Here is a 72,089-nt window from a genome sequence, read left to right as displayed (position 1 = left end):
TATAAGAAAATATAGGTTTTGTTCATTTCATGCCGCATTGCATTATTTTATTGTCTGTCTTCCATTCGTATTTAAATTTTAAATTTAAATTCAAATGCATTCAAATGTATTTCTTTTTCTCCCTCTCTTTCTCTTTTGGCCCAGCCTACTCCCTCTTTCTTTTCCCCCTCTCCCTTCCCTCCAGCAAGGCCTAGCCCAACCGGCCTTTCTTTTTTTTCCTTCCCTCCCCACGTGGCCCAGCCGACCCAGCTCCTTCTTCCCAGCCCACCCGTGCACCTCTCCCCTCTCCCTTCTCTCTCTCGCTGATTGGCGGGCCCTGCCTGTCGGGCTAGTCTCCTACCTCAAGCCTGACTCGGGTTTGAACCCGAGTCCAACTGAGGCATAAGCCCCGCCTTCGCCCGCGCAATGCCCCGGGCCCGCACGCCATGGCCCCTCGGCCACCCTATAAAGCCGCCGCCCCGCGCCCTCAGTCCCGCAAAGCCCGCAACCGCCACCCCTTGCCTCGCAGCCCTAGCCAGCGCCGCCTTCGCTGCTGCACCTCGGTCGCCGTCGCTGTCGCCGCCTCGTTGCTCCTCTGTTGCCACGAGGCGCCGCTAGACTTCCGCCTTGGGGTAAGGGTCCTCGCCGTCCTATTTTCCCTCTTCCTCTCCCCTTCCCACCGTGACTCTTGCTCACCGTCGCTGCTGTGCCGCGCCGCGCCACCGTCCGCCTACCCCGGCCCCTGGTGCCTTGTTCCAAGCCCCTAAACGTGTTCCCCTTCTCACTCTCTTTCTCCTAAGCCAAACCCGAGCCGAAATCGTGGCTAGAATCGCGTTTACACGATTCTCCTGCGAGTCCACCGCCGCCCGCCGCTTGCCCTTGCCGCCAGCATCCAGCGCCGCTGCCCGAGCCGCCAGCCGCTTCCCAGCCGTCCGATCTAGATCCAAAGGTCTAGATTAGATCTAGACCAGGGTTAAATAACCTGATACTGGTCAACCGTAGGATATTTTGCACTTTAGCCCCTGAGTTCTATCGAAATCAACCCGCGGTCCATGGAGTTGAAAAGAATTCACGAGTAGATCCTTTTTCTTCTGTTTAAGCCCCTATCTTTTTCTAAAATAGAACCCACTATCCCTAGCCCCTCTATTTTTAAATCTAAACCCTAGATTTAATGTTTAATTATGTTTTAGCCCTCGGTTTCTTTGTTCAATGCCCTTTTAGTTTCAAATCCTTTACAAATAGGCCCCTGGAATCATGTTTTAGCCATAACTTCTCCGTTTTAACTCCGTTTTCATCGATTCTTGCGCTCACGCGACCCTTGAGACGTATACAGTAGCTTTATAATGTTGTTTGCTCTATTTATATTTTTTGGTGTACTATTTCTTATTTATTGTACTTATTTATTTGTATGTACTTGTGTGTTACGATAGACGGTGCGCAGTTCGAGGTTCCGCAAGAGCAAGGCTTTGAAGACGTCCCTAAGCAGCAGCAATACTTTAACGAAGGCAAGTGGTCCTTAATCATATTCCGGTCCTAATAACTTTCGAAATACACACATTTATTTTATATGCATGCATGTGTCTATAATATGATGGATCCCAAACTAAGGATGTGCCTAGTTTCTTTTGAACTTCCTTGATTAAACCTAGGTTGTTATATTTATATTATAGCTACGCTAACTGCTTTTATTTAGATTTTGGTTGGATAACCTAAAAATCATGCTACACTGGTTTTACTCATGTTCTGGAATACCTTTATGGTGATAATTAAGATCATTGCATTAATTAAAACATGGCGAACCACTCAGGAAAATAGTGCAACCACAATACTACATGGCTCTGGTTTTGGCTAATTAATTAGAAACTTTAGCTTACGATAATCTTACCGAAAGGGCAAAGGGGTTGCATCATCGGGGTATAGCTTATGGTAATCAGAGCAGTGTTGACTGTAGGATGTTAGCCTAGTTAGTAATGGTCAAATTTTAAGGCTTATCTTGCTTAGTAACCTAGCTTCTGCTTGCTTGCTTTTGAAAATTTCTTATTTCTTGATTATATCACTATTATCTTATCCTTGATTTCATGCTTGACTCTCAAGTGTGTTGATGTTTTCCAAACCCATTCTTGCTTTAAGGTCACCCATAGCATTTTCTAAATATCCTGTATCTTGCACTGTCCCGGCTTTTGCTACAGATGGCTAGAACCAGGCAGACTACCCGCAAGAGCACCCGTGGACCGCCTCATCCGATCCAGCATCCTGAGGAGGTGCCCGAATAGCCAGAGGACTTGCCCGAGTTCGTGGTGGTCGATGACGACTACTACGGCTACTAAGGAGGAGGCTGGGTGGACACTGACACTGAGGAGGAGCCCTTGGACTGCCTGACGACCACCAAGACGCTGCAGGCGATAGCAATGAGGATGCTGCAGGAGGAGATGGTGTCGATCCAGGTGCCACAGGAGGAGATGATGCAGAAGATGGTGATGATGATCCAGCTGCACCCGATGGTGGTGACAAGGATCCAGATGATGATCCAGAGCCAGCCGACGCAGCAGTGAAACCGCCACCAGAGCCCCATTATGAGAAGCAAATACATCGCCTGGACTTTGCTGAAGATCCATTCCCAGCACTTCTCTGGAGGGCCATGCAGAGAATCGGCTTCCCACTAATGACACATTATGAAGCCTGCTTGTACAAGAATGCTTAGCAGGAGGAGGAGTGGTTAGTGGCAGTAGTGATCAGTACTCCGGACGAGAAGTATGGCAGCCGGAAGGAGTACTACAATCACTTTGATGACGTGCCCAAGAAGACTTTCGACGCAGGGACCAGTGAAGCTGCCAGAAGAGCTCTCTACTATCTCTGCCATGCTTATCGGGATGAGCTCCAGGGCACTGAGTTTCAGCAGTTCCCACACCGCATGAAGGGTGCCACCTGTGCGCAGATTCCTGTCCCACACCTTGAGGAAGGAAGTTTGCTCATGGACACCATGCAGGAGTTGGTCGCCGCCCTAAGCACTGACTTGGATGCTGCCGGAGTAGAGATCCAGGAGGTCAAGAGGAAGCTGAGGAAGACGCTCAAGGAGAAGGCGATTCTGGAAGCTCAGCTGAGGGGAGATTAGGAGTTACCCCCGGAGTACCACAGCGATGAGTCCATCAACTACCTGCCAGAGTGACCTCCCCGCAAGCACGTTCACTACAGAATGCCCATCTACCGCACCCGCTACCGTTAGAGATGCTAGATCTAGAAGTTTAAGTTAGGAGTGTCTTTAAAAGTCTTTTTGTAATCGCTAGTTCAATTGGACTTTATAGTTTGTTTAATCTTAGTTAATGTGCTTGTGTGCTTGGTTTTGTTAGAACAATTTGATTTCGATCTTTGTAATGATTGTGATAAGTTGTGGAGTGATGACCACAATTATTTCAAGTTTTTAATAAAGATAGATAGTTTGGTAAAGTTTGGGGTTGTCTATTTTATTTACTATCTTTATCTTATCCTTGCTCCTATCCTTTTTCTATGATTAATTTCATGAGTCTCACTTTTCTAACCGATCAGATGGTGAACACTATGTCCGGATCAAGGGTTCATCAGGCTGCAGTGCCACGATAGGAAATAAGCAACAATACCAACCTCGATCCTCAGCAGAGTCAACAGTACCAGGCGCCACCAGAAGGGATGGAGCAGTTCCTTGCAGCCCAGACTCAGCTGCTAACCAACATGGCGAACACTATCACCAACATGCAGGCTCAGATGAACCAAGCTCCACCACCGCCACCACCGCTAGCAAGAGACAGGCACAGGAAATTCATGAGCCACAAACCTCCCTCATTTTCTCACTCACCTGATCCTCTGCAACCTAATGACTGGATCAAGACGGTGGTTAGAGCTCATAAAGGAATATAACTTGGAGATACACTATCATCCAGGGAAGGCAAATGTAGTTGCCGATGCCTTGAGTCGCAAGAGCTATGTGAATGCGACAATGGTTAGCCGGATGCCTCGGGGATTACTATAGAAGTGGAGCCGACTCTCAAAAAGGAGATACAGAAGGGTTAGCTTGAGGATGCCAAGATTCAGGAGATAAAGAAAATGATAGAAGCAGGCAAGGTACCTGACTTCACTGAAGATGAACATGGAACTATGTGGTTCCGAAAGAGGATATGTGTGCCCGATGTGGATCACCTTCATGAGAAAATTCTGCAGGAAGCTCACGACTCGGCATATTCTATCCATCCTGGTAGTACCAAGATGTATCAGGATTTGAAGGAGAGATATTGGTGGTATGGCATGAAGCATGATGTTGCAGCTCATGTGGCACTATGTGATGTGTGTCAGAGAGTCAAGGCAGAACATCAGAGACTGGCCGGTTTGTTACCATTGAAGGTTCCAGAATGGAAATGGGAAGAAATTGGTATGGATTTCATTGTGGGGTTGCCACCCACAGGAGATGGTTATGATTCTATATGGGTCATAGTGGATCATTTGACCAAAGTAGCTCACTTCATTCCGGTGAAGACTACCTACATAGGGGCATGATTAGCAGAGTTATATATATCTCCCGAATTGTGTGTTTTGCATGAGGTACCTAGGAAGATAGTGTCAGACAGAGATACTCAGTTCACATCTCGATTTTGGTAGAAGTTGCATGAGTCAATGGACATGAAGTTGAATTTCAGCTCCGCTTATCATCCGTAGACTGATGGGTAGACAGAAAGGACAAATCAGGTATTAGATGATATACTTAGGACCTGTGCCCTAAAACACGGAGGCAGTTGGGATAAGAGTTTACCATTTGCAGAGTTCTCTTACAACAACAGTTATCAGGCCAGTCTAAAGATGGCACCGTTTGAGGCATTGTATGGCAGGAAGTGCAGAACTCCGTTGTACTGGAGTGAGACACGTGAAAGACAGTTGTTCAGGCCTGAGATCATTAGAGAGGCTGAACGTCAGGTACAGGTTGTCCGTGAGAATCTGAAAGTGGCTCAGTCGAGGCAGAAACGTTATGCAAATACTCGATGACGGGACTTGACTTTTGAAGAAGGAGAATTTGTGTATCTGAAAGTGTCACCTATTAGAGGTTTGCGCAGATTCAAGGTCAAAGGGAAGTTGTCACCTCATTATATTGGCCCGTTCAGGATCTTGGAACGGAAAGGCGAGGTAGCCTACCAGCTAGAGCTACCTGCGCAACTGTCAGATGTGCACAACGTATTCCACATATCACAGTTGAAAATGTGCTTGAGGGTACCAGAGGAACAGTTACCACTGGAGGAGTTGAATGTATAGAATGATTTGACTTACACAGAGCACTCGGTCAAAATTCTGGACACATTGGAGAGAATTACCCGGAGTAAGAGGATTCGAATGTGTAAGGTTCAATGGAGTCACCATGCAGAGGATGAGGCTACTTGGGAATGATAGGACGAGTTACAGGCAGAATTTCCCCAGCTCTTTGCTAGCCTAGCTGAATCTCAAGGATGAGATATCTTTTTAGAGGGGTAGGTTTGTAACACCCTAATTTTCAAATTAGAAATCTAAATAAATTTTGATTCAAATTTTCAGGATTCTTTTAGGTTTGCTAGATTCTTTTCAGGATCCATAAGGTTTTTATTCAAATTATTTTGATTTTAGAGCATTTACTGTGAATTAACAGAAATTTACTTAACTATAAAAAGAAATATAAGGAAATATAGATTTTGTGCAATTAATGCCGCATTGCATTATTTTATTACTTATCTTCCATTTGTATTTAAATTTTAAATTTAAATTCAAATGTATTCAAATGCATTTCTTTTTCTCCCTCTCTCTCTCTTTTGGCCTGGCCCACTCCCTATTTCTTTTTCCCCTCTCTCCCTTCCCTCCCGCACAGCCCAGCCCAACCGGCCTTTCTTTTTTTTCTTCCCTCCCCACACGGCCCAGCCGGCCCAGCTCCTTCCCAGCCCACCCGCGCGCTTCCCTGTCTTTTTCTAAAATAGAACCTGCCATCCCTAGCCCCTCAGTTTTTCAATGTAAACCCTAGATTTAAGGTTTAATTATATTTTAGCCCTCGGTTTCTTTGTTCAGGGCCCTTCTAGTTTCAAATCTTTTACAAATAGGCCCCTGGAATCATGTTTTAGCCATAACTTCTCCGTTTTAACTCCGTTTTCATCGATTCTTGCGCTCACGCGGCCCTTGCGACATATACAGTAGCTTTATAATGTTGTTTTGCTCTGTTTATGTTGTTTGGTATACTGGTTCTTATTTATTGTACTTGTTTGTTTGTATGTACTTGTGTGTTATGATAGATGGTGCGGAGTTCGAGGGTCCGTAAGAGCAAGGCTTTGAAGACGTCCCTAAGTAGCAGCAGTGCTTTGACGAAGGCAAGTGGTTCTTGATCATATTCGGGTCCTAATAACTTTCTAAATACATATATTTATTTTATATGCATGCATGTGTCTATAATATAATGGATCCCAAACTAAGGATGTGCCTAGTTTCTTTTGAACTTCCTTGATTAATCCTGGGTTGTTATATTTATGTTGTAACTATGCTAGCTGCTTTTATTTAGACTTGGTTGGATAACCTGAAAATCACGCTACACTTGTTTTACTCATGTTCTGGAATACCTTTATGGTGATAATTAAGATCATTGCATTAATTGGAACATGGAGAACCACCCAGGAAAATAGTTCAACGACAATACTATATGGCTCTGGTCTTACCTAATAATTAAAAACTTTAGCTTATGATAATCTTACCGAAAGAGTAAAAGGGGTTGCATCATTGGGGTATAGCTCGGTCGTCTTGAGGCTTTATGATATGTGGTCCTTGGTTAAGGCACTTCCTCATTAGGGAGGGTTATGACCGCTTTGACTTGAAATCTTAGCGGATTGTCATAAGTTTAAAGGCCTCGTAGTGAATCCCTGCCATTCACCTCGAAAATGTTTCAGGGCCTTGCAAACCCAGGCATCAAGGGAAACACGAGTTATGGATATAGTGTACAACCTCTGCAGAGTAAAAACTGATATATCAATCGTGCTCACGGTTAAGAGCGGCATGGACCCTCACATGATAATTGAACTTAAAGATGATCTAAATTGATATTCTTTATTCATGATGATGTCAGTTATCTCTTTTATTTATTTAAGGGTTGGTATATACTTACATTTAGTTAATGCTTGCTAAATAAAATTTGATCAACTAAAAATGCCTATCATAGTCAAACCATGTCAACTTTTCGTTGATTTTGGCCTTGCATGTCATATAATTTACTCCACTTGCTGAGTACCAACCATAAGTGTACTCACACTTGCTTTATTAAAACCAATGCTGCTCAGAACAAGATAATTGTTCGGAGTTCCCTGAAGATTTTAAGGAGTTCTAGACGTACATCTCCCAGTCATCTGCCTGTGAAGTTGAAGTCCGCTGCTTGTTATAAATATTTATTTATTCGATTAAGATTAAGACTTTCGGTCATATAATAAAGTACTATGATACTCTATTCTATTATGACATTATTTCGGGTATACACTTGTAACATCTATCATATGTGTGGAACTTGATCCTAGCGCACATATGAGATGCATTCGGTTTCTTTTCAAAACTGGGTGTGACACTGGGAGATGTAGCCCACGATTGCAAGGGTCAAAAACCCTGTGTTATCCAGAAGTAATATGTGGAGCTATAGGAAGGCCAAGTATGTGAGTGGAACACAATTCAATAACAGATAGCAATGCTGAATGAATATCCAAATTGCTTGTTCTTAGTTGCTAGTGTACTTGTATCCTTATAACAGTAGTGAACTAGGGTTCCCGATCTTCCGAAAGGTTCTGTTGCTCACGTCCCTGCAATTCCTTCTCTACAAGCATAGCACATTGGAACAACTGGTTGATAGTATTAAATTCTTTATAGTCAACAATATCCTGAATTTCCCGCCTCAAACCAGAAAAGAACCGACAAATAGAATCCTCGGTTCCCTCCACTATGCTACAACGCATCAAACCTTTTTGAAGCTCACCATAGTAGTCCTGCACAGATTTATCTCCGTATTCTAAGCGCATCAATTTCTTACGCAAGTCTCTAGTATAAGATGGTGGAACAAATCTATCACGCATAGCAACCTTAAGCTCCTCCCATGTACTAGATGAAGTGCCCTCTGCAGCTAAACCAGTCCACCAAATGATTGCAAAGTCTTTAAATTCACTAGTCGCTTGTCTAACTCTATGCTGCTCAGGAACAAGGTGCGCACTAAAGTTTTGTTCTACTGTCATATCCCAATCAAAGTATCCCTCAGCATCATAATATCCCAAAAAAGAAGGTATGGTAAATTTAATCTTAGCATAAGGATCATCGGGAACATGATTACGATTACCAGTACCACCCATAGATGCGGTTTTATTGCGAAGATGATGTCGTAGCTGCACTTGTCGTGTAGCTACGTGATCTATATTACCATGGGCACCATACACCTCATCCTCAGGGTGTCCGGTGTCTTCATAGGTCTGTTGACGAGTTTCCAGCGCAGCAATCCTGTCGGCTAGCCTGGATATCCTCCTGTCCAACCTCTCAATGATGTCGTCTAGCTTGAGTTCAATGAACGCGTCGGTGATGGCCTTGATGACCGTCTTCTTCATATCTTTCTGAGCACTGTCTACAACAAACTGTAGTTGCTCTCGGCTGACACACTCATTGAAGTCCTTAGGAGTGTTATTTCCAACATCACCTGGCATTGTAGACACAAGAACAGCAACAATCAGAAAAGGTTATCCCTAATAATCTACTATGCAGGGGTAGTGGTGCCTCTCAATCAACACAGCAAAAAAGAAAACACCTTACCAAGCTCTTACAAGGTTCTTACCAGCAAGACAAGGATACCTGAGAGATGTAGCCCATGATTGCAAGGGTCAAAAACTTGTGTTATCCAGAAGTAATATGTGGAGCTATATGAAGGCCGAGTATGTGAGTGGAACACAATTTAATAATAGATAGCAATGCTGAATGAATGTCCAAATTGCTTGTTCTTAGTTGCTGGTGTACTCGTATCCTTATAACAGTAGCGTCAACAAGTAAGGAGCATGAAGGAAACAAGGAAGATCAGCAATGATATGATATCAACAAGTAACCAGCAGCGCACACGATATCAGCAAGTGTGTCCACTCTATGTGCCTCCTGTTTTGTCTTTTAGCACTAGTAGAAATCATTTTTTTCTTTTTCCTTTTATTTTTATGATATTTTTTCTCAACCAGGAGTATGAGAATAGGAACACCACAAAGTATTAGCTCAATCTAATGTAAGATGTGATCTATATAAAATCACGAGCTTTCTTTAAAATGGGTGTTGGAACTTCTAAGCAAAAACAGACAATCTTCTGATTTTTTTGGAAATTCTGAAATTGCCAAACCTGACGAAGCGGGGCAATCGTATGTGGAAAATTTTGCAAGGAAAATTTGAAAAAAAAGAAGGCCTCAATCAGAGTTTCGAGCGAAAAGTTATGCCTATTTTCAGGAGAACCCTCCGTATTAACTTTTTGTTGAGGTCGAAACTAGATCAGATAGATGAATATGGAGGCAGCGGATGGGGGTCACATGACTAAACTTAGACATGAAGTAAACCAGCAATAAAAACATGAACTAAGACATAAACTCAACACTACGGACTCTAAGATAGAATCATGCAAAGGCTAAACAAGGTCTGGGACAGGGAAAACCTAACGAGTAAAAGTTTTTTGGCTTTTCTGTGGACTCTAGGATGAAAGCACAAACACATGAACTAGGTTAAGGATGAAACTGATGGTGAACCAGAAGCTCTGATACCAACTGATGTGAACTAGAGTTCCCGATCTTCCGAAAGATTCTGTTAACTCTCGATTTGGTGGGGTCGCGACACAATTTGATTCAGCTTCTGAACAACATATTCCGAACCCCGCAATCGTAGCATCACGTCTTCTCAGGTTATCGACCGGTGTTGCATGGCTGACCTTGCCAAGAAGGCTAATTCTTGCCTGCGAATCAAAGAAAACAAGCAAGAATAAGAAAGAATGCAACCAAAATTGTAGATGTATGATTAACTCACGAAGTTGTGGTCTCACAAACCGATGAACGGCGAAACTGTTCTTGAAAGATTAATCTAAGCAAAATCCAAACCCTAAATTAGGTGACTCTACTGAATATAAAGTGCTTAGGGATGTGCAAGACCCCTGGACACACCCTTAACCTTAATGGGCTCCAATACGATACACGGACCAACAGCCCAAAAGACGGCGATGCAGCACCGAGACAGATTCTGGATGTCCAATTGATTCAATGATTCCCGTTGACTCAGGCATCATTTGGTCATGGGTCCAGTGCCATTGGAAGCTTTATGAAAATATATTTCCAACCATATATGGAACGTCAAAATCGAACTCCATATGTGGCTTGGGCGTCCAATCTAAGGCAGACTGCTCCTGGACTCCGAGGTGGATTGGAAGTTAAGTTGTATTGGGCCTCCAAGTGTCTTGGACGTCCCTTGCTGGCCTTGCCCAACTCCAAGCTCCTCTTCACACATCCCCTGGTCCTCTTCTTCGTTCCTAATCAAAATATAACCTTAGGTAGTAATCTATTCTTAAGATCATAAAAAGAAGTACTTAGGAATGAGCTGACCTGTAAATTTAATTGTCTCGCGCGAGCTCTAGTGATTGGACCTTGAATGTTCAGCGGACTGTTGTGTGCATCCGAAGGAGTGATATACTCATCATTTTTTATTGCATATCTTTTTATTGAAACATTCTAAAATGGTAAATCCACTTGCGTTAGCTTCTTTTATCTACCTAGTTCGTATGGTAATTTTCTGGAAGTTGTTTGAAATGATTTGCATGTCTTTTAAGATATAACTTGTTTAAAGGAGCTGAAAATTATCATGCTCAAAAATAATTCTATAAAATTGCTTTTGCTGTAAATCCAACTCTCATGAATTTGTGTTGATGTCCTCTGTATGCTCAAATTAATTCATGATTTATGCTTGCTGTATAAATTTCTTGTTGATAATTCTTGCTTTAGGTTTTCTTGCTTAAGTGCTAGTGATACTTAGGTATTTTTGTTAGTAGCTCTTGTTTGTGTATCATTGCATGTTGTTCCATTCACTCTTCATTGCATATCATTTCATGCACAAACATAGCATCGTGCTAACATATGCATCCATTCATGCATTTTAGCAGTGACCGAAACGCCCGTTGAGCCTACCGACACCATTAAGCCCGAGTCCGGTGTCGAGTTCGTTGTTGAGCTGGAAGAAAATCAAGGCAAGCTCATGGCCGACGTGATCGGTTGGGTGAGCTGCATGGTCCTAACATCATATGGGTAAAGAAATACACCCTTGCAAGGTTAATAATCAATTCGAATTGCTGCACTCTCGGTTATGAGCAAGTTCATTATCCCATGAATTCTTCGTAGAAAGTTTCAGGTATGTTGGAAATGGTTCATGTCACATTTATGATCAATTATTTGTTCTTCTCCTAACCAACTAAAATTTGTGTTGTGGGTTGGGCAAGATTAACTAATTTTGATTAGAGAGCTAGATGTTAGTTTAGAGAGCTCATGCTTATGCAATAATTACTTAACTATAAATCCTCATTCTTTTTTACCCCATTTTTGCATAGTCCTTACTTATATATGTCGGGGGCGATTATCACGGACCCCCCGAAAGTATGTTCCTCAGGAAGCTAATTACATTTTATCTCTCCCGCAATATGCGGCTCAGCCTAATCAAGGCTGTCGCATGGCCATGGACGGCCAACCGAAAGGAAGGCCACCAACGGCCTAATACCAAGCCCAGAAGAAGGGCACGAGCCACCTCACCCAACCACTAGATGACAGGGTCCGTCTTGCCCGACCCCCAAGGATGCAAGCGTGGCCTCGCCCGACCCTTGTGAGAGAAGCCTCGCCTCTCCCGACCCTGAGGGCGCGGGCTTGGCCTCGCCCGACCCTGAAGGCGCGGGCTCGGCCTTCCCTGACCCCGAGGGAGAGCTCCGCTTCACCTGACCCGGAGGGAACGGATTCGACCGTACCCATCGTAGGGATGTGGGGCCCTCGGGGTCTCATGGAATGACAGGTCATGTTGGGGTCAAACCTCTAGCACGGAGGCAGGTAAGGACGTGCCTTGACATTACCCCTGGAGAGGACAGGTCATTACCACAAACCCCAGTCGTCTGCCGCACCAGAGGTCAAGCCATAAAATACGCCGGGGCTCACGCCGCCCGCCCTGTTGAGACGCACGTCGCACGTCGCGCCAAGGAGTGGCATAGGGACACCCCATCGTAATCTACAGGACCAGTGGGGACCACACATAGGGAGGAGGGAAAGCGGGATCCCAGCGACCTCTCTCTCTCTCTCTCTCGTGTATTCGACCCCTGTCCCTTGGCATACAAAAGGGAAGGAGAGGACCCTCATAAGGGGGACAGATTTTCTGAAAACATTCACTCACTCACATGGCACTTCGCCACTAGAGACTTGGGATCCCATTCCCTCTCTCACCCGTTTGTAACCCCTACTGCAAACTAGTGCAAGAACACGAGCAGCTCGAACTGGACGTAGGGACATTTTGCCCAAACTAGTATAAATCTCTATGTCTTCCTTGCACACCATCCAGGCCAGATGAGCAAACACAAATTCACTAGTCAGCGGTACGAAACACCGACAGTTGGCGCGCCAGGTAGGGGGCTTTGCGCTTCTCGATGACTTCATTAGGCTGTGGATGGCCAACCACGTTGGAGGATGGGCCCAGGGCGCGCTCATACATTTTGGGAGCCTGGACTTCATCGTCACCACGGGAGGGGGACTCGAGCAAATTCACATTCCGATCCGCCCCACCTGCACCACCAACCTTGACCCTGTTGTCGAGGCTTTCGTGGAGCTACGCTTGCACACCCCGGGGGATCGCGCTTCCGGGGGTGACTGGCTCCTCCATTTTGATCATGAGAGGCTGAGGCGTCAGCTCTGCATCTTCCTGGGTTGCTGACCGACCTAGGAGGATTTACGCCAGGTTCTCTTTTTGCTCGCCAATGTCACGGCGTAGCTCTCCGGAGGAGGATTGCTCTCCCTAGAAATCATGGTCGGGAATGCCCCGACGGCGTTTCCCTACGGTTTGCACAATGCCTCGGAGGACGTGCGCCACCTAATGACGTTATGCCTTGGTTCGCCCCCCACGGATGATGAATTCGTGGGAATGACGGACTATGTTTTGGAGTCCTTCCACGACCTCCTCGGAGGGGAGTCGGAGACGATCTCTAACTCTGACTCCAGCAAGGGAAGCCATAACCCCTCCCAGGAATGCTTCATGGCGGACTCTCCGAAGGGGCGCGTCAAAAGCGCCCATGATGGAAACACTGTCGGTGTTTTTACCGTCGGCCTACCTAGGGATACCTTAAGGTAGGTGATTATTTGGTGAGGGATCGCCAGATCTGGAACTTGAAGGTGAATGCAAGGACACAAGACACAAATTTAGACAGGTTCAGGCTGCTAGAGTAGCATAATACCCTACGTCCTGTTTTGGGGTGTTGTATATTGCGCACGGCGCTTGGGTGTTGAGTTGCCTGTTGGCTGCTCTCTGTTGGTTTTCTGTTGGTTCTCTGCTGGTTCTTTGCTGGTTCTCTACCTAGGTATCCCTGCCCTACTTTATATATCCCAGGGGATGGGGTTCCTAGTAGGATTACAAGGTAGGAGTCCTAGTAGGATTACAAGGTGATTACGGTGGAATCCTAATAGGAATCAGACTTCCTTTTCCTCACGGGTAGCTTCCTTGCGGTACCCAGGGGATCTATCCCTGACAAGCCCCCGAGCACTTCATAGCCGAGTACTGCAGGCATTTTGAGTACTTCTGAAGTAGTCTTCGGCTTCTTCTAAAACTCCATCTTGAAGGTCTTCTTTGAGTACTTCCTTGATTGCATCAAGGCTATGAGGTGCTCATGCCCTGAATAGCTTCAAGTCTTCTTTTGTATGGGGTGCGATGCAAAATTGCACTCTATATGGAGTAGCCCCCGAGCCTTAGGTTGAATTGAAAAATCAAGCTGAGGGTCAAATTAGTCTTGAATCTTTTTTTCTTATCCTTCAAGTACATTCGAAAAATAAATAGTCGATGACACGTATCCTGCAGCCCCCGAGCCTTGAATCCAAAACCCTTAGGTTCAGAAAAAGGATCCAAGAATCGTGGCATTGGTGTTACTCTGAAATCCCAAGAAAAACTCTTCGCCTTTTGCACAGTGAAATTGAGCCTCCCGCTGGTTTATTTAACCGCGCCGTGACTTAGGGTTTCTTCTACACTCTCAGTCTTCATATGAGTCGTCTTCGAGTTGTTTTGCGGCGTCCAACCCCCAAGCCATGAGAGCCGAAGGAGCCATGTCGAGTAGTGTGCATCGCGCAGCCCCCGAGCCTGGGAACTAGCGGAACTATGATGGCACGCCGTGCTGCCTGGAGGGTTGTTGCCGAAGCTTGATCTGAAAAAAGACAATGCGTACATTATGTAGCAAAATGCGAAAATACCGAGTAGTACTCAGTAATAATGTGAAGACACCAAAATTTATTCGGTGTAAAAATTGCTGTGTCGAGCTCTTTTTTAGGCCATTTAAATCTCCCGAGTAGTCCACCCTTTACATTCACCCGATCCCAGTTTAGCCTTCACCCATAGCTTGTACGAGTTGCTTAGGTCTCTTGCCTTCGCTCATACAGGACAGGTCGCTTAGGTCATGACTGGAGACTCAAGGTTTCACGGATTAAGGCATTTGCTACTCTTAGCGACCGTTAAGAGGAGACAACGAGCAGAAAGTAGTCGTCATGGACAAAGAGGATGCGCAGTGTGCAAAAGTAGTCGATGAAGTGTAGCTCTAGAGGGTTTCAATGCCCATCGAGAGTCGTACACGGATAAGTAGTCGGTGAAGTGTAGCTCTGGAGAGTTTCATGCCCATCGAGAGAGGTACACGGATAAGTAGTTGGTGAAGTGTAGCTCTGGAGGGTTTCAATGCCCGTCGAGAGATGTACACAATCATGGTGTAGCCCCCGAGGGCTTCATGCCCGTCGAGAGGCGTACCCAAAAAGGTAGCTGATCTTGTGAAGAACAAGTCGGAAAAGGTATAAGTCACTTAGCTTGATTCGTGGACGAATGTCGATGAAGCCGTGGAGCTCGTTGATGGAACTGCAATGGTTTGTTGATGAAGCTCGACTAGTCAGAGTCGATTCTGACCAGTTTTCAAGTCGAGACGAGTAGTTGATGTAGTCATTGCTGTGAGGCTCGCCCTCGACTAGTTTCTAGTCGAGACGAGTAGTCGAAGTAGTCGTCGGCAGGCCGCCGATCGTCCTCATGAAGTCGAAGTGATCACCGGCGGGCCGCCAAGCCTCCTCGCAAAGTTGAAGTAGTCAAACTCATCGCTGCTGCACGCGGACATTGCGGCACATGCCAAAGTTGAACCGGGTCGTTGAGGTCAGCGGCCACGGTGCATCGACGTTGCAGCTCAAGGTGAACTCGAGCCGACTAGTCGAGGTCGATGTAGCCGTTCACTGAAGGATCTGATCTCGAACTCGATGAATCGATCTGCCGATGCATATGTACGAAGTAGCAATTCGCCACCTTGAGTGGATTGATGTTGATGAAGGGGTCCTTCAAATTTTCCCAATGACCGCGACGATCTGCCCCACGGTGGGCGCCAGCTATCGGTGTTTTTACCGTCGGCCTACCTAGGGATACCCTAAGGTAGGTGATTATTTGGTGAGGGATCGCCGGGTCTAGAACTTGAAGGTGAACGCAAGAACACAAGACACAAATTTAGATAGGTTCAGGCTGTTAGAGTAGCGTAATACCCTACGTCCTATTTTGGGGTGTTGTATATTGCGCTCTGCGCTTGGGTGTTGAGTTGCCTGTTTGCTGCTCTCTGTTGGTTCTCTGCTGGTTCTCTCCCTATCTATGTATCCCTATCCTCCTTTATATATCCCAGGGGACAGGGTTCCTAGTAGGATTACAAGGTAGGAATCCTAATAGGATTACAAGGTACGAGTCCTAATAGGATTACAGTGGAATCCTAGTAGGAATCAGACTTCCTTTTCCTCACGGGTAGCTTCCTTGCAGTACCCAGGGGATCTATCCCTGACAAACACTCCCCCGTACGGCTCCAACTATGAAGCCCGGGAAACAAACCGACCCCACCGCCCGTGCAGCTGGAGCAGCAAAAAGAGCTCGAAGAGGCACGCCCGCAATGTAAACCGAAGGACCCCCACTCTTTGCCCGAGCGAGTCAGAATGTCGCTGCCGTAGCGGCTCTGCTCGAGGGAGTCCCGGAACCTGCGGTGCCTGAGGCACGTCGCGCCCACCACAAGTTGCGCATGCTCCTTGAGCACGCGGCACGACAATAGGCAGAGAGCTTGATTTCTCAGCGACACGGGCCCAACGCCAGCCAGCACCCCTCTATGAAGCAGGGTGCTAGGGACATGTCTGTCCACCAAGCCCCGCATGAGAGAGAATGCCCCGCGAACGCCCCCGTTTGAGGATGCCTCGGTGCCGTCCACGATGCACGCCGCACCCTCACAACGCCCGCAAGCGTGGGTATGAGGATGAGCAAGTGGCGGCGAGCCAAGGGTATCACCCTCGCCGCGGCGGGTGCTACGACAGCTCTGAGGACCAAAGCTCGAGCCCCGATCCGCTGGGCCCTAGGGTTTTCAGCTCGAGCATCTGCAACACGGTGTTCCCACCCCGGTATTGTCGCCCAGCGAACATCATGAAGTACGCTGGGGAGACAAACCCCAGCCTCTGGCTCGAAGATTACCAGCTCGCCTTTTGGGGCGGTGGGGCGGATAGTGACAACTTCATCATTCGCAACTTGCCACTATTCCTGGCCGACTCGGCGTGAACATGGCTCGAACATCTCCCCTCCGACCGGATCCAGAACTGGTCGGACCTAAGGAGATATTCGTGGGGAGAGAACCTACGAGCGCCCTGGACACCCATGGGATCTCAAGAACTGCCAGCAGAGGCTAGGAGAGACTCTCTGCGAGTACATCTGACGCTTCTCTAGGGAGTGCAACACGTTGCCCACATCGCCGACACTGATGTTTTCAGGGCGTTCCTGTCTGGGACCACCTGCGAGTCCCTGGTCCATAAGCTGGGATGCAAGAGCTTGCGAACCACTAAGGAGCTCCTCGACTTTGCAACGAGCCACGCCTCGGGGAGGAGGCAGTTCAAGAAATCTTTGACCGTGCCAAGGGCAAGGTGAAGCATGATGAGAGCACCGGCGAGGGTGCCTTGAACCACCCGAGGAAGAAGAAGAACAAGAGGAACAACGGGGGTTCCCTCGTAGCCACCGCCGACTGTAAGGGAGGTAGGGCGGCCGTCGGGGAGACCCCCGATCATTTTGAGAAGATGCTGGAGAAGTCATGCTCGAACCACGCCTTCCCCGTAAAGCACCTATATAAGGATTGCGCCCTCATGAAAAAGTACCTATCGTGAGGCTCCAGGAAGGGGGCACAAAAGAAGAAGCCTGAGCCGGCTGACGACTCCGCCGAGGGTAAGGATGGCGGCTTCCCCGACACCGACGGCTGCCTCATGATATTTGGTGGGCCGGTGGCTTACGAGTCTAGGCGCCATCAGAAGCTTACACGCTGTGAGGTCCACGTGGCTGAACCAGCTACACCTTCGTTTCTCCAGTGGTTAGAGTCGGCTATCACTTTCGACCGATGCGACCACCCAAGCAGCATACCGCAGCTAGGGAGGTGCCTGCTCGTGATCGATCCGATCGCCATTCCACGGCGTCATGCCGAGGAAGCAGGCGATACCACTTGGGCAGATCAACATGCCCGTAACATTCGGGGATCCAACCAACTACAGGATGGAGACCCTCACCTTCGAGGTGGTCGGATTTCATGGATCCTACCATGCCATCTTGGGGCGGTCGTGCTACGTGAAGGTAATGGCTATCCCCAACTACACGTACCTCAAGCTCAAGATGCCGGGCCCACACGGGGTTATCACCATCGGCTCCTCTTTCCAGCGTGCCTACCAGTGCGAGGTGGAGAGCTGCGAGCTCGCCTCGGCGGTCATCGCCTCCGAGGAGCTCGAAGTCATTCGGGATGAAACCGCGGAGGAGGCGCCCGACTCCAAGCGGAATTCCAGATCCTTTGAGCCTGCAAAGGGCGTCAAAGAGATCCTCATTGACCTTGACAACTCAAGGGACAAGAGGGTGCAAATCAGCACAGCGCTCTCCCCCAAATAGGAAAGCGTGCTAATCGACTTCATTCATGCCAATAAAGATATCTTTGCGTGGAAGCCCATGAAAATATGATGGGCATACCAAGGAAAGTCGCCTAGCATGCCTTGAAGATCAGGCCAGGCTCCAAGCCGGTCAAACAACATCTGTGCCGCTTCGACGAGGAGAAGCATAGGCCCATCGGCGAGGAGATTGCAAGGCTTTTGGCGATCAGGTTCATCCGGGAAGTGTATCACCCCGAGTGGTTAGCCAATCCTAGTCTTGTACGAAAGAAAAGTGGGAAATGGAGAATGTGTGTCGACTACACGAGCCTCAACAAGGCGTGCCCAAAGGATCCGTTCCCTTTGCCCACATAGACCAGGAAGTTGACTCAACCTCAGGGTACAAAACCCTCTGCTTCCTCGACGCGTACTCCGAGTACCATCAAATCGCGATGAAGGAGTCCAACCAGCTCACGACCTCCTTCATCACCCCTTTGGATTGTACTGTTATGTCATGATGCTATTCCGTCTGAAGAACGTGGGGGCAATGTATCAGCACTGCATGCTCAGATGTTTCAGCGACCTTATCAGGCAAACCGTTGAGGCGTACGTAGATGACATCATGGTCAAATTCCAGTGGATCGACCAGCTGGTGGCCGACCTAGAGCAAACCTTCGCTAGACTCCAAGCGAATAGCATCAGACTCTACCCTGAGAAATGTGTTTTTGGGTTTCCCAGGGGGATGCTACTCGGTTTCATCATTTCTGAGCGCGGCATCGGAGCCAATCCGGAGAAGATTGCGGCCATCACAAAGATGGGCCTAATTCAGAGACTCAAGGGGGTTCAGCGGGTCACAGGTGCCTCGCAGCACTCAGCCATTTCATCTCGCGCCTTGGCGAACGAGGCCTTCCCCTCTACCGACTTCTAAGGAAGATCGACCATTTTGCGTGGACCACCGAGGCTCAGGAGGCGCTCGACAAGCTTGAGGCCCTCCTGAAGAAGGACCTGATCTTGGTCCAGCTGACCGATGGAGAACCACTCCAACAATACATTGCGACGACAATGTAGGTGGTCAACGCTGCTTTAGTTGTGGAGCGAGAGAAGGAGGGGCATGCCCTCAAGGTGCAATGCCCCATATGCTTCGTAAGCGAAATCTTGGCCAATGACAAGACTCACTACCCCTAGGTCCAGAAGCTCATGTACGCCGTCCTGATTGCCAAAAAGAAGTTGCACCACTACTTCGAGTCACACCCAGTGATGGTGGTCACATCCTTCCATCTTGGTGAGATTGTACGCAACCCAAACGCCACCGGGAGGATCGTGAAATGGGCCCTCGAGTTCATGGGCCAGTGGATCTCATACGCCCGACGAACAGCCATCAAGTCCCAAGTGCTCGCCGATTTCATAGCAGAGTGGACCGACACTCAGATGCCCCCGGTAGCCCTTAACGAGGAATACTGGATGATGTACTTTGACGGATCGTTGGTGAAGGAAGGAGCCGGCTTGGGTTCTGTCTTTGTCTCTCCTCTTGGTGTGCGCATGAGGTATGTGGTCCATGTTCATTTTCTTGTCTCAAATAATGTGGCTGAGTATGAAGCGCTCATCAACGGCCTACGCATTGCCATCGAGCTGGGCATCCTATGACTCGAGGATCGAGGCGACTCGCGACTTGTTGTTGATCAACTCATGAAAGAGTCGAGCTGCCTCAGCCCCAAGATGGCTGTGTATTGCCAAGAGGTCTATCTGTTGGAGGACAAGTTCAACGGTCTCGAACTTAACCACATCCCAAGACGGCTCAATGAAGCAGTTGACACATTGGCGAAAATGGCATCAAGCCGCCAGCCTGTCCCGTCTAGCATCTTTGCTAGCAATCAGTACAAGCTCTCGATCCGCTACGATGAGCTAGCAAAGGCCGGGGCTGAACCGCTTGCCCCGGACTCGGCGGCTCGCCAACTGACGACCTTTTCCAACCATGAGGTCATGGATCTCGACTTGGAACCAGCGATGGGGCCTGACCTCCCGACCGACTGGAAGTTGCCATATCTCAACTACCTCCTCCACGAGGTGCTCCCGACTGACAAGATAGAGGCCCGACAGCTCGCATGCCGCGCTAAGTTCTTCGTCATCATCGAAGGGGAGCTCTACAAGCGGAGTCACACCAAGATCCTACAGCGTTGTATCCCGATTGAACAAGGGAAGCAGCTGCTGTAGGATATCCATGGTGGGGTCTGCGGGCACCACGCCGCCCCAGGAACTTAGTCAGAAACACGTTCCAATAAGGCTTCAGCGGGCTGACCGCGGTGGCGGACACCGAGCAGATCGTACGCACCTGTGAAGGGTGTCAATATTATGCTCGGCACACCCACCTACCGGCGCAAGCACTCCAAACGATCCCCATCACGTGGTCATTTGTGGTCTAGAGGCTTGATTTGGTCGGGTCTCTCAAGAAAGCACCTAGAGGCTACACACATCTCCTTGTCGCCATTGACAAGTTCATGAAGTGGATTGAGGCTCGGCCGAATTCGACGATCAGATCCGAGCAGGCTGTGGAATTTTTCCTCAACATCATCCACTGCTTTGGAGTCCCAAACGCCATCATCACGGATAACAGGACGCAGTTCACAAGGAAGAAATTCCTCAAATTCTATGATGATTACCACATTCGTGTCGACTAGGCCACCGTGGTGCACCCCTGCACGAACGGGCAGGTCAAATTCACAAATGTCATGATCTTGCATGAACTCAAGCCTAGGATCGTCAAGCAATAGAAGAAGTTTGTCAGGCGGTGGGTTGCCGAGCTCCCTGCAGTTCTCTGGAGTCTCAGAACGACCCATAGCCGAGCGACCGGCTTCACCCCTTTCTTCATGGTCTACGGTTCCGAGGATGTCCTCCCGACTGACCTAGACTATGGAGCGCTGAGAGTTAGGGAGTACGATGAGCAAGGGGTAGAGGCATCCCTCGAAGATGCAATGGACCAGCTCGAGGAAGCACGCAATGTCGCCCTCCTTCGATCAGCCAAAACCTGATGTGAACCCACTAGGGTTTGTTCCTGATCTTTCGATGAGAGGCGTGGGATAACTCCATTGATGGAGGAGACGACGTTCACGGCCCGACTACAGTCTTCCAAGGATGCTGCGCCTTAGCAACTGATACACCACCTCCTATGGTTGCCGCGATCTTATGGAGCACGACACCCGGCCACTAGGGCACTCATCCTGCAAGCAATCGAAGAACTAGCAAGAATAAGTAGAACAAGTATTGAAAAATACAAGATGTAATTGAAGATCTCAAACTGAATCTCAAATATGGTGGGGTTCCGAAAACAAGTAGACGAGCGCCTGGATCAACACGTGCGCCTATAAGGAAGTAGCAAAAGCTAAACTTGCATCTAACAAAACCCAAGTATCCTTGGCGGCGACTAAGGGTTATAAGGAAGTGGAAGAATGACCACAAGAATGCTGGGGTCGTATACCAACCCTAGGACGCGTCCGAATTGGACTCAACTTGGTACACGGCCCATTGGGCCAAAATAGGGTGACGCCGTACCGTGGGCTGAAAAGGACTCTCTAGTAAATTGACAATTGCGGTTGACTCCGAAAAGATATTAAGGTGATTCCAGATCTATTGGAAAGTAGAATTGATAATATTTCCACAAAGTACTTGAATGCCTAAAATGGAGTACGGAAGAAGTCATGGAGGCTGTCACAAGTTGTGTCTGTCCTACAGTCCCAATCCAGCCTGCGCGATGCCTCTTCCCTTTTGATCCCATCCATTGTTCCTGAGTAAAACAAGAGTGCACGTGTCTCCATTGTCTAAATATGATGCACCTGAGCTTAAGAGTGAACTTACTTGATGGGTAAGCCGATGAGCACGAGCACGAGTAATAGGACCAAGTGGTGTTAGCGAAGTAGATGCTGGTGTAGGTTTGGATGTATCGTTGGTGGTGATGTCCTCATCATCCTCCCCTTCTTGCATTTGAGTCGTTCTCGACGCAAGCTCATCATCCTCTCCAAAATATAGCTTCAAATCTGCAATGTTAAATCTAGAAGTAACTCCAAAATCTACAGGCAGGTCTAGCTTGTATGCATTATCATTAATTTGTTCTAGCACTTTAAACGGTCCATCAGCCCGAGGCATCAATTTAGACTTTCTCAAAGCAGGAAACCTATCCTTTCTCAAGGGCAACCAAACCAATTCACCAGGTTCAAAAATCAATTGCTTTCTACCTTTATCACCAGCAAGCTTATACTTAGAATTCATGCGCTCTATGTTTTCTTTAGTTGTTTCATGCAGTTTTAACATCAGTTCAGCACGTTGCTTAGCATCAAAGTTTAATTTTTTTAGAATTGGGCAAAGGCATTAAATCAATAGGAGCACAAGGTATCAAGCCATAAAAAATCTCAAAGGGGCACATCTTTGTAGTAGAATGCATGGAAGGACTATAAGCAAACTCAACATAAGGCAAATATTCTTCCCACAACGTAATATTCTTCTTTAAAACAGCCCTTAACATGGTAGACAAGTATCGATTAACAACTTCAGTTTGACCATCAGTTTGGGGATGACAAGTGGTAGAAAATACAAGCTTAGTTCCCAATTGTGCCCATAAAGTTCTCCAAAAGTGGCTAAGAAATTTGGCATCACAATCAGAAATAATTGTTTTGGCACACCATGCAAACGAATAATTTTTCAAAAGAACAAATCAGCAACATGTATAGCATCATCGGTTTTATAACATGGTATAAAGTGTGCCATCTTATAAAATCTATCCACAACCATAAAAATACTATCACGTCCCTTCCTAGTTCTAGGCAATCCCAACATGAAATCCATAGAAATATCCTCCCAAGGAGCACTAGGAACTAGTAAAGGCATATACAAACCATGCGGATTTAATCGTAACTTAGCTTTATGACATGTAGTGCAGCGTGCAACAAATCGCTCCACATCTCTTCTCATTTTTGGCCAAAAGAAATGGCCAGCAAGTACATCCTCTGTCTTTTTTGCTCCAAAATACCCCATCAAGCCACCTCCATGCGCTTCCTGTAACAACAAAAAACGAACGGAGCTAGCTGGAATGCCAAGCTTGTTAGCTCAAAACACAAACCCATCATTGACAACGAATTTGTTCTATGCTTTTCCATCCTTACAATGCAGCAAGACATCCTTAAAATCAGCATCATTCACATATTGTGTCGTAGTTGTGTCCAAACCAAAAATCTTGCAATCAAGTTGTGTCAACAAAGTATATCGCCTAGACAAAGCATCAGCAATGATGTTCTCTTTCCCTTTCTTGTGTTTGATGACATAAGGAAAAGATTCAATAAATTCAACCCACTTAGCATGTCTACGGTTCAGTTTTCCTTAACTACGAATATGCTTCAAAGATTCATGATCAGAATGTATAACAAACTCTTTGGGCCACAAATAATGCTGCCATGTTTCTAATGTGTGCACAAGAGCATACAATACCTTACCATAAGTAGAATAATTCAGAACATGTCTGCTCAATTTCTCACTAAAATATGCAACAGGTTTACCATCATGTAACAAAACACCATCCAAACCAATTCCACTAGCATCACATTTAAGCTCAAAGGTCTTATTAAAATCAGAAAGTTGGAGGAGAGGTGGATGTGTCAACTTATCTTTCAACATGGTGAAAGCATTCTCTTGTGTGGTGCCCTAAGAAAAAGGCACCCCCTTCTTCGTAAGCGCATTCAATGGTGCAGCAATGGTGCTGAAATCCTTCACAAAGCAACAATAGAACCCAGCAAGTTTTAGAAAACTCTGCACCTGTGTCCTGATCTTTGGTATAGGCCATCCCTAAATAGCTTCCACCTTGGCTTGATCAACTTTAATTCCCTGTGGAGTGACGACATAGCCAAGAAAAGATACTCGATCTGTGCAAAATGCGCACTTCTCAAGGTTACCAAATAAACATGCATCACGTAAAGCATTAAAAACAGCACGTAAATGATCAGGATGTGCCTCCATGGATTTGCTGTAAATCAATATATCATCAAAGTAGACAACGGCAAGTTTTCCAATGAAAGCACGCAGAACCTCGTTCATTAATCGCATGAAGGTACTAGGCGCATTAGTTAACCCAAAAGGCATGACTAGCCACTCATATAACCCAAACTTAGTTTTGAAAGCAGTTTTCCATTCATCTTCCAATTTCATACGAATCTGGTGGTACCCACTACGCAAATCAACTTTGGTAAACACAATAGCACCACTCAATTCATCAAGCATATCATCCAAACGTGGAATAGGATGTCGATATCGAATTGTGATATTATTAATAGCTCTACAATCAACACACATACGCCATGTTCCATCTTTCTTGGGCACTAAAATAACCGGAATAGCACAAGGACTAAGGGACTCACGTACATAACCTTTGTCGAGTAGTTCTTGCACTTGTCGTTGAATCTCTTTTGTTTCTTCCGGATTGGTCCTGTACGGCGCACAGTTGGGCAACAATGCACCTAGATTAGATTGATTTGGTGCTCAATCCCTCGTACTGGTGGCAGTCCCGCTGGCATTTCACTTGAAAACACATCAGAATACTTCTACAAAATGTTAGCGACAACAGGGGGCAAGGAGTGCTGCATATCGTGAATGAAAATCAAAGCATCTTTGCACACAAAAGCATAGGCAACAGAAGTGGTAGCAATCAATTTATTAATATCAGATTTAGTAGCAAGCAAGCAAGTTCCTTTCAATCATTACCACTATCAATTCATTAATATCAGATTTAGTAGCAAGCAAGCAAGTTCCTTTCAATCGTATCTCATCTTTCTTATTAGCAACCACTTTCAATCGTATCTCATCTTTCTTATTAGCAACCGACTTGATAATTTTATTGTTCTCACTTTTAGCTTTGGCAGCTGTAGCAATATCATCATGCACAATAGCTTCAGGAGACATAGGAAGCAACACAATTTTCTTGTCATGGTGCAAGAGCGAAAACTAATTTGATCTACCATGATGCACACAATCCGTATCAAATTGCCAAGGTCTACCAAGCAGAATATGACAAGCTTGCATAGGCACAATATCGCACTCAATAACATCATGATATGATCCGATTGCAAATTAATGCGCATCAGCCTCGTTACCTTAACCTTACCACTGTTGTTTAGCCATTGAATGTGATACGGATGTGGGTGTGGTTTGTTGATGAGTGCAAGCTTCTCCACCATATTGCTGCTAACCAAATTGTTGCAGCTACCTCCATAAATAATCATATGACAGGAATGCTCCTTAATGACATACTTGGTTTGGAACAGCGCGTGTCGCTGATTTTCCTCCGCCTTCTCCATTTGTGCACTAAGCACACGCTGCACAATGAGACTCTCATAGTGTTCAGCGTCACCTCCATCAATATGCTCTTCCGGTGTTCCCTTGTTACCTGCATGGTCAGCAGCAAACAAAGCAAGTGTATCTTCATCAAAGTCACTAGCAGAGGACTACACACTATCAGCTTTGACCACCAAAATGCGCTTGCTAGGACAGTCACTCTGCACGTGCCCAAAGCCCTTACAACGATGACACTGGACATCTCTTGTTCTACCCGTGGATGCAACCGAGGAAGCACTAGCGGCTGACTTCTGGACAGTCTTGGTTGCTGAAGTGGTAGGAGGAGCACGTGGCTTGTCGCTGGATGGAGAAGGTGCTGCTGCACGACTCGGTGAAGGAGTTGGTACAGGTGCACGTCCGCCCATAGAAGTATTCGTGCGTGGCTGCCATGATGTAGATTTACCTGCAGAAATATTAGACCTAGCACTAGCACGTCGTCCGTGTACCTCCCTTTCAGCTTTACAAGCAAGATGGAACAAACGGGTTACGTTAGTATAATCTTTATACGCAAGAATGTCCTGAATTTCTCTATTTAACCCACCCAAAAATCTAGCCATAGCAGGTTCCTCACCCTCCACTAAATTACAACGTAGCACACCCATTTGCAATTTCTGATAATATTCTTCTACAGTTCTAGTGCCCTGCCTCAATTGTTGTAACTTATGTAACAGATCACGTGCATAGTAAGAAGGAACGAATCTAGCCCGCATGACCCGTTTCAAAGTATCCCAAGTTTGTGGCATGTCATCAGCATTTTTCTTGCCATGTTCTATCCACCAAACAGAAGCAAAATCAGTGAACTCACTAGTAGCAGCCCTAACACGTGCATTCTCAGGAAAATCATGGCATGCAAACTTTTGATCAACAGCAATTTCCCAAGTAATGTATGCATCAGGGTCATATGTACCATCAAAAGGAGGTATCTTAAATTTAATCTTGCTGAAAGCTTCATCATTGTTGCGTACCTCACATCTACGAAAACAACCCATACCTCTACGATTAGTACGTAGCCGTCGGTGATGGCGAGCGTCTCATTTGTCTTGTTCAATATCAGCAATATATTCATCCTCCCAATCATCACGCTGCTCGTTGGTCTTTGCATGGAGCTCATCAAAACGCCACAAAAGAGCAGTGAGACTCTTATCAATATTGCCGATCGTTGTCTCCAGTCCCGTAAATTTGGTGTTGGTGGCAATCTGCGTGGCCTCCAATTGTCCAATCTTGTCATTCATGACCTGCATATCATTATCAAGTCCCTCTGTGTGCAGCTTCACTTGCCTTTCAAAATATTGTATGATGCCCCTGATACGTGGAGACTGCTGCAAGCTATGATCCTCCTCCTCGGAGCTTTCCATGGTGAGAAAAATAAGGATAATAAAAAAACAAGTGAAGTAGTAAAATTCCTACAGCTAATACGATGCAGTTACTGCAAGGCACTCACTCTCAACCTGTTGCACAGGCTCTTACCAATTCTTACCATGCTGCCAGGAGGGGACGGCAACCAACAAGTCCGCAACCGTGGAATAAAGAGTGTCGGTGCTGCAGCAATAAGACCTATATAGCTGTAGTCGAATATGTGGAGCTGTAGGTGGGCTGAAACAAGGAAGTACTAGCACCATGTTAGTCACAAAACCAAGCTGAATAACCGTTCAACGGTGGTACTGTGCTGGTCCTAGCCTAGACCGTGCTAGAGACGCGAGCCTGGACATAAAGAAAGTCACAAAGCACCACCCCTAACAGAAGGGAAAAACAAAATCAATGAATTAGCCCCTTTCTTTTCTTTTCTTTTTTCACTTTTCTTCTTTTTTATTTTTTCTATTTTTTATTTTTAGGGGAACCTCAAAAACAGATTCTATGAAAAAAATACAAGTGAGCAAGTAACCACACACACTTTTGTCAGAAAGAGTAGGGGTATAAAGGTAACTAAAAGATATATATGAAGTGTTATTGCCTATATTGCACAGTTTGGACTCAACCTACACTGATTCCAATTCGGACTTGATAACCAAGAGGCACTCAGATTCAGGCAATCGAAAGATGAAAAGGCTAGCCGAAAACAAGTCGGTCTCGGCCAACACGCGCTCAACCGATTCCAAGTCGAACTTGACAGCCAAAGTATATTCTTATTCGGCCAAAACAGGGATTAAAAAAAAGGTAGCATACGTGACCAAACGTGATAAGAACTTAAAACTCTAAAGGACTACAACTAAGACCAGCAACTCGACACAACCGATATAACTGAAAACTCAACAAGCTCTAACTAAGTAGTACTAGAAAAGGCTCAAAAGGGTCTATAGGATTACGGTGGGGGGATTTCTACTATTTTTAGCTTTTTCTGGACTGTAGGAAATTAAAAAAAATGAAGGATGGGAAGTCTCTCACCGAACAACCTTACTCTGATTACTAACTGATGTGAACCCGCTAGGGTTTGTTCCTGATCTTTTGATGAGAGGCGTGGGATAACTCGATTGATGGAGGAGACGATGTTCATGGCCCGACTACAGCCTTCCAAGGATGTTGCGCCTTAGCAACCGATACACCACCTCCTATGGTTGCCGCAATCTTGTGGAGAGCAACACCCAGCCACTAGGGCACTCGTCCTGCAAGCAATCGAAGAACTAGGAAGAACAAGTAGAATAAATACTGAAAATACGAGATGTAATTGAAAGTCTCAAACTGAATCTCAAATATGGTGGGGTTCCGAAAACAAGTAGATGGGTGGCTGGATCAGCACACACGCCTACAAGGAAGTAGCAAAAGTTGAACTTGCATCTAAAAAAACCCAAGTGTTCTTGGCGGCAGCTAAGGGTTATAAGGAAGTGGAAGAACGACCACAAAGATGCTGGGGTCGTATCCCAACCCTAGGACGCATCCGAATTGGACTCAACTTGATACACGGCCCATTGGGCCAAAATAGTGTGATGCAGCACCGTGGGCTGAAAAGGACTTTGTAGTAAATTGACGATTGCGGTTGACTCCGAACAGATATTGAGGTGATTCCAGATCCGTTGGAAAATAGATTTGATAAGCTTTTCAGGAAGTACTTGAATGCCCAAAAACGGAGTCCGGAAGAAGTCATGGTGGCCGTCACAATTCGTGTCTGTCCTGCAGTCCGAATCCAGCCTGCACGATGCCTCTTCCCTTTTGATCCAATTCATTGTTCCTGAGTAAAACAAGAATGTACATGTCTCCATTGTCTAAATATGATGCAACTGAGCTTAAGAGTGAACTTACTTGATGGGTAAGCCGATGAGCACGAGCACGGTTAATAGGACCAAGTGGTGTTGGCGAAGTAGATGCTGGTGTAGGTGTGGATGTATCTTTGGTGGTGATGTCCTCATCAATACCAGCAAGCACTGCGATGGTACCACAGCCGCCGAGTTCGGAGTCGGGTGTTTAACATCGGCAACTTGGTACTACGGCTCGTCTAGAGCAACAAGGACTATCACAACTCTCCCAGCCCTGGAAGGGGCCCTTCATCATCGCCGAAGTGCTCCGGCCAAGCTCCTACAAGGAGCATACCCCCGATGGCAAAATATTCACCAACGCTTGGAACATCGAACAGATACATAGTTTTTACCCTTAGTATTTCCAAGCTATGTGAATTTTCATGTTAAGTTGTCAACTTCTGCTGCGAAAAGTTCTCTTTTCACTTTGCCACTCTTTAGTGCCGCCCGACCCTAGCCACGGCAGGGGGTTAGGCCTTACTCGGGGGCTACCAAGGCCATAACCACTCAAAACTCCTTACGCCCAACCCATTCCTACGATTGGGGCAAAAAGATACAAGTTACAAAGGAGCTCGCTTTGAGTAAAGTTGGTCGGACTACAGGAAACCCACGCCCCAGCAACTACAGTGCCTCCGCTCACCAGCGTGATCAGAGTCCTCTCATTCGCATCTCTTTTCTCGACCGCCTCAATATTAGGAGAAGTCGGGCGTCTTTAATTTTCCTCGCCAAAGGTCCTCACGGCCAAAATCCAAAAAGTTTTAAAGTTTGTTTACACAACATCGGGCGTCAAGGCCTAGTTCACTATCAAAATTAAACTAATTACTTAGGAACGACTTCTTCCTCCATGTTTGCAGCTAGGACCTGCACAAGGGGGGCCACCTCCTCCTCGATCTGGTCCAGCTCAGTGTCATCATAGCCGGGCGCGAAGCCATGGCTTATCGCCTGGAGGTCAATGTTCTCGTAATGGGAACGCGTGATCATGAATGACCGCTGCATGCCGAGGTGCAGCATCCGCTTCGCCATCCCACAAGCGAGCTCGTCCCCACAACCTGGACCTTTGAAGTCATCTTGAAGTCATTCAAAACCAACCCGACGGCAATTGCAGGGTATCATGCTCATCAGATTCCTTGAGGAGAGTGGTTTTCATCTCGCCGAGCTCTTTCTCCAGGCGGCGGCGTGACACCACTTCCTCTCCAAGTTTCTCATCCACCACTATCTAGACACACGCCAACGACGTCAAAAAGCCTACCAGGAAACTTTGAAAGGATGGCCAAGTCAAGTAAGGTCTTACCATTCACTTGGTTGTGGAGCTTGCCTGTCACGATAATCAGACGAGCAATTTCCACTCATCCAGTTGCAACCTCCACGGCTAGCTCGGCGGCCATCACCTCGGCTTGGAGCTTTCGCTCCGCTTCAACGGCGCGCACTTGCCGAAGGAGTGCAACCTGCTGCTGGGTGTCTGCTAAGAGGGAAAATCAAGCACGTCGCGCCTGTGAAACCGACAATCCGAGGGGAGAAAGAGAAGGATCTTACCCATGAGCTTCCCCTGACACGACCCTCACCTATTCTTCCTACTCCTCTGACGGGTGCACGGCGGCATTGCGCCCTTGGTCGATCACCTCGAGTTCACCTCGCATCCGCTCGAACGCCTCGGCATCTCCAAATGCCTTGGCTCGGGCATTGGCCACCTCTTGGCGGGCTGTTGTGAGCTGCTCTGCCAGCTTCTCACACCATCACACCTCTTTGGCATGGCGATCCCGGTTGTGATTCATGAGGAACTACGAAGAAGAAACGTGTCAGAAACTGCCCGGGAAGGGCGCGAGGAACAAGGATGCTGAGGTGTCGTACCCGGCGGGTCGGGACGACAACGTCATGCAACATGCCTAGCATGGCGAACAAGGCTTCTGAAACACCATGCCACTCCGTGTCCTCCATCTTATCGCCGAGAGCAAGGATCGCCGTAGTGGGTCCCGCGAGTCTCGGACGCCTCCCCGCGCAGGCAGATCACCGCTCGTTTGAGCCAAGGACGGCGAGGCCCTCCCACCATGGCTGGGGTTGACTGCTCCCGTCAACGCTAAGGTGGCGGGCACCTCCTGCGACACCACCCCCTCCAGGGTGGCCCCAGCCTGTTCGCCACCAACGGCTAAGGCCTCCTCCTAGGCAGCCGCCACAACCTCGCGCGACAGCAGCTCCTCCTGCACCATCTCCTTATTTGTCCGCCCTGCGGAGGACGCATCAGCGTGATGGGGTGACGGCGCCGCCTGCGTCTCAACCTCAGGGAGCAAATCGGGCATGTCCATCCCTGACCCCTCCTCGACGAGCGTCGCCGATGGAGACACCTCTTCCACGGGTGCATCTCCCCTTGACGGATCCTCGACTACCGTCCACAGCCTTCGGTTTGCAGGCACCGCGTCTTCCTCAGCACCCTCCACGCTCACCCCCGATGAGACGCCTGCTGCAAACGGAGGCATCCGCCGGAGCGTGAGGACCTTCCGCAGTGCCACTACCAGGGTACCCACTCGGCCTTCGGCACTACAGCAAAGGCCCAAGGGTAGTTAGCACGCCATTGGCAGAAAATCGCTAAGCATGAAGGGATGAAGTGATCATCGAACTCACCAAGATGCCACCATACGAGGGCGCTTTGGGGTCAGGCCTCCCGACCCCAGCTCCGCCTCTTCGGCACGCTACCGTTTGGGACACCCCACCTGCACGAGGTGTCACGATCTATCTCTGTCGCCTCCACGCATGCAACCTCCCCCTACCGCATCAGGGCACGCATAGGGCTGGAGGGCACCTGCGTTGACGCTGATGGCTGAGGGGATGTCCCCATGTCGTCATCGTGTGCCAACTCATCCCAAGGAATGTCTCCCACTCCTCCTCGTCGTCGATGAGACGTCATCGCCCTCCACCACTTCCTCGTCTGATCCCAGCCGGCGCTTCCCGCGCTTTCTTCTTTGCCTTCTATGCACCCTTTTTCTTCTTGCACGCCTCGTCGGCAGCACGGTTCGCCACTCATGAAGCTTCATCCTCTAGCAGCGGTGCGCGAGAATCGCGGAAGAGGCTGAACTATCCCTACAAACACTGACCCATGAAGTTGAAAGTAAGAATCAAGAAGACATCAAGACACAACGAGGAGGTTGGGAAGTACTCACCGGGTCGATGAAGCCGGTGTCAGGACACATCACCGGATGACCCTCAAACAGGAAAATCGCGTCGGGCTCATCCAGCGCCTCCCGAATGCGTTACTGGATCTCTGAATCCCGGAGCAAACTCTAGGCATGTGCCGTGCCCTCAAGCCGCACGCCTGGTGCCATTCCGTATAGCAGAAGCGCGCGCGCCATCAGCGGCGCCACCCACCTCGAGTGGTAGGCTCCAATGACATCGGCATCGCAGAGGTCGTGGCCCTTCAGGTACGCTATGGTGCCCAGGAGCGGGGCAAGCCTCTTTTTCTCCTTGTCCACGGGCCCCCATGACCACACCGATGGAGCCGCCACAATTGTACGGCCGGTGAAGAGTGGAAGGGGGGCGGCGTCGTGGTTCTTGATGTAGAACCACCGCAAATGCCACCCTTTGTTGGACTTCGTGGGCCCGGGGTTCGCGGAGGTGGATTCTGGCGCAATCTATCAGGGCCGTCGACCCATCCCTCTTCTTGATCAAGGAGACGGCGAAGAAGTATCTCCAGAGCTTGAAGTGAGGTTCGATCCCCAGGAACCCCTCACACAACGCGATGAAGGCTGCAATTTGTTGTATCCCGTTCGGGTTGACGTGCTGCAGCTCAATCTGGTAGTGATGGAGGAGCCCCAGAAGAAGGGATGAGGGGGCATCCTAAACCCACGCTCATGGATGTGTGCAAAGGAGATGATGTAGCCACCGCGCAGCGCCGATACCTCCTCACGGCCAGGTAAGAGCCACTCCCTTGCAGCAGATTGCGGGCAGAGAAGCCCGCACTTGATGAGACCTCCTAGAAGCGCCTGGCTGATGTCCGAGCGGTACCATGACGCCACTGTTGGGCAGCAAAAGGGGATCAGGAGCTCTCGCAAGGGCAAGGGCACAGATAGGGAACGCCTTGGGCTTCGGTAGCAAGAAGACGAGGAGGGTAGGAAGATGGAGAGGCATGGTGACAGTAGAGGGGCCAAGAATCCCAATTATAGGCAAGGGGAACGGAAGATGAACCGACGCCTCAACCCCCATGACCACCATGATGGCCGCGTTCGTCGCATCACGTTGCCCCGTCCCATCAGGAGGTGCGCTCATGCCATACTCGGGCTCAACCCCTAGAGGAACGCGCCCAGCAATGAAGGGGCCAAAGGCCCCCACAGGTAGAAAGGGATACGGGCTGAAAACGCCCCGATGGCCCATTAAAGCCCAAGGGTTCGAAGGTTGGCCCACCCGCGGGTTCACAACCGCCCTAGGGCACCACCAAATTGAGGGGTGAAGACGGATGCGCCCGCTAGCGGCCAGCACCCAAGCGTGCAAGCACCACGGGCATCCCGACCCACGTTTGAGTCTTGACTGGAGCATGATCCGTGGTTTTTCTCTAAAGAAAGGCAACGAGTGTCGGGACCGGTCGAACGGACCTGATAACTAAACGGATGGGCCATCTGGAGTCGGTCACCAGCTGACCTACACTGGATCCCCGCAGACGAGAACTGGGGCCCCACTCAGACCAACCCGTTAATAGCTCACTGAGCACCCCGTTTCGACCAACGAGGAAAAACGTGGCACGGCTCAACCTTTCCGCCTTGCCGAAAAAGACGCTTGTAGGGAAGCGATTGTAAGCCGAAATGGCCTCCTGATCGAACTCCCGCTAACGCGTGGGAGCTCGGGAGTCGGACTCGCGAGGAGACCAAATACGTGGTTGCATACGAAGCAGGAGGGGGAGCCGAAAGAGGGAGGGAGATCTCCCTAATTTTCGTGTCCCTCCTGAACAGAAAAACCCCCGGGACAGCGCCTGACCCCTCAACAGGTTCGGGGGCAACAGCGGGGAGTCGGAATTAAGCACTAAAAAGCCCTCCTTTTATTCCAAAATTACCAAGGGACACAGATACATGGTGCGTTCCGGGCGCGTAACGAAAGCCATGAATCAGATTTGTCAAAATGACCTACATTTTTGTCACACCCGGTTTTAAGAACAAAACCGAATGCATAACTATATGTATGCCAGGATCAAGTTCCATACATATAGTGACTTCATCAGTGAATAATCAGCAACAGTATCACGAAAAGAGATTTAAAAGACTATAAAGATTATCAGAGTTATACAGCTTATCCTGGAAATGGAGACTTCAAACTTCACAGGCAATCGATCGGGGGTTGCGCAGGCCTAGAACTCAGCATCATCTCGACCGGGGGTTGCGCAAGCCTAGAACTTAGCTTACCCCGGGGACGCATCGTAGAGATCGAATTTCGCGCAGGAAGTTGTGCCGGCGGGTCTGTTCATCCTGTTTCTGGGCGATTCTGTGCGTGCGGCCTGCAGGGGGGTGAGAGCGGGGCTGTAGGGCAGGGTGATGCAGGGGGGAAGAGCAGGGCGCACAGGGGCTTGGGCACCTGGTGCGACGCAGAGGCGAGGGCACGGCGCCCTGGTGGTCGGTGGCACTTCTGGTGGTGCACACGGTGCACAGGGGCTCAGACCGGCGGCTGCTGGCGATGGAAACTCGGCCACGGGGTCAGACGTGCAGGGGCGCAGCGCAGCACGGGTACAGGGGCGACATCGGGGGGCTAGGCGATGGCGGCGCTGGTAGCACAGAGGAGACGGCGGCGCTGGCTGCGCAGAGACCCGGGTGGGCAGGGGGCAAGGCGCGAAAGGGGCCAGGGGCGGCGCTGGGCGCTGCAGGAGGAGCAGGGCAATGAGGAAAAACTAGGGCCGGCTACGTGCGGCGCTGTTTTCTCGGGGGAGGGTGCGAGCAGGAGCTAGGTCACAGAAAAAGAAGGAAGGCCCTAGGATTTATAGGAGCGCAGAGATCTCGAATTTGGCGAGCAGGGTTGAGGATGCGCATCGGGCTGGGACTCGTTCCTGAGTCCAGATTGCCCATGGGAGAGATGAGATAGGGCTAACCAGCGGGTCCCACAATTTAACGAGCAGGGGACCGATGCGAGGTCGAGGGATTCGGTTATGGGCCGAAACAGGATCGGGTGAGGGCTAAAACACGAAAACAAGGTGACAGGGCTGGTTGAACGTGAACCATTTATTCGGGAGCGCGAAAAGATAAGGAAAGGATCAGGCCGAGTCGTTGGAGCTGATGGTGATCGAACATCGTCGGGAAAACACTGAAGACGAGCCACAAGGCGTCGTTTTCGAGCATGACTTGATCGGGAAAAATGGTTAGAGGATCGGGAGCTTGATGGGACATTTTAAAGATTCGGAGAGGATAAGGTTAAAAGGATATACAACAAGATACGGCGGGGCCCGACTGCGATGAAAAATCAAAATGCAAATATTTTGCAGAACATATTTTTAAGTTTAAAATAAATCTAGAAAAGTCCAGATAAATATTTCAAACCACGAAAAATATATCTGGAAGAATCCCAAAATTTTCGAGGAATCTCGGGAGGTAATTTTAGGACACGAGGAATCCAAATAAAATATTTGGGACTCATGAAAAAAAGAATTTTAGAGCTTTCCAAGTAATAAAATAAATGGTTCTAGCTCTCGGATAAATAGAATAATTGCCAGAAAAAAATCTTTAAAATTCTCAAAAAATCCTATTGATAGATGAACACATTGCAAGAGATAGTCACATCCTAAAATTAAATATTTTAGGGTGTGACAGAACTACCCCCCTTAAACAGAATCTCGTCCCGAGATTCGCAAGGGCTGGTGACAAGGACAAGGGTTAGGGCAAAAAGATTTGGGTCTTCTGTGCTAACTTTTGCTAAGGAGCAAGAAGACGGCGCTGAAGAGAGATTCGTAAAGTCTAGAGGTAGAAAGGAGAGATCAGGCAAAAGAGCTTCTGACAAGGAGAAAAATGATATGACAAGATGGGTATCGAGACAAAAAGATGGAATTTGGGTTTGGGTCTTTTCTGCTGGCTTATGCTTTGGTACGTGAGGATATCGTGGTTGAGAAAACTAAGGGACAAATGATGTCATTGCAGGTACAAGTCCCACAACACACCAACGAGCAAAAACAAGAATTGTAAGCAATCAAGAGCAAAACAACAAGCATTACAAGCACACCAAACAAACTATCAATCAACCGAAACTAGCGTTTTACAACTGATAAGGGAACCTCTTAAGTATGGGTCATATCCTAAAGCTTCAGCCTTCTTGATATAGGCATCTCTCTCAGCTTGTCTGGCGGAACATTGACTTCTTGAGTGTAACGCCTATGAGTCCAATGTAGTCTTCAGTTGCTCTAGCTTGACTTTCTTGTAATAGATGATTACTTCCATTCTTCGGGGTACAAGGTCGGACAATCTAGCATTTGTAACAAGGGAAGAGGATAAAATAAATCCACTTGGAATAGAATATAAGGGGATTTCCAAAGTGGCCAAACTTGAAATCAAGGAGGAGGTAAATTGGAACAAATGGATACAAGGTAACCAATGCCATTGAGGGTACAAGCAGACAAGAAAATTGTGAGATGTAAAAGCAATGGAAATGAGGGAATAAAAAAAAAGCAGAGTTAGATAAAAGCAGCATCAAGGGTGAGATAAATGAAGAAGGATGAGGAATAAACATCGAGAGGGTCAAGGATATGGTAAAATATGACTTTTATGTCAGAATAGATCTTAGAAAACGACCATTGCTATCTAGGCTGGCGTCCTACGGTCAACACAGCTCTGATACCACCTCTGTCACACCCGGTTTTAAGAACAAAACCGAATGCATAACTATATGTATGCCAGGATCAAGTTCCATACATACAGTGACTTCATCAGTGAATAATCAGCAACAGTATCACGAAAAGAGATTTAAAAGACTATAAAGATTATCAGAGTTATACAGCTTATCCTGGAAACGGAGACTTCAAACTTCACAGGCAATCGACCGGGGGTTGCGCAGGCCTAGAACTCAGCATCATCTTCAAAAGACTTCACATCACTTTCTCCTCTGAGCAGCAATTATAACAAGCGTGAGTACACTTATGGTTGGTACTCAGCAAGTGTTGGGAATTATATGACATGAAGGCCAAAAGCAAGGAAAGGCTGACTGGCTTACTGCGATAAGCAATTTTAGTTGGTCAAATTTTATTAGCACCTGATTACTATGATATAAGTTCATACCAAAAACCCACATTAAAAGAGAGAGAAGAGATACAGCATAAGCATAACCACAACCATAAACATGGTCCACATAACCATGATCCACGATTTAATTCATCTTCAAGTTCAATTATCATGTGAGGGTCCAAGCCGCTCGTAACCGTGAGCACGGCTGATATATCAGTTTTCACTCTGCAGAGGTTGTACACTTTACCCACAATTCGTGTCTCCCGATTTGCCCGAGGTAGCTAGCCTCTTAAACACTTCCGAGGTGAGTGGCAAGGGATTCACTACGAGGCCTTTACAAAGATTCCCTAACTTATGACAGTCCGCTGAGGTTTCAAGTCAAAGCGGTCATAACTCTCCCTAATGAGGTAGACGCCTTACCCAGGATCATATCATACCCTCAAGAGGACCGAGCTATACCCCGACGATGCAACCCCTCTTGCCCTTTCGGTAAGATCGTCATAAGCTAGTGTTTCTAATTAATCAGCCAAGACCAGAGCCATATAGTATTGTGGTTGCACTGTTTTCCTGGGTTGTTCTCCATGTTCCGATTAAACATATAATCTTGTGATTAACAACACAAAGAGCATGAACATGGATAAAACAGGTGTAGCATCATCATTATCATCATCATGGTTATATATTATTCCCGAACCGGAACCAGTTATAGCAACTAAGCAATAGCTACCCAACATAAATGTAAAACCCAGGTTGACAAGGAATGATCATAAAGACTAGGCATATCCTTAATTAGGATCCATCAAAATTAGGACACATGCATGCATAAAGAAAAAGTTATATTTATTGTGATTATTAGGACAAAAGTATGATCAAGGAAACACTTGCCTTTCTTTTAGAGAATAGCTGCTCAGAGTCTTCAATTCTTGTTCTTGAAACTCTATATCTTCAAAGCTCTTGGATCACGCTCCTTCTAACGTCACACAAGCAACGGGCCGAAATCATACAAGCAAGCAAACAAACAAGAACGACTAAGAACAAATACAACAAACAAAAGAAAAGCTTTAAAAAAATGAACTAAAGGATAAGGCTCGCTGCTACGGTCACAAGAAAGAAAGAAACGCGGAAAACGGAGCTAGGGTTGAAAAGATACAGCTATCGGGAGATTTATATTATGAAAGAAATAAAAGAACTATAGGCTTTCATTTATTTTAATCTAGAAAACCAATGTAAAAGATATTCAAAAGAGAATATCCCTAATTATAATTAACTCATATTATATTTGCATTTATAAAGACGAAGTAGAACTTAGTCAAATTTTATATACAATTCTCTATGTATAAATTACACTAATTAAATAATTAATTAGAAAAGAAAACTTGTGAGAGCATCTAAACATTGAACTTTATGATTCGTGTTGAACTAATCAAATTAAATTACAAACACATTTAAGTTGATATTAATTAAATTAGCATTAATTATGAAAACTGGAGAAAAGACTTAATTGGATTTTATTTGGGAAAACTAGATGAGAGGATATTATTCAAATTAAATTGATATTTAATTTTAAAAACAGGAATTACGGCACAACAACGCTACTAAACGATAGCTTAGGATTTTAGAAGACTAACGCAAAAGGAACGGATCGAAACGGATCTAAAACGCGAAAACTACGCATAAAACAGCGCTGCAGGGGCCTATACGCAATTAACTATAGACTTCAAGGGTTAGCTGAAAAGAAATACAAGACACAGAAAATAGTGCTTGCAAAATAGGAAAAGATTAGGGTTAGATCTGAAAAGATTCCATGGTGGGGCTGGATTGAAAAGATGGAAAAGATCTAGGGGTTTTCTGCAATTTTCGTTAGACACAGAAAATTACACGATAATTACAGGATTCTTCAGGGACTAAATCGCGAAAAGCTTGGAATCACGCAGCAATGGTGGCGGCGGGTACTGTAGCTCGAATTGCCGGCGATTTAGGGCACGAGAGGTTGCGGGAAGCGGGGCAAAAGAAAGAGGACGACAAGGGGATTCGATTCCATACCTAACTTACCCCGGGGACGCATCGTAGAGATCGAATTTCGCGCAGGAAGTTGTGCCGGCGGGTCTGTTCATCCCGTTTCTGGGCGATTCTGTGCGTGCGGCCTGCAGGGGGGTGAGAGCGGGGCTGTAGGGCAGGGTGATGCAGGGGGGAAGAGCAGGGCGCACAGGGGCTTGGGCACCTGGGGCGACGCAGAGGCGAGGGCACGGCGCCCTGGTGGTCGGTGGCACTTCTGGTGGTGCGCACGGTGCACAGGGGCTCAGACCGACGGCTGCTGGCGATGGAAACTCGGCCACGGGGTCAGACGTGCAGGGACGCAGCGCAGCACGGGTACAGGGGCGACATCGGGGGGCTAGGCGACGGTGGCGCTGGCAGCACAGAGGAGACGGCGGCGCTGGCTGCGCAGAGACCCGGGTGGGCAGGGGGCAAGGCGCGAAAGGGGCCAGGGGCGGCGCTGGGCGCTGCAGGAGGAGCAGGGCGACGAGGAAAAACTAGGGCCGGCTACATGCGGCGCTGTTTTCTCGGGGGAGGGTGCGAGCAGGAGCTAGGTCACAGAAAAAGAAGGAAGGCCCTAGGATTTATAGGAGCGCAGAGATCTCGAATTTGGCGAGCAGGGTTGAGGATGCGCATCGGGCTGGGACTCGTTCCTGAGTCCAGATTGCCCATGGGAGAGATGAGATAGGGCTAACCAGCGGGTCCCACAATTTAACGAGCAGGGGACCGATGCGAGGTCGAGGGATTCGGTTATGGGCCGAAACAGGATCGGGTGAGGGCTAAAACACGAAAACAAGCTGACAGGGTTGGTTGAACGTGAACCATTTATTAGGGAGCGCGAAAAGATAAGGAAAGGATCAGGCCGAGTCGTTGGAGCTGATGGTGATCGAACATCGTCGGAAAAACACTGAAGACGAGCCACGAGGCGTCGTTTTCGAGCATGACTTGATCGGGAAAAATAGTTAGAGGATCGGGAGCTTGATGGGACATTTTAAAGATTCGGAGAGGATAAGGTTAAAAGGATATACAAAAAGATACGGCGGGTCCCGACTGCGATGAAAAATCAAAATGCAAATATTTTGCAGAACATATTTTCAAGTTTAAAATAAATCTAGAAAAGTCCAGATAAATATTTCAAACCACGAAAAATATATCCGGAAGAATCCCAAAATTTTCGAGGAATCTCGGGAGGTAATTTTAGGACACGAGGAATCCAAATAAAATATTTGGGACTCATGAAAAAAAGAAATTTAGAGCTTTCCAAGTAATAAAATAAATGGTTCTAGCTCTCGGATAAATAGAATAATTGCCAGAAAAAAAATCTTTAAAATTCTCAGAAAATCCTATTGATAGATGAACACATTGCAAGAGATAGTCACATCCTAAAATTAAATATTTTAGGGTGTGACAATTTTGGACATGGGAGGTAGCTGGCCATTGGCTTAAGCGCCACCACGCAAGGCAGCGCTGAAAGTTTCCATGAGGTCTTCTTCAGCAAGGGCTGAGATGGGATGGACAACCGCGTCGCAGTCCATCCCCTAACAGTGAAGCTATCTCGGAAGCAGGATTTGTACGCGGCCGTCGACGCGTACATCTCGTGCTGCCTTGACATACACCTCAGCCACCACGAAGCGGCTCCAGCAACGGTAGCGGGGAGGATGAGAAAGAGAGAAGCTCGGCGAGGCCGTGTGGCACCAAGCGGAGCCGGCAGTCCCTCGCGAAATCAAGGTAGGTGCGGAAAGGCTCGCCCCCACCTCCCTACGGGAAGGAAGTAGGGAGTTGCAGGTGAGCCGCCACCTACCGAGTGACTTCACGAAGAGCGGCGAATCTGCCTCCGCCCTCGTGAGGAACCAGCACCTGAACCAAGGCAACCGCCCCACGAAGGCGAAGCCGAGGATCTGGACGCTCGAGTTCTCCTTCCTCATGCTCTTTCGCTCGCAGTCAATACACTAATAGCAAACAATGAGGGACCAGGGTCCGGCTCGAACAAGCCAAACCCGGGCTCTAGGAGGCCTAGTTCTACCAAGCATTGCTAGAGGCTTTGCCATTTGGTCTTGGTGAAACAACCAGAAGCCCAGCGCTGCTATTTATAGCTGCGCTAGGGCAGGGCGTTGCCGTGGGGCTGGATGGGCAAAACCGAGTAGCCAGCATTAAAAAGGCCCACCTGCTTCGGTTCCTATCAACGACTGCGGGCCTGATGAGATAGCACGAGACAAGACGGGGCAGGTAGACGCAGGCTATGATGGAAGCGAGCGACAGGCATCATACAAGCCCCGAGGCGAGCAAAGGATAGGCGCAGTAGGAAAGCCCGCACCGGACAACTCGACGACCGCCGGGGCTGTCACCGGCTACTGTCGGCAGACGACAGAGACAAGACCTGATGAGAGGGCGCCTGAACCAAGGCGTCGCTGCAGAGTACCCTTCAGACAAGATAACTGATCCTCTGCGTGAATCTCTGATTTTCCCAGAGGCTCAGGGGCTACACCTAATGGGTGCGCTCTCGCGCACCCACGTGAGACAGGAAGAGAGGGAGCTCTCATCGGTCACGTCAATCAAGGCACGGAGGCAAACACATCAGCAGGACCCTCTGCCCGAATCTCTGATTCGCACAGAGGCTCGAGGGCTACACCCAATGGGTGCGCTCGCGCGCACCCACATGAGCCTGATAGGGGCAAGACCCACCCGAGTCACGTCAACCTAGATGCAAGATCGGGTACGCGTCCGGACCGGCGTGGGACTCGGTGCCCGAGTAAAGCGAAGCCCCAGCATGGCTCACCAAGCCGCGCAGGGACTCGGGGGCTACTATCGAGGGCAAATATCATGGACCCCCCAAAAGTATGTTCCTTAGGAAGCTAATTACGGTTTAGCTCTCCCAAAATATGCGGCTCAGCCTAGTCAAGGCTGTCGCATGGCCACTGATGGCCCACCAGAAGGAAGGGCACCAATGGCCCAATACCAAGCCCAGAAGAAGGGCACGAGCCACCTCGCCCGACCACTAGAGGACGGGATCCACCTCGCCTGACCCCAAGGATGAGAGTATGGCCTCGCCCGACCCCTGTGAAAGAAGCCCCGCCTCGCCCGATCCTGAGGGCGTGGGGTCGACCTCGTGCGACCCCGAGGAAGAGCTCTGCTTCGCCCGACCCTGAGGGAATGGATTTGACCGTACCCGCCGCAAGGATTGGGGCCTTGGGGTCTCATGGAATGATAAGGGCCTTGGGGTCTTATGGAATGACAAGTCATGCCGGGTGTCAAACCTCTAGCGTGAGGGCAGGTAAGGATGTATCTCGGCATGACCCCTGGAGAGGACAGGCCATTCCCACAAGCCCTGGTCGTCCGCCACACCGGAGGTCAAGCCGTAAAACGCGCTGGGGCCTCACGCCTCTCATCTTTTTGGGGCGCATGTTGCCCACCAAACACGCTGGGGGGCCCGTATCACCCGCCCTGTTGAGACGCACGTCGTGCTAGGGAGCGGCGCAGGGACACCCACATCATCATCTATAGGACTAGTGGGGACCACACATTGGGAGGAGGGAAAGCGGGATCAAGACGACCTCTCTCTCTCTCTCTCTTTCTCGTGTATCCGACCCCTACCCCTTGGCATATAAAAGGGAAGGGGAGGACCCTCATAAGGGGCACGGATTTTTGGACAACATTCACTCACTCACACAGCACTTCGCCACCAGAGACTTGGGAGCCCGTTCCCTCTCTCGTCCGTTTATAACCCCTACTGCAAACCAATGCAAGAACACGAGCAGCTCAAAGACGTTCCGTCCGAACTAGTATAAACCTCTGTGTCTTTCTTGCACACCATCCGAGCTAGACGCACAAACACAAATTCACTAGTCGGCGGTACGAAACACCGACAATATAATTATATAAGACTTGCGAGTACCTTTGTACTCATGTTGCTTTTTAACCTAAGTTGCAGGTGAGCCGGAAGTTGTTTTTGGCCACTTCTACCCCGCCGATTCCAGCGCGGGGGAGGAGTAGGTTGTTGTGGCCGCAATGGTGCCCATGAGTAAAACGCCATTACTTTGTTGCACTTTTATCGATTTATCTGATGCGTAGTTTATATTTTGTGAGAGCATGTTGAAGCACTAAACTTTAACTTCATATCTCTATTATGTCATTCATGAGCCCAAAGCTTGTATTTGAAGCTTGAACCATTTTTTATTCCATGAACCTCCTATGTCTTGAACTTGTAATATTTAAATGTTGAACTTATGTAATGCCTAAAATTGCTCCGTGGTTCTTTGACAAAATATGTATTTGTAAATGGTATGTGTACACTTGATCTTGGACACATTGTGTAGCATATACCGGGACTATCGAATTTGCTTTCGTTTTATGTGAATTTGCATTGGTCAAACGCCTCTAGATGTGGATTAGCACGTGGCGTGTCAAAAGTGTCAAAAGACGAACACGTGCTAACTCTCATCTTGATGGATTAATCGATGATGTCACATAAACCGACTGCAAAATGGGCTGTTCTTACGATGTATAGATGGGTAACTTTGTACCCATGTAACCATGTATTCATTTGGAATCTAGATCTTCTGCCAAACGTACACACACCCTTTACATTTTTTTTTGTACAAATCTGTGAAGACATAGCATTACTATTTTAATTTCTTTACATGGTTCTGTTTTCAGAAATAATACTACACATTTGTTATATACCAATTTGAATCAACGGAGTAGGCTCATACTAAAATCCCAGAGTCGTTTGGCGAGCTCCTTGTCGGTGGCATGAGATTTCAGTTGAACAGTATTGCAATCCACAAAGTAACTGCCCGTGACTCCAGCAACCTGAGGATGCAATGCCAGATAACACACTGTGGCAGAAGGATTAAATAGTGGTTCCATGGGATTTAAAGATCGTTCAAGAGACTACATTTAGACACTGGAACAGGAGCACAAGTTGTTTCTTCTTTTATGTTGACATAAATATGGTGCATCCACATCAAGCATTATAGAGTTAGTGGTACTGCTAATTGCAAGCAGAGAACCTTGAGAGATGCATTGCTAGATCAGGTTATAACTGTTAAATAACTCATGGTCTGCAGCACCTTTAGTTTTGTAAACATGAAAAGCATTTGCATCTTTGTACTACAAAATTACTAATATTTCTTATGATAAAGTACTGCATCATACATCCAGGTCTGTGCACCACTTAACTAAAAGTTGACACTGGCAGAGGATGTACACTTAAGGCTGGAGCAGGGACAAGATAATCGAAACTATACTATGTAAACAGGACAATGTACACTCTCAGCTTTAGGTTGGTGACAGAAATGGTATGAATGCCAATGCTTGTGCTTGGTAAAATACACCAATTCAAATGCTCCATACAGGAGAAAAGAACGCATCCACATTTGTTTATGAAGGGATAGATCATGATCGCAGACTTACTTGTTCAACACCTTTTAGTACAAATTTACCAAGTGAGGAAAGAAGACCTGAGATAAAGATAACACAAGAGAGAAAGGTAGTAATTTAGCTTCCAGGTAAAAGTACAAATAAAATGTAGCTAAAGAAACCATGGGTGTACACAGTAAAATAAGATTAGATGATCCTACAGGAAAAATATGCCAGTTTGCCTTAACAAAACTTTATGGTCATGTCAATATATGTGCACATAGTAAAAGAAAATTCTTGAGATACTCTTGATGCAATTGAAAGAAACAGGGCATTCTCAATAAAATAAGGGTACACCTTCACCAGGTTAAAACCAGAGCTTTTACATTTGCATCAAACTATAAATGCAAAATACCTCAAATAGCTTACCATAGTATAAATATTAACCAGATATAATACAATAAGTGAATATTCATAATTATTGGGTGAGTTAACCATGCAAATCAGTTAAGGGACTGAACTGGATTAAATTAATCTGATATATCCGCACCATTTAGGAAACCCCAGTAGCGTGCAATGTTGGTGACAACAGCTCCAGGATGAAGGGAGTTGACAACCACTTTTGCATCTTGTTCCTGACCATAGATATAGTTAAAGTCAATCAAGTATGTAAAGCTGTTAAAAGATGGTGCTATCTCAAATCTGCCCCATTTCATTGTTCCACACTTATAAATGTTCATGACAACCAATTGTCAAACAGGGATGAAGAGTCAGTAAGCCGGCCTTGATGGTAGTTACGATACGTCATCGCCAAGTTACAAGAATCAGTAAGACAAGAAATTATTTCTAAATATGGAAGTATATCCTTTGGGAAGCTGACTATAAATGTGATTGTGGCCTCATGTTATCATTTAACTAAAAAAAAGTAAAAAGGGAAAACCCTAAATCTTTCTCTCTTCCTATCTTGCTGTGCACCGAGTCTGCCTCCGCCGGTCGCCTCCTCCACCTCCCCTCCCCTCTTGAATAAAATAAGCCCATAACAGAAACACCAGACCAACAAAAAGCATGTCCAGCTTAATCATTTGAAGGAGAAAAATAAAGAATGGGTACCTTCAAGTGGCTAGACAGTTCATTTGAATGCAATATATTTGCAAGCTTGGACTGGCCATAGGCTAATATGCTGTTATAGCTGTCAACAAAGACAAGATTTCAATTTCTTGTGATGTATGAAAACAAAAGAGACTTCATATTCTGTGATGAAGTTTTTCAAATAAATTCAAGTTGGCATGAATCATAAAACATGTTAAAAGTGATGGACATGGAAAATGACAGAAAAAATGTAGTATAGGTAGAAACAGTACCCAGACTCATCATTGATCTTATCAAAACGAATTCCCTCTCGATATGAATGCTTGTAGCTGTCAGAAGCAACTATCACAATCCTTCCTTCTATGCCACTCTCTTTAGCCGTAACATTGATCTTCTCAAGTAAAAGATCAGTCAGTAGAAAATGTCCTGCACAACAGGACACTTACTTTATGAAACCTGAAATTTTGCATTAACTAAGAAGCATGGGTAGTAACATCAGCGGTCGAACAATTTTATTTCATATAGAATTTACTTTGTGCCTTCAAGTAACTGAAACTGTAGAAATTTGCTTTTCTCCTTGAGGAACAAAACAGCAGGGTAAAAAAGTTTACATTTTTCCTGTCAAAAAAAATTACGTTTTGATTTCATACAAAGGGTTATCTAAGAGTAGCACCACAAGTGTGGCATACCAAGGTGATTTGTTGCAAAATGCAGCTCAATGCCATCCTCTGAAAGCTTGAAAGGAACAAATGCAATCCCTGCATTATTACTTGAAACAGAGCGCAATTGAATCAGTCTGGATGGTACCAAAAAGTGTTTAATACAATACGTTTTGCAGCAGATGCGTAAAGAGTTAGTGAACGAACATGGGTACCAAAACGCAGTTCTTAATCCTAGTTGTACAGCTAGAACTGGGATTGAAATCCTTATGACTTAGATTAAGTTTGAATCTGACCCTAAATTTCACAAAGCAACCCTCCCTATGAACTGGCCCTTAAAGCCCAGCATATCGCTCATGTTCTGACATGCCATACCACAGTATCAAGATTTCCCAGTGTATCTCAGTACAGCATAGTCTTACACAAGAATGTTCAGTGGGAGGTCCAGCACATCAAAATTGTCGACGAATCTTCTCACGGATGACATTGAGCTAAGGTCAAGCTCAAGGATCTCAATCTTGGCCGTGGGGACTTGTCCCACAATCTTCTCCCTCACCTGTGAGGCAGTGGACAGATTTCTCACCCCCATCACGACATGCACGCCACGCAGTGCAAGAACTCTACATGTTTCAGCTCCAATCCCACTGGATGCGCCTGTATGTAAGAAGCTTTTCTATCAAGAGAGTCTCGACTGAAATTCCAGAAAGCAGCACGAATTGAGTAGCTGAGTATGAACTGGAGCACAATTAATCATGAAAAGAATACATAAGGAAGATGAACTCCGGGCCTGTCCTGACAGTCCGATAGACTGATAGTACGAATTTATTTTGCCCAAAAAGCTAGTATTGGTACAGTGAGTTTGGCAAGAAGCGACTAGGACTAGGAGAGGTAATAATAATCACAACGATCATGTGCGAATTAACAGAAACGATTCATCCCCCTAGAACTAGTCAATAATCAGGAGGAACAAATCAAGTGTCACAGAAGGAATCGAAAGGCAGATACGGCTACTAAAAGAGGCTGAGTAGAATTGGTTGCGACGACTCGCGAGGAGAGGGAGGGAGCAGTAAGTGACCGGTGACGATGGCGACGAGGCCGGAGCCGTCGATGCCGGCGGTGACCTCCTCCGCTGTGGACGACGGCGAGAACCCCGAGGGGCTCTTCCTCCCCCGAGGTAGGCCCCACATGTCGTTCACTCGTTCCCCGGGCAGGCGGCGACCGTATCGTGTCGGCTGGCCCTTGCGATGTGGAGTTGCAGCCGCAGACTCGAAGTTCTGCAGTAGCCAGCAGGTGGGAGAGAAGGGCGGGGGCAGTTTGGTCCTCGGTCGACTAAGGAGTCGTTTGGATTACCCCCATCACATCAATTTGGACACTAATTATAAGTAATTAGGAGTATTAAATAAAAATTAATTATAAAACTATTTAAATGGAGACTAAGTCTAATTAGTCCATGATTTGATAATGTTGTGCTACAATAAACATATGCTAATGATGGATTAATTAGACTTAATAGATTCGTGAATTAGTCTTCATTTATGCAATTATTTTTATAGTTAGTTCATATTCAGTTCTTCTAATTGGCATCCAAACATTCGATGTGATCTGAATTAAAACTTAATCTCCGGATCCAAACAGCCTCTAAGCTTTGGTTCAAGAGGGGTTTAGGATAGAGCTTTGTTATACCTTACTAAGTACACGCACGCATTAAAAAATATTTTTATTGAGTACATGTTTTATATTATTACAACACATATAATAGTTGCCAAATTTGTCAAATAATGTTGCAAAACTTTAACTTTTATTGAATCTAGATCTTTTTATTTCAGAAGCAAGAAATGTCAAAAAAGTTAGAATTGCATCATAGTTGATTCAATGGCTGCCATAACCCCACTTGTTATGAGTTGGGAAATCTTCAGAACCTGAAAGCATTCAGAAGAGGGAATAATCAATTCTCTTCTAATTCTCAAAAATAAAAACAAATGAAATTGATTTTGATCTCTGACTGATAGGCATTAAGTCTCATACGTACCCGCCAAACCTCAACAAAAAAGATATCCTCTTCTTTGAAAATGCAAATGGAATTGCGAATTGAGCTATATACTATTCATAACATTTTTTTCGTTCTATCTTTTCTGAAGCTATGATGCCAATGCAGTCCGAGGATGCCAAAGTGGATCACGATCAGTCGATCACGACCTTAGAGCACGGAAACTGCTGCGTGCTGCCACCTTGTGAGCACAGGATGCGTGTCGTAATGCGGCTGGCTCCGGAGCGCGTCCACTCACTCAATCCGGGATCCATGGTAGCTCCACAAGTACAAATCAAACTCAGTATCTTAACAAATCTGTGAAGCCTAACAAAACAATTTAAGAACATCCTGATTAGACAAGCAGAAAACCTCTTTAGCAGGCTAGCAGCCATCTCAGCACCAAGAAATGAAGTTAGGTACAGCTTGACCTCTCCGATATGATTAGCTGCATTCAGGATGCAGAAACTGAGTTCCAATTTTTAGAAAAGCTGCACGATATCATGAAATATTATAAACGAATTTCAAGTTAGAAAAAATTGAGTTTTTTTATCATGCTGATATTGGGAGGTATTTTTAAGGAGAAAGCATGCAATTCAGATTTCAGAGCTAACAAAAAAGGCCGTGTGAGAAGCACTTTAAACCTAAACCTAATAAACCTGGTAAATACAGATTTTCAAAGGGGGTGAGGATTTGGGAATCAGGAAATAATCACGGGAAAGATAAAAGGAATAAGGTGGGTATTTTCAATATCATACCTGAAATTTGCCTAACTGTAGACGTTGAGTCCACCAGTGTTGAATACGTTGCACGCGCCTTGATGACAATGCTGACACTGCCCAAAAAACACACGGAACCTGAGTTGCTTTGACGGGTCAAGGTAGCCAGGATCCATAGAGGGCATGAATTACAAGAATTAAGTGGCATAAACTAACATGTTTAATATAACATCTTTCAAAGTATGGTTTTATTCCGTGGTGGGCAGTTGTTCAGTGCCTAATTTGATAATATTGGTCAGTAACACAACCATGTGCTCAATATTAGAAGCAATACTGAAAGCGTGAAATCAACATGTCATATTTCCTCAAGCATTCTTAAAAAAAAGAACATCATGCAGATGGAGACACACCTGATCAGAATCCAAGATTGATCAAAGCTCCGATTATGGCTGGTGGACACTCACGCCAAGAGCAAGAGACAGCAGCAGGACATGCTCTCCGTCAGACAAGCTAATCCTAATCCATCTCACATCCAGGCAGCTACCTCTCGTCTGCTCATGGTGCCATGAGGCACCACCGCAGCTGCCGAGGCAACACGGCGAGGGTCGAGCTCGGCAGCGCGGGCAGCATCCGTGATGGCCGTGGGGCGGCGCCGGCCTGGACACTGGACAGCGGTCTGGGCAGCACCCGCATGAGGTGTGCCCCTCAGTGGGCTTCCTGCCGCTGGCAACACTGCTAGAAGGCTTCAGTAATGGGCGGGAGTCCACGGTTACCACCGCTTCCTCGCCCGCAACAGCCTGGGCGGTACTAAATTAGTTAAAATAGAGTATCGGCTGGTAACATCAACTGGTACTAAACTCATCGTCACGCAGGATGGTTGGGGCGACAGTTTAGTACCGGCTGGAGTTACCAGCCGGTACTAAATTCTTTATTTTTTTATTTGTTTGCTTATATTTCTTTTTCTTTTTAGTTTTAATTCGAATTCGTATTCGTATCCATTTGTGTACAGCTAGCATTCATATTCGTATCCATATTTGTATTGTATTCGTACGTAGTATAGCAAAACTTATATATTATATATATAATTTATATACACTTTAATATTACAAGTAGCCATATAAGTTGTTTCCTTACAAGTACTTCAAATATTACTCATCGTCATCCTCGCCCCTGTTTGGACCAAGTTGATCCACGATTATCCTATGATCGGCGTAAAATTCTTAAAGGGATTTATGACCTCATCCAGCAGGAATCCATAGTGCTTCTTGAATCTTACTCTTTCCGATTCGATGAGGTCTTCTTTCATTGCCAAATCTGTCGCGTGCACTCATCATTATTTTAAATCAATACATGTACAGAATAAAATGAAAGAAATTGTTATTAATTTTTTACGTACATCGAATTCATGTTGAGTCATTCTCTTTGAACCGCAAAATGTGTGGATGAACTCACATGCGTAGCAGTCACATAAGTTATTTCCTTCCTATATATATAAATGACTGGTCTAATTAGCTCCCTGCGAGCCGAATAATATATTCGGCGCGTAAGGTGGAGCCTCCACCGGAGCTCCTATGAGCACTCTGGCCGTAAAATCACTACATTTTCTTGTGCAGTAGAAAAAATCGAATGCAACCTGTATTGCGCATCTATTTTAATGCTGCACTGATTTGCTGGCGTCACAAGATATTCTACACATGTCTGATGCGATTGGATTTACGTTGTATGCATGGATCATCATCTAGTGCGTAAAAACGGATTGGATTGACGTTCATGCGGAGCTCCAGCGAGCGCCTGTGGCCGTAAAAACACACCGGATTGGTGCGGCGACCGTAAAAACCATTTCAAACATAAAGAAGTAATAACGTGTCACACCCGGTTTTAAAACAAAACCAAATGCTACCTATATCTATGTCAAGATCAAGTTTCATACATATAATGACATCATTAGTAAATAACAACAATAGAATCATGTAAAAGAATATAAATAAATACTTACAAGTCTACCGGAGATATGCGCTTAATCCTGAAAACAGAGGCTTCAAACTTCAGAGGCAAACAACTGGAGGCTTTGTACGCTTAGAACTCAGCATCATCTTCAGCAGACTTCACACCTTCTTCTTCTGAGCAGCGGTTAGCAAGGGTGAGTACACTTATGGTTGGTACTCAATAAGGCCACAAGAAATAACTAGAATAACGATTTAAATCCATCTTTAGGTTTAATAATCATGTGAGGGTCCAGACTGCTCTTGACCATAAGCACGACTGATATATTAGTTTTAGACACTCTACAGAGGTTGTACACTTTCACCACAAGTTGTGTAAAAGTTCAGAAGAACTTTGGACCCAACCATGCTACGCTAGCTAGGCACAATACCACACTTCCAAGGTGTGATTGCATAGGGATGCTACGAGGCCTTTACAAAAGATTCCCTAATAAGAAGTAGCCCGCTAAGGTTCCCGGAGGAGTAGCAGAGCATAAACCTCCCTAAAGGGCATAGTGTCTTAGCAAAGCCCACTTTCCTAGAGCACCGGGTTATACTAGAGTCTCTAATTAATTAGCTAAGACTAGAGCCATATGGTTCTCGTGGTTGTACTATTTTCTTGGATGGTTCTCCACGTTCTAGTTAATTTATTGTATTCTTATAAATAAGCATAGATAGAAGGATGGTTAGGGTCACTTGCCTTCTCCAACGGAAGTTACTCTTACTGCTCTTCAGCTCTTGCTCTCTTGAAACTCTTGATCTTCAAGCTTTCGAACAGCACACCTTCTTGAAGCAATCATCGGGCACAACCATACAAGCAAAATAAATAAGTGCAGCTAAGAACAATACACCAATCACATAAAGGCTTTAAAAGAGCATACTAAAGGATATGGCTCGATTCTATGGATCATGCGAACGCAAGAAACGCTGAAAACGGAACTAAGGTTGAAAAACTACAGTTATCGAAAGATTTGAATTATAAAAGAAAATAAAAGAACTATAAGCTTCATTTATTTTAGTTAGAAACCACATGTAAAGTATATTTAAAATAAATTATCCCTTGTTGCAATTAACTCATATTAGACGAGGTAAAACTTAGTCAAATTTTATATATAGTTGTCTATGTACAAATTACACTAATTAAGAAATTAATTAGAAAAAAACTTGTGAGAGCATATAAACGCATAGCTTTATCATTCGTGATGAACTAAACAAATTATTTTTAAAAATATATTTAAGTTGATATTAAGCATATTAACATCAATTATGAAAATCGAGATAAACATCTAATTAGCTTTTTAGATGAGAGAATATTAATTAAACTAAATCTATATTTAAATTTTAAAGTAGGAACTACGACACAACAACGCCACTAAATGATAGCTTAGGATTTTAGAAGATTAACGCAAAAGGAACGGGTTAAAACGGATTTAAAACAGCGACTCTACAAAACAAACAAGACTATAAGGACCTAGTCGCGATTAACTATAGACTTGAAGGGCTAGCAGAAAAGATACGCAAGACACAGTAAATTGTGCTCGCAAAAAGAGCAAAGGTTAGGGTTAGATCTGCAAAAGATTAGAGTTGGGGCTGAACTAGAAAGATGTAAAAGATCTACGGAGTTCTGTAGATTTCGCAAGATACAAAGAAAACTGTAGGAATTACATTATTTTGCAGGGGCTAGATCGCAAAAACTCCATCTCCTCCATGGCTGGCGGACAAAAGCTTCTTTCCTGCTGAAATTCTGGCGATTTAGGCCATGGGAGACCGGGGAAGAGGGGGAATAGAGAGAGGAGGTCGAGAGGAGCCCATTTCGCCGCTTACCTTTGGCGGAGATGCACCGTGGTTGCTGGATTTCGCCGGAAAAAGAGGTGGCGGCGATCTGTTCTGTCCTCGGCGAGCAGAATATGAGGCGGTGGTTCTGCACAGCAGGGACGCGTGTAGGAGAGGTGCAGGAGGAAGCGGGCAGGGAGGGGCGAGGCGCGGCGCTGGGGCTCGTGTGCCTAGGGGCGGCAGCAGTCTACATAGAACGAGCGAGGAGAGGGAGCAGGAGGCGAGGAGCAGGAGCGAGGGAACGGCGAGGCAGGGGCTCGGGGGTGCTTTATATAAGCGGAGGAGGGTTGAAGGAGAGACTTGGCAGAGAGAGGGGCGGTGATGCACGGTTGCCGGCCGTGATGGCCATAATGGCATCAGCCGAGTGGATGTGGGAGAGGAGGCGAAGGGGTCGTGGTGGCGTCAATGATGGCAGCAGTGATGGCGAGCAATAGAGGAGGGAGGAAAGGCGAGCAGGTGCGGAGGGAAATGGCTGGCGGCGCGTGTGTGGTGCAGGGGAGGTGGACAGCCGGAGGTAGGAGGAGCAGCTGACAGGCGGGTCCGGGGCGTCACAGAGAGAGAGAGAGAGGGAGAAGGGGAGGCGGATTGGGCGGGGTGGGCGAGTTGGGTCAGGCCGAGATAGGTTCGTGTGGGCCGAACTGGCTTCGTCGGTCATGGACCGAGAAGAAAAACAACGGGAAGTAGAAACAGCGGGGAAAAAGAGTTGGACTTGCCGGTTGGGTCGGCCGGGTTCGGGTCAACACAAGCTCAACCCGTTAACACAAAGATAGCCCGTTTGGAGGGAGAAATGTTAGAGAACAGGAAACTCGTTGGGGCATCTTAGGGTGTCGGATAGGCTAGAGGAAAAAGAATGGATGGTGATATAACGATCAGTCCGACCGCAATGAGAAATTATTAGGAACTAAAGGATGAGACAAAGAAAGGAAAACGAGCTTGGTGAGCTCCCTCATCTCATAGAAAAACTTTTGGACAACTCCAACTCCACGAAGGAAGGTGATTGGTGGTGAGTAGCGGTCAGAAAAAAGAAGTAGAATTGTTTGGCTAGATATTGAAAAGATTTCGGCCAGACAAAGTTCTAAGAATTGATTTAGGATTATAAGTAAGACTGGGATTAAGAGGAAACCTAATCATATTTTAAATTCATTTTTAATTTCATTTTTCACCCAAAATATTATGTACTCAGCATGAATGCAAGATAAACAACACAACTTCATTTAATTTAGAAAAAACAACTAATTGTTTTTTTCTTATACTAAATTTCCTGTCAAGAAAATAAATGTTGAGTAAATTTTAAAATTATGAGAAAATCATTGCCTTACTTTTCTTGCTAATCATATCCTAAAATCCAACAATTTCAAGGTGTGACATAACCTTATGGTCACATGATTCACAAGTTATGAACTATTATAAAAGCATAAAAATACTACTCCATATTATGAAAAATCTACGCGGCTAACATGCAAGCGAGATGTAAAAAGGTGCTGAATTTGTTCGTGCAACAGTAAAATCAATCTAGATGTGGTCAATGAGATTATTTTAATTGTCAATTTTCTCCTACAACCGTAAATTTTCTAGATCCGAGAGAATATTCTGTTCTAGATGAGTAATTTTGTACTATGGAGGAATGATTTTGCATATAAGATGAGGGTAAATTTTTTAATGCTAAGAGTACTTTTCATATATTGGCCACCTGGATGATCGATCCAGCCCCTCGCAGGTTGAGCAACGTAGTCGTAATAAGGTAGTATGGGAATGATTGAAGCATAACAAGCAGTAATTATTTGATGCACACGACCATAACAATCAAATTAAAGGTCTTAAAAACCAAACACTTGTTTATAGATGGACCATGTAAGTACTATCAGAGTGAATGACACATGAACTGTAAATATTTGCTGTAATACATATGGCATCTTACAAATCACAGTTATTTGTACAACAGGAAAGTAAGCATTTGACAAGTTGATTGGGAAGCAAAATATTTAAATAAATTTGTTTTTATAATTTACTGCCTTCCTCTATTCCTCCACTTCAATGGCAATCCCCAACTTCAGGTTTGGTATCTTGAAGCCCGAATGTCCATTATGTTAGAGCACAATAAATTAATTAGTTCAATTATTCATCATACTAGCTTCAGTAGTGCATAGCTTACAAGAACAAGAAAAAAGTAACTAATGTCTTGCAGAATTATTTCCACCGTAGTATGACTTCACGTGAACTGATGAAGTGGTCGTGCTGTTGTCTCGCTGCGTGACCTCATGGTCGCATGATTGTTTCAAGTTCAATATACTCTGTGAATCCATGTAGAAGAATCAGTAGAGCCTGCGGATTAGTACTACTGATTCCGTGAAAAAAATTTGATGCATGTTCAGCTCTATTGTTAGGCAATTGGCGATGGAAGAGGAAACTATGAGACGTAGTTCAGGTGAATCAGATGTGGTTTCTACGTGAGCATACCGTGCCAGTTTTAAAATTCACGGTGGATTTGCATCTTAGATTACTGGAGATGAACATTGGGGGGGGGGGGGGGGGGGGGGGTCAAATAAGCATGTGGGTGGTAAAACTCACCTGGTATATGAGCGCTCCCCCCACACATCCGCCGGTTGCGTGGCCTGCTTTCTGCCAGAGGCTAGTTGGACGGCCACGGACTCCGGCTGGGTGGCGACGGTGCTGGAGGAGCCTGGCAGCCGGAGGCCAGTTGGACAGCCGCTGGCTTTGGCTGGGCGACATCGGCGGTGGATGAGCTCGGCAGCCGGAGGCCAGTTGGATGGTTGCCGGCTCCGGCTAGGCGGCGGCGTTGTTGGAGTAGCCCGACCGGCTGGAATACAACCGAATCGATGCTATGCCCATCCGGCAAAGATGCTCCGGCGAGCACCTTGATTATAGATGGAGTGAGGGGGAGAACGTGTGTGGGATACGGCGTCGAGTGTCTCCAGCGAGTTCGCTAGAGCCTCTGGGGGATGAGGAGAGAGAAGATGGTAGTTAATTGGGATATAATCAGGGGAGGAAAATCCGTGCATATCTTTACAGCTGTGAGCTATTGATGGCATGATCCCCGAGAGTTTGAACCGTTCTTATAGTCTATCTAAGACCTTGTTTAGATTCCAAATTTTTTGCAACAGTGTTACTGTAGCACTTTCGTTTGTATTTGATAAATTTTATCTAATCATGGACTAATTAGGCTCAAAAGATTCATCTCGTGATGTACAATTAAACTGTGTAATTAGTTATTTTTTTACATACATTTACTGCTCCATGCATGTGTCTCAAAATTGATATGATGAAGAGAGAGTGTAAAAAGTTAGAATTTGGAGGTGAACATCTTTTTACAGTTTTACCCGCTGTTACGCCTTTAATACGTGGGGTGGTTGGCTGGTGGTTTTGGTGAGCATTTATTTTCCGCTTGGCGGAGCTGTGGGCGGCAGCGTCGAGATGTTGAATATTAATCAACACGTTGGTCGTAGAATAGTAGTTACCTATATATATTAATAGTAGTTATATAGATTATAAAATATTAATGGTGTTTAAAGAAATAGAACTAGATTTGCAAATTGCGAATTGTATTCATACCATAAAACTATTTCTATGGATTAAATAAAATTAAGAATCAACAATAGTGGCACACTTAAAAATTCGCGTGGCAAATAAAACCACTTGAAAAATATTATTAGCATAATAATATCTACACATGTCACTCGAAAATAATTAAAAAAATCACTCTACATTTGCCACATGTAAACTATCGAAAATATCTTCTCTCAAATACAAGTCATCGTTCTATATATCTCAAAGAAATAAAAAAAATCATGCTCATTGTCACTAATTCTAAAAATCACAAATTTCCCTAGCATGAAATGAAGCATAAAAACCATCAAAGAAGAGAGGATAAAGGTGCTAAACTTTTGAGCACTTGGATGAGTGAAATCCCCACAAATTTTGAGAAAAATGGGCAGCACCTCCTCTTTAAAACACTACGGAGAAGAAGAAGCTAGCCCGAGCTGGGTCAAACGGTTGGCTCGGGCTTAGGAAGGAAGAAAGGTGCTGGTATATAGAAGGCAGATTAGTACCGGCTGGTGGCTCCAGCCGGTGCTACATCTCTCAACTTAGTATCGGCTGAAGCCGCCTGCCGGTATAAAATGCCCTCAGCTCCATTTAGTATCGGCTGGAGCCACCAGTCAGTACTAAGTTGCCGCTGGGGGAGTCTAGCCGTTGCCCCCCAACGTTTGTAGAGCACTTTAGTACCGGCTGCCGGCTCCAGCCGGTACTAAATGGCTTCTCGGGGCACTGTTCTTACGGCTTAGTACTAAATGTGCAAGTTAGTTGAAAGATATCTAGGCCCCTAAGTGGGTTTTGGTGTTTAGATGACAAAACACATATACGTTTAATCTCGTTATCTAGCATGTGTGCAGGTGCTAAAGTTGAACAAGAAAAACATATGATGAAGTACGACCCCTCAAAAGGAAGTGAAAAAGTGGTGGTTAAAATTTACTTAAAGAGTAGACTTTTATTTTGTTTTTGAATATAAGAACCCCGTACTATCAAGAGAGATTTTGATGTGCAGGTTTTGACTTAGAACTCATGCTTAAGAGAACCCATACAAATACTTGTGAGCCATAAAAACCACTTTGAAATGATATTTTGAGAGTGTCTTTGCCAAAATCAGAGTCTCCGGGTCTCTGTCCGGAATGTCCGGGAATAATGTCCGTAGTATCCGGAAAAATAGCCGGAGTATCCGGGTACCCTTTCACCAACGGCTAGTTTCTGTGAGTGAGGGTATAAATACCCCCATATCCCTTCAACCAGCTCTCTCTTGCCTATTTTTCAAGCTGAACAGCCTCACAAGCCTTCCAGGAGCTCTCTCACTTCATCTCTTCATTTCTTGAGAGATTTCCTTGAGGGATTCAAGTGAGAGTGTTGCAAGAGACGAAATCCGTGCTAGTGAGCTGCATTCCATCCTTTCGAGCACTTAGTCTTCGTTAAGCCGGTGGATTCAAGTTTGTTACTCTTGGAGTTTTGAGCTCCTAGACGGCTAGGCGTGCTCATGAATGCTCAGCTGAAGTTGTGAGCATCACAGGAAGTTTGTAATCATCTTTTCTCTTGGAGGAATTCATAGTAAGTGACCTTGGGCTTGAATATTGGTCTCGCCCTTGGGTGAGAAGCATAGGAGTTCTTGAGCACCGTCTCTTGAACTCTTCCTCGACGGAGACGTAGCTCCTATGGGAGTGAACTTCAGGAAATAAATCTCTATCTCTCCGTGTACTCTTCACATAAGTTTTTATCTATTTGCTTGTGAGACTAACTTTCTAAGGTTTGAGTTTGATCTACTTATTTACAAGCTTCTAGCTTGAACCAGCTTGTGAGAAACACTTAGAAGGAACCCCTGGTACTTGCAAATTTACTCGATCTAAATTTCGTGCTCCTATACTATAGTTTGTCACTGAACTTTTATACCCAGATATTCCAGATATAATATCCAGAAACTCCAGACTTGAGCATCCGGACATTTGGGTTACTGACTATTTGAAAAGTGTTTTAAAGTTGCAGATTAGACTGTTCAGCCCCCTCTAGGCATCTTGAGGTCTTTTCATTAGTACCGGCTGTCTTACGGACGCAGACGAATAGTCACTTCTTTGGTAGTGCAATGGCCGGCTGGGAAGAATCTGCCGTGCTCGATAGGACCAACCATCGTCATGCCGTGGCAATGGCCGGCCGGGAAGAATCAGCCTCGTGTGAACACGACGCAGGGGCATCCCGGTGGCCACGCATGCATCCTGGTGGTGCGTTCCTGGGCGCGTGGCCAATGGGGGAGTGGGAAGTTGAGGGCGAGCAGCGCGATGGACGGGCGAGCAGGAGTGGGGGCGAGGGAGAGGGCGAGGGCACTGCGGCGGTCGAGTAGAGACGGGGTTGCTGGAGAGGGAGCTTGGGCGCAGGTGCCACGGCGGTCGGCCAGCGGTGATTTTAGACGCGATGGGCGGGTAGGACCGCGGCTGGTGAAAAAAACAATTGGTTTGGGGCAGAAACATCCCCCAACTCAACAATTTTTATGGATCTATCCTTCCTCCCACCTCTCTTCACGCTGACAGGTGGGTCCAGGTGAGGGTACGATGGACCCGATATGGGTAAGAAAAGTTTTCAACAGATACAACAGATACACCAGATGGTCTTGCTGCATTCTAATTTAGGTACACCTGCTCTCCAGCCCTACTATTATGAAATGGAACCACATATTTTAAATATGTAAATTTGCCACTTTGAAATTTCATTTTCTTTTCCTAACAAATGGCACTAATCAAGAATTTTAGTTACAATATGGGATATGAAATTCTAGATTGTTCACACCTTTTGTTATGGTGCAACCCATCACTACAGGAAAATAGGACATTTTCGTCGGCCACATTTAATTTCGTCGGCCAAATAGGCGGCCGACGAAAATATTCAATTTATTTCGTCGGCCGAAATAGGCTGATGAAATTACGACTTGTTTTCGTCAGCCCGGAAAGGCCGACGAAAACATGTCGCTATTTTTGTTGGCTAGCATCTAGCCGACGAAAAACAGGACCTATTTTCGTCGGCTAACACCAGGCCGATGAAAGTACGACCCTATTTTCGTCGGCTAACCTAAGCCGACGAAAATAAAGTTACCCTAACTACCGCAGTACCCCCACACTCACACCTTTCTTCCTCTATCGCTCCCCAGCTCGACCCCGCGCCCGCCCGCCCGCCCCGCCGCCGCCACCCACGCCGCCGCCGCCCGCACCGCCGCCCCGCGCCCCCCGCGCCCCGTGCGCCTTGCCGCCCACCGCCCGCCTCGGTCCCCGCCTTCGCCCAGCGCCGCCCCGCGGCCCACGGCACCGCGCCGCCCGGCCCCGCGGCCCCGCCGCCGCCCCGCGCGTGCCCCTGCCCACGCGTGCCCCTGCCCCTGCCCGCGCGTGCCCCTGCCCGCGCGCGCCTGCCCGCGGCGCGCCGCCCCCCGCGCGTGCCCCTGCCCCTGCCCCGCGCGTGCCCCTACCCCGCGCGTGCCCCTGCCCGCGCGCGCCTGCCCGCGGCGCGCCGCCCCCCACGCGTGCCCCTGCCCGTGCCCGTGCGCCGCGCGGCTGCCCGCGCACGGCCCTGCCCGTGCCCGTGCGGCCCTGCCACCGCGCGCGCCCGTGCGCCCCTGCCCCTGCACGTGCCCGCGCGCCCGGGCGCGTGCTGCCCCGCCCGCGGCCGTCCGCCCTGCCCGCGCCCGCGCGCCCCGCGCCCCTGCCCGTGCCTGTGCACCATGCGCCCCCGCGCGCGGCAGCCCTTTGCCCCGCCCGCGCCCGCGCGCCCTTGCCCGCGCGCGCCCCTGCCCCCGCGTCCCGCGCCCCATCCCGTTGCCCCGCGAGGCCCTCTACCCGCGGGCTCCCGCGTGGCTCTGCCCCGTGGCCGCCTCCGCCGCATCGCGCCCCCGCGGCCGCCACCGCCGCCAAGGCCCCACGCCGTGCCCCCGCTGCCGCCGCCGCAGGCACCCGCGGCACACCGCGGCCCACAGGTATGCTTGCCCGTTCTCTTTGCTGCTAGTTTTGAACTGACCGAATAACTATTAAACTTAGTGATGCATGGTTGTCCACTAGATAATTATTTGTATTACTCTTAAATTGTATTACTCTTAAAATATTTGTGTTACATTTCCTAGATAATTATTGTTTGCTTAGTATGGTTAATGAAGTAATATTTCTCACTTTCGTTATGAAGTAGCTTGTTTGAGAAAATGAGAGACGATCGAAGTTGGATGTATGATGGTTGGACAAGTAACAGAATACCTACGCGAGAGTGGATGGTCAACACACAGGCTTTTGTTGATCATGTATTTTCCTTGTCTCCTGGTGGTGGTTTGGCAAAGTGTCCATGTAACAAGTGTCAGAATTGTTCTCGTTAAGTCAAGATTGATATGGAGCGTCACTTATGCAAGTGGGGTTTCATGCCGAACTATAAGAGGTGGTATGAGCATGGGGAGTCACAGGAGCAGGAGCCGTACAACCTAGTTGATAGCTTTGAGGAGAACGAAGATAGGATGGATGCAATGATGGATGATTTTGTCCAACAGGTTGAGAATGCTGCTGAGGTACCGGAATATTTTGGTCTGCTTGCATCATCAAAAGAACCATTACATGGGGCCACTACTTTATCACAGCTTGCTGCTGTGACATGGTTAATGGCTATAAAGTCCAAGTACAACTTTTCAGTAAGTTGTTACAATGATCTTGTTGACTTAATTTCGGACATGCTTCCGAAACCTCACAAGTTCCCGAAAGATTTTTACTACTCAAAGAAGCTGTTAGCTGGTTTAGTGATGCCGTATCAAAAAATCCATGTGTGCGAGAACAATTGCATGTTATTTTGGAAGAACAATGAAAATCTCAAGTACTGTTCGTTTTGTAAGAAGTGCAGATACAAGAAGGTGGTGAAAAAGGATGGAAGTGTGCAGATAACAAGTGTGCTCGTTAAGGTGTTACGGTACCTACCATTGAAACCCAGGCTTCAACGGTTGTACCTGTCTCTGAAGACTGCAAAACATATGAGATGGCATAAAGAGGGAATTTGTAATAATACAGGATGCATGAGCCATCCATCTGATGGTACAGCTTGGAAGGCTCTCGACCATTATGATCCAAGTTTTGCAAGTGACCCTCGGAATGTGCGTGTTGGGTTGGCCACTGATGGCTTCACTCCCTTTAACTCAAATGCTGCCCCCTACTCATGTTGGCCAGTGATAACAATTCCATACAATCTTCCACCATCATTATGCATGAAAGATGAGTATGTGTTCTTGACCCTCATTATACCTGGTCCTGACAATCTCGGTAAGCGTTTGAACATGTTCATGGAACCATTGATTGATGAGCTGCAAGACTTGTGGAATGGAGTTAGGACATATGACAGCAGTCGGAAGGAATACTTCAATATGCGAGTAGCATTTCTTTGGTCTATTCATGATTTTCCTGCATATGGAATGTTCTCGGGATGGAGCACGCACGGTCGTCTATGTTGTCCGATATGCATGGGTGATACAGATACTTTTCGTTTGAAATATGGTGGCAAATTCTGCTTTTTTGACTGTCACCGTCGGTTCTTGTCTCATGATCACCCGTTCAGGAGTCAACGAGATGTCTTTCGCAAGGACACAATCGTTACTAAGGGTCCACCCAAGCGTTTGACCGGTCAAGAGATTGTAGCAAGCCATTGTCGGTTAATTGCCACAGATGATGGGTACGAAGGGGTCAAAGAGGAGCATAATTGGACTCTGAAAGCATCTAGGCCCCTAATTCGAGTTTTGGTAATTAATGACAACGGTTTGTGGATTAACAACTCCTTATGAGAAAATGAGCATAGGTTGATCCACGGATGAATGAGAGTTATTTGTGAACGTGTGGATCTTTGGAGACGATGAGCAAAAGCTTGGGCTCAAGGCAAAGGTATAAAATAGGGTCTTTTGAATTTTACCGGTCACAAGGTGTTTAGTGGATGATAAGTGACCGGATTTGTTGGATAGATAGCCGTACTATCAAGAGGGGTCATGTACTCGTGCTTGACGGGTCTCTAGTGCCATTTTGCTCAAAATATCTAAGTGCATGCATGAGGGCTAACTACGCTTTGTCGGGTTTTGAAAAAGAACAAGTTTGAGAGCTGTCTGCTTAAGCGCGGACGGTCCGCCCCTTGGGTGCGGACGGTCCGCTTCCGTTACAGAAGGTTTAGTGGGAATCTCTTGTGGCCGGCGGACGGTCCGGCTCTCTTGGGCGGACGGTCCGCCACTCTAACTCACTTTCATTCCAGAAAGGGTGTTCTCTGGTCTGTCTAAATGGTCTGGTCCGCGGACGGTCCGCCGCTGGGGCGCGGACGGTCCGCGGGCTCTCTGATAACTTGATCCAGAAACATTGCTGTCTCTGCCTGTTCTTCTAGGATGAACTGCGGACGGTCCGCTGGCTAATTTTAGGTCTGTTCCAGAGACTGTCTTGTCTTTGGAGTTGTGGAACTCTTAACCGCGGACAGTCCGCCGCTTGGGCGTGGACGGTCTGCCAGGGCTGTAACGGCTAGTTCTGACACGCATTTAATGCTCTCTGACTCTCTGGTTTATAACGGCGGACGGTCCGGTTTTTGAAACCGGACGGTCCGCGATCTCGCAGAAAAGACTGTAACGGCTAGTTTTTGATGGGATGTCTATATATACCCAATGCCCGGCCTTTGGGTCTTGCTCTTGGCCATTTGGACTGCATTCTTGACCCTCTAGTGCTAAGACATCCCTCTCTCTCACACACTTGCTAAGGATTTGCATTTTTGAGAGTGAGAGTGCTTCCTAGTGCATTGCATCAAGAGTTTGAGCTTTGTGGCACTAGGGAATCTTCAAGCAAGGATCATTGGCTTGTTACTCTTGGGAGTTGCCGCTCCCTAGACGGCTTGGAGAAGGTGATTTCGTGGAGCTTCTTGAAGGAGATTGTTGAGAAGCCCCGATTTCGGTTGTGAGAGGTTTTGTGCTCACCTTACCGGAGTGGTGAAGAGCAACTCTAGTGAAATCGAGGTGTGGAGCGGTTCCTTATTTCTAGCCGGCTCAAGATCAAGAGGTTCTTGATAAGAGGAGCGGTTGATTCTTGGAATCCACCTCAACGTGGATTAGGGGTGACCGGCAAGTCATCGACACCACGGGATAAATTTGTGTGTCAAGCTTGGTTATCTTTCTTGCTCACTTTAATTGTTGTTTTATTTTGAGAAATTTACTTTACTAGAGCTTGAATTGTATTTTGTCACCCTAGGTTGCAAACCTTTCTAGAGATAGTAGTAGCATGACATAGGGCTTTCTTTTGTTACTAATTAAATTTCTCTAGTGTTGTTGGTTTTAATTTTAAACCGCCTATTCACCCCCCCCTCTAGTCGGTGTTCTTGATCCTACAAGTGGTACCAGAGCTAAGTACTCCATTAATTGCGGATTTAACCATCTTGGAGTAGAACAATGACTAGTGATAATGGAATTCATGTTGGGAAGCCACCGTTCTTTGATGGGAATAATTATGATTATTGGAAGACTAGGATGTCGGCTCATATCAAAGCCATGAGTAGAAAGCTATGGAGAGTGGTAAATGATGGATATATCATTTTGGACTCAAAAAATTTGACACCCCTAGAAGAGGAAAATGAGATACTAAATGATCAAGGGGTCAATGTGCTCTTTAGTGCCCTTGGTGTGACTGAATTTAATAGAGTCAAGAGTCTCACAAATGCACATGACATATGGGAAAAGCTCATGGAAATTCATGAGGGCACATCAAGTGTGAAAGAGGCCAAGTTAAATTTGCTTAAGGGCAATTTTAGTGAATTTACCATGAAGAAGGATGAGAGTATAGCCGAGATGTTCAACCGGCTAAATGACATTGTGAATGACCTCAAGGGACTTGGATTTGAGGTACCGGATGCGGATTTCAACCACAAATTTCTTAGATGCCTTCCGGAAAGATATGATACAATTGTGACCTTGCTTGTAAGGTCAAATGTGAAGACCGCAACTCCCACACAAATATTGGGAGAAGTTCTCTCACATGACATGTTCAAGAATTCTCAAGATGAAGCTCATGGGGGAGAAATTGACATGAAAAAGAAAAGTGTGGCATTCAAAGCTCAAGATAGCAAAAAGGAAGAAGAAAGTGAGTGTCAAGAAGAAGAATTGGATGAAGAGATGGCTCTCTTTGTCAAGAGATTCAATAGAATGATGAGCAAGAAGAACTTTGGCAAGAAAGGTCAATCATCAAGAAAAAATCCTTTTATGGACAAGACTTGTTTCCAATGCGGTGAAATGGGTCATATTAGTGTCAATTGTCCAAACAAGAAAGATGACAAGAACAAGAAGGACAAGAAAAATGATGAAAAGAAGAAGAAGAAGTTCATCTAGAAGAAGAAGAATGGTCAAGCTTATTTTGTTGAGTGGGATTCCGATGCAAGCTCCAATGATGATGATGATGATGATGACAAGCCATCCAAGGGAGTTGCCGGGATCGCCATCAAGGAGGCTCCATCTCTCTTCTCCACACCACATTGTCTTATGGCAAAGGGTGGTGCAAAGGTACAGCAAGATGATGAACTTGATGAACTTTCATATGATGATCTTGTTGAAATGCTCAATGATGCCGATGAATTCATGACTAAAGAAAAGGCCAAGTTAAAGGAATTGAAGTTGAAGTTTTCTTCTCTTCAAGATTCCTATGAGGAGCTAAAGACTTCACATGAGAATCTCAAAGAAACTCATGAGAAGCTTGAGGAAGCTCACAATGCCCTACTTAATCATGAAAGAAAAGCAACATTGAGCATTGGTGTGAGTTGTGACTTAATTGATGATAAACCTTGTGGTTCTAGTTCTACTAGCTCTTTTTGCACCAAAATTGATGACTCATCTTGCAATGAATCTCTCATTATGGAAAATGATATGTTAAAGAAAGAGGTTACTTGCTTGACTAATGATTTGAGAAAGTGCTATGATAGTAGAGCCATGTTTAATCATTGTTGGGCAAGTCAAAAGTTCACCTTGAACAAGCAAGGGTTTGGATATATTCCTAAGAAAGGGAAGAAGTCTTTTGTGCAAATCAAAACTACCTTTGTGAAGAGTAGTGGTAGGTCATATTGTGAAAAATGCAAGAAGGTTGGTCATGTTGAGAAGAATTGCACCAACATGAAAGTCATATCCTTTGATTCAAGTTACATTCTTATGAGAAATTCAAATGGCAATGTTAGTGCAAAATTTGTTGGAATACCTATAGATGGTGCTAAAAAGAATGCCATTTGGGTACCAAAAGTCTTGGTTGCTAACGTTGAAGGACCCAAGAAAGTTTGGGTACCTAAAAGAGTTATCTCTTTGTTGTAGGTAAACTACAAGTCCGGAGGAAGACATTGGGTACTTGATAGTGGATGCACTCAACACATGACCGGAGATCCAAAGATGTTTTCCTCTCTAGATGAGAATGTGGATGGCTATAGTGATATTATCTTTGGTGACAATAGCCGAGGCAAAGTCAAAGAAGTTGGTACAATTTCAATCTCAAGTGATCATTCTCTTTCAAATGTATTGTTGGTTGATTCTCTCAAGTTCAATCTCTTAGCGGTCACTCAACTTTGTGATTTTGGATATAAGTATAGTTTCACTAAAGATGATGTTGTAGTGACTAGCTTGGATGGAAAAAATCACATCTTTACGGGATTTAGATATGAGGATGTATATCTTGTGGATTTTGCTACTAAAGAAGCCAACTTGTCTACATGTTTGTTCACTCAATCATCTTTGGGTTGGTTATGGCATAGAAGACTTGGTCATGTTGGCATGAAACAACTCAACCGTCTCATAAAGCATGATTTAGTAGTTGGCTTGAAGAATGTGAAGTTTGAGAAAGATAAGTTATGCAGTGCATGTCAAGCCGGGAAGCAAGTTGCAAATGCTCATCCAACTAAGAGTGTCATGTCAACCAAGAGACCATTGGAATTATTACATATTGATTTATTTGGTCCTACTACTTATAGAAGTATTGGTGGAAATTGCTATTGTCTTGTGGTAGTGGATGATTACTCAAAGTATACTTGGGTTTTCTTTCTTCATGACAAAGCCGATACTTATGACATATTCAAGAAATTCTTGACAAGGGCCGAAAATGAATTTGAACTCAAGGTGAAGAAAGTGAGGAGTGACAACGGAAGTGAATTTAAAAACACAAGAGTTGAATAATGGTGTGATGAGAAAGGAATCAAACATGAATTTTCAACCAAGTACACTCTGGAACAAAATGGTCTTGTTGAGCGGAAAAATAGAACCTTGATTTATATGGCAAGATCAATGCTCTCCAAGTACAATGTTTCCGATAGTTTTTGGGCCGAAGCAATCAACACGGCTTGTCATGCGTCCAATAGATTGTATTGCCATAGATTCCATAACAAGACCCCATATGAGTTGCTCATTGGAAGGAAACCAAATATATCATATTTTAGAGTATTTGGTTGCAAATGCTATATTCTCAAGAAGGGAACTCGGTTATCAAAGTTCCAAAGAAAATATGATGAGGGTTTTCTTCTCGGGTATTCATCTTGTAGCAAGGCTTATCGGGTCTACAACAAAACACATGGTATTGTTGAAGAAGCATATTATGTTGAATTTGATGAAACAAATGGGTCTCATAATGAACAAGAAAATCTTGATGATGTGAGAAGTGATGGTTTAAGAAATGCAATGAAAAATATGTCAATTGGTGATGTTAGACCAAGAGAAGAAGATGAAAGTGATGATGGTCATTCTATCTCTATTAGAGTTAATCCTTCAACCTCTATCTCAAATGATCAAGCACAACAAATAGTACAAGATTCTAGTAATGATGATTCTCAAGTGCAAGATCAAGTTGGTACATCAAGTACACCTTCTCCATCAACTCAAGAACCCATCGCTCTTCAAAGAACTCATCATATTCTTGCAAAGGATCACCCCGTGGATCAAATTATGGGTGATATTAGTAAGGGTGTCCAAACTCGATCTCGCATTGCTTCATTTTGTGAACATTATTCTTTTGTATCTTTTCTTGAACCTAACCGTGTAGATGATGCATTGAGAGATCCGGATTAGGTGAATGCTATGCATGAAGAATTGAATAATTTCACCCAGAATCAAGTTTGGGAACTAGTTGAGAGGCCTAGAAATTATAATGTCATTGGCACTAAATGGGTTTTTAGGAACAAGCAAAATGAAGATGGAATGGTTGTGAGAAACAAAGCAAGATTGGTGGCTCAAGGCTTCACTCAAGTCGAAGGTTTGGATTTCGGTGAAACTTTTGCCCCCGTTGCTAGACTAGAAGCCATTAGAATTTTATTATCTTATGCTTGCTCTCACAATATAAAACTTTTTCAAATGGATGTGAAAAGTGCTTTCTTAAATGGCAAGATTAGTGAACTTGTTTTTGTTGAGCAACCTCCCGGTTTTGAAGATCCCAAGAAGCCAAATCATGTATATAAGCTCTCTAAAGCTCTTTATGGTTTGAAGCAAGCTCCACGAGCTTGGTATGAAAGATTGAGAGACTTTCTTATTTCCAAAGGATTCAAAATTGGTAAGGTTAACACTACCTTGTTCAGTAAAACCATTGGTAAGGATTTGTTTGTTTGTCAAATTTATGTTGATGACATTATCTTTGGTTCAACTAACCCAAGTTTTTGTGAAGAATTTGGTGAAATGATGTCTAGGGAATTTGAGATGTCCATGATCGGTGAATTGAGTTTCTTTCTTGGACTTCAAATCAAGCAACTCAAGGAAGGCACCTGTCACACCCGGTTTTTAAAGAACAAAACCGAATGCATAACTATATGTATGCCAGGATTAAGTTCCATACATATAGTGACTTCATCAGTGAATAATCAGCAACAGTATCACGAAAAGAGAATTAAAAGACTATAAAGATCATCAGAGTTATACAGCTTATCCTGGAAACGAAGACTCCAAACTTCACAGGCAATCGACCGGGGGTTGCGCAGGCCTAGGACTCAGCAGCATCTTCAAAAGTCTTCACATCACTTTCTCCTCTGAGCAGCAATTATAACAAGCGTGAGTACACTTATGGTTGGTACTCAGCAAGTGTTGGGAAATATATGACATGAAGGCCAAAATCAAGGAAAGACTGACTGGCTTACTGCGATAAGCAATTTTAGTTGGTCAAATTTTATTAGCACCTGATTACTATGGTATAAGTTCATACCAAAACCCACCTTAAAAGAGATAGAGGAGATACAGCATAAGCATAACCACAACCATAAACATGGTCCACGATAACCATAACCATAGCCATGGTCCACAATTTAATTCATCTTCAAGTTCAATTATCATGTGAGGGTCCAAGCCGCTCTTAACCGTGAGCACGGCTGATATATCAGTTTTCACTCTGCAGAGGTTGTACACTTTACCCACAATTCGTGTCTCCTGATTTGCCCGAGGTAGCTAGCCTCTTAAACACTTCCGAGGTGAGTGGCAAGGGATTCACTACGAGGCCTTTACAAAGATTTCCTAACTTATGACAATCCGCTAAGGTTTCAGGCCGCAGTGGTCATAACCCTCCCTAATGAGGAAGACGCCTTACCCAGGAACATATCTACACCTCAAGAGGACCGGGCTATACCCCATCAACGCACTCCCCTCTTGCCCTTTCGGTAAGATCATCACAAGCTAGAGTTTCTAATTAATTAGCCAAGACCAGAGCCATATAGTATTGTGGTTGCACTGTTTTCCTGGGTGGTTCTCCATTGTTCTGATTAAACATATAATCTTGTATTAACAACGCAAAGAGCATGAACATGGATAAAATAGATGTAGCATCATTATTATTATTATCATCATGGCTATATATTATTCCCGAACCGAAACCAGTTATAGCAACTAAGCAATAGCTACCCAACATAAAGGTAAAACCCAGGTTGACAAGGAATGATCATAAAGACTAGGCATATCCTTAATTAGGATCCATCAAAATTAGGACACATGCATGCATATAAAGAAAAAGTTATATTTATTGTGATTACTAGGACAAAAGAATGATCAAGGAAACACTTGCCTTTCTTTTAAAGAATAGCTGCTCAGAGTCTTCAACTCTTGTTCTTGAAACTCTAGATCTTCAAAGCTCTTGGATCGCGCTTCTTCTAACGTCACACAAGCAACGGGCCGAAATCATACAAGCAAGTAAACAAACAAGAACGACTAAGAACAGATACATCAAACAAAAAGAAAGCTTTAAAGGAGCGAACTAAAGGATAAGGCTCGTTGCTACGATCACGAGAAAGAAAGAAACGCGGAAAACGGAGCTAGGGTTGAAAAGAAACAGCTATCAGAAGACTTATATTATGAAAGAAATAAAAGAACGATAAGCTTTCATTTATTTTAATTTAGAAAACCATTATAAAAGATATAAAAGAGAAATATCCCTAATTATAATTAACTCATATTATATTTGCATTTATAAAGACGAAGTAGAACTTAGTCAAATTTTATATACAATTCTCTATGTATAAATTACACTAATTAAATAATTAATTAGAAAAGAAAACTTGTGAGAACATCTAAAAGCATAACTTTATGATTCGAGTTGAACTAAATAAATTAAATTACAAACACATTTAAGTTGATATTAATCAAATTAACATTAATTATGAAAACCGGAGAAAAGACTTTATTGGATTTTATTTCGGAAAACTAGATGAGAGGATATTATTCAAATTAAATTGATATCTAATTTTAAAAATAGGAATTACGGTACAACAACACTACTAGATGATAGCTTAGGGTTTTAGAAGACTAACGCAAAAAGAACGGATCGAAACGGATCTAAAACGCGGAAACTACTCATAAAACAGCGCTGCAGGGACCTATACGCAATTAACTATAGACTTTAGGGGTTAGCAGAAAAGAAATACAAGACACAGAAAATAGTGCTTGCAAAACAGGAAAAGATTAGGGTTAGATCTGAAAAATTCCTTGGTGGGGCTGGATTGAAAAGATGTAATAGATCTAGGGGGTTTTCTGCAAATTTTACAAGACATAAGAAAGAACAGAAAATTTACATCTTTCTCCAGGGACTGGATTGCAAGATCTCGAGTTCCTCCATGGCTGCTGCACGGGAGCTTGCTGCCGGCCAAAATTGGAGCGATTTAGACCATGGGAGAGCACGGGAAGTGGGGGAAAAGAAAGAGGAGAGGGAGGGGGTTCGTTCCATGTCTTACCCGCAGCGGAGATGCACCGAGGCGATTGAATTTCGCGAGAGAAAACAGCAATGTCAGGTCTGTTCATGCATGTTCCATTCCTGCGTTGGTTCTGCTCCTGTTCGTTCTATCCTGGGCGGCAGCAGCAGGAGGAAGGCAAGGGGAAGGGCAGCGCAGGGGGCCGGGGCGGGCGGCCTACAGGGGGCGCGGCGCAAGGGCAGGGGCGGCGCACAGGGGCAGGGCGACGCGGCTACTCTGTTTCCTAGGCATCTGTTCATGGCAGCAGCATGCAGGGAGGAGCGGGCAGGGGCGAGGGCGGCGCTGGGCGCACGGGAAATAGGAGGGAGACGGCGCTGCGCAGGGGAAACGGGCAGGGGCTCACGCGAGGAGGCTAGACGCGCAGGGGCGGCGCACAGACACGCATGGCGGCGCTGGGACTTCGGCTGGGCAGGGGCGCACGGTGCTGCACTTTCTGATGGTCGCGTGCAGCACAGGGACGGCGCGCAACAGGGGTGCGACGCAAGGGCTCGCAGCGACGGTGATGCAGCAGGGGCACAGGTGAGGGAGAGGGCTACGGCGACACTGGCTGCAGGAGGAAGGTCGCAGGGGCACGGCGACGGCAGTGCTCATGGTGCCTCGCGAGCAGCAGGGAGGCCTGGACGCTCGGCCTCCTGGTGGCAGCGCTGCACAGGAAAAAAAAGAGGGCGACAGCAGGATCGATGCAGGGGCTAGGGTTACGCGAGAATTTATAGGGCACGCAGGAGCCGACGTAGGGGAGAAAATTAGGGCCGGCTACCGGGGAATAGGAGGTGCAAGACACGTTTAAATAGACTTGCAGATATCATGCTGGACTCCAACTCGAACGAGGATAAGGACACGGTGGCGCATCGGGCTGGGACTCATTCTTGAGTCCAGATTGCTTACGGGAGATGAGATTGGATCGACCAGCGGGTCCCACAATTTAACGAGCAAAGAGAGACGATAGAAGAGGTAACGGAAAGAGGAAACGAGAAGGGCTGAGCGAGTTCGGTTATGTGCCGAAACAGGTTCGGGTGAGGGTCGAACATGAAAACGAGCAGACAGAGCCAGTTGAACATGAACCATTTATTCGGTAACGCGAAAAGAGGAGAAAAGGATCAGGCCGAGTTGTTGGGGCTAACGGCGATCGAACATCGTCGGAAAAACACTAAAGACGAGCCACGCGGCGTCGTTCTCAAGCATGACTTGATCGGGGGAAACAGTTAGAGGATCGGGAGCTCGATGGGACATCTTAAAGATTCGAAGAGACAAGATTAAAAGGATGTACAACAAGATACGGCTCGGTCCGACTACGATGAGAATCAAAATATAAATATTTTCCAGAACATATTTTTAAGTTCAAAATAAATCTAGAAAAGTCCAGATAAATATTTCAAACCAAGAAAAATATATCCGGAAGAATCCCAAAAATTTCCGAGGAAACTCGGGAGGTAATTTTAGGACACGAGGAATCCAAATAGAATATTTGTACTACATGAAAAAGAATTTTAGAGCTTTCCAAGTAAAAAAATGGATCCAGCTCTTGGATAAATAGAATAATTGCCAGAAAAATCTTTAAAATTCTTGAAAAATCCTATTGATAGATGAACACATTGTAAAAGGTATTCACATCCTAAAATTAAATATTTTAGGGTGTGACAGCACCTTTGTGTGCCAATCAAAATATGTGAAGGATATCTTGAAGAAATTTGGTATGGAAGATGCAAAACCGATCAAGACTCCTATGGCC

At 46.0% G+C, this 72,089-nt stretch overlaps 3 protein-coding genes and 1 long non-coding RNA gene across 5 annotated transcripts; 2 read left to right on the top strand and 2 right to left on the bottom strand.

The window, feature by feature from the left end:
• The first annotated feature begins 17,709 nt into the window (after positions 1-17,709).
• LOC112900552 lies at positions 17,710-18,168 on the top strand. The gene has a single exon (XM_025969406.1). The coding sequence runs from the start codon at positions 17,710-17,712 to the stop codon at positions 18,166-18,168; it is 459 nt and encodes a 152-aa protein (XP_025825191.1).
• Positions 18,169-19,859: 1,691 nt separating this feature from the next.
• Positions 19,860-20,354, top strand: LOC112900550. The gene has a single exon (XM_025969405.1). It carries the CDS (start codon positions 19,860-19,862, stop codon positions 20,352-20,354), a length of 495 nt encoding a protein of 164 aa, XP_025825190.1.
• Positions 20,355-43,442: 23,088 nt separating this feature from the next.
• On the bottom strand, positions 43,443-47,354 carry LOC112899826 (short-chain dehydrogenase TIC 32, chloroplastic-like). Of its 2 annotated transcripts, none has more exons than XM_025968438.1 (8): positions 47,125-47,354; positions 46,472-46,703; positions 46,080-46,159; positions 45,663-45,816; positions 45,412-45,490; positions 44,852-44,936; positions 44,356-44,402; positions 43,443-43,752 (listed from the first exon to the last, which is right to left on the bottom strand). In XM_025968438.1, the coding sequence occupies exons 1-8, from the start codon at positions 47,234-47,236 to the stop codon at positions 43,633-43,635; spliced, it is 909 nt and encodes a 302-aa protein (XP_025824223.1). In that variant the 5' UTR covers positions 47,237-47,354; the 3' UTR covers positions 43,443-43,632. The 2 variants fall into 2 exon arrangements, with proteins under 2 accessions (XP_025824223.1, XP_025824225.1); XM_025968440.1 differs by having other exon boundaries at positions 43,443-43,778; positions 47,125-47,353.
• Positions 47,355-54,476: 7,122 nt separating this feature from the next.
• On the bottom strand, positions 54,477-55,629 carry LOC112900336. The gene is made up of 2 exons (XR_003230188.1): positions 55,178-55,629; positions 54,477-54,900 (listed from the first exon to the last, which is right to left on the bottom strand). It is a non-coding gene; the product is annotated as an uncharacterized LOC112900336 (long non-coding RNA).
• Positions 55,630-72,089: the final 16,460 nt, after the last annotated feature.

The sequence above is a fragment of the Panicum hallii genome, chromosome 7 (genome assembly GCF_002211085.1).
Source record: "Panicum hallii strain FIL2 chromosome 7, PHallii_v3.1, whole genome shotgun sequence".
NCBI lineage: Eukaryota > Viridiplantae > Streptophyta > Magnoliopsida > Poales > Poaceae > Panicum > Panicum hallii.
The sequence above is the reverse complement of the archived record's forward strand: the minus strand, read 5'-3'. Positions and strand labels throughout refer to the sequence as shown.

Excerpts from the sequence above, each read along its gene's own strand:
- LOC112899826 (XM_025968438.1), bottom strand. The coding sequence starts at position 47,236 with ATGTGGGGCCTACCTCGGGGGAGGAAGAGCCCCTCGGGGTTCTCGCCG. Across the intron at positions 46,160-46,471 it reads CTCCCACTGAACATTCTTGT|TAATAATGCAGGGATTGCAT; the intron begins GTAAGACTATGC and ends CTCTGTTTCAAG. Across the intron at positions 45,817-46,079 it reads TTTTGCAACAAATCACCTTG|GACATTTTCTACTGACTGAT; the intron begins GTATGCCACACT and ends CCTGTTGTGCAG.
- LOC112900550 (XM_025969405.1), top strand. The coding sequence starts at position 19,860 with ATGGCTGTGTATTGCCAAGAGGTCTATCTGTTGGAGGACAAGTTCAAC.
- LOC112900552 (XM_025969406.1), top strand. The coding sequence starts at position 17,710 with ATGCCGAGGAAGCAGGCGATACCACTTGGGCAGATCAACATGCCCGTA.